Source organism: Macaca fascicularis, chromosome 20 (genome assembly GCF_037993035.2).
Source record: "Macaca fascicularis isolate 582-1 chromosome 20, T2T-MFA8v1.1".
Lineage (NCBI taxonomy): Eukaryota > Metazoa > Chordata > Mammalia > Primates > Cercopithecidae > Macaca > Macaca fascicularis.
In genome coordinates this window covers 50826190-50898278 of record NC_088394.1, presented here as the reverse complement: position 1 = coordinate 50898278, position 72089 = coordinate 50826190, and the positions used below count along the sequence as shown (strand labels likewise).

At 39.7% G+C, this 72089-nt stretch overlaps 1 long non-coding RNA gene and 1 other non-coding gene across 3 annotated transcripts; both read left to right on the top strand.

Moving 5' to 3' along the window:
* The first annotated feature begins 22318 nt into the window (after positions 1-22318).
* On the top strand, positions 22319-61436 carry LOC135968910 (uncharacterized). 2 transcript variants are annotated; one of them, XR_012428926.1, is made up of 4 exons: positions 22319-22574; positions 37645-37923; positions 39267-39389; positions 59518-61436. It is a non-coding gene; the product is annotated as an uncharacterized lncRNA (long non-coding RNA). The 2 variants fall into 2 exon arrangements; XR_010583938.1 differs by lacking the exon at positions 39267-39389.
* A 1100-nt stretch (positions 61437-62536) lies between these two features.
* On the top strand, positions 62537-62640 carry LOC123570754 (U6 spliceosomal RNA). The gene has a single exon (XR_006694998.1). It is a non-coding gene; the product is annotated as a U6 spliceosomal RNA (small nuclear RNA).
* The last annotated feature ends 9449 nt before the right edge of the window (positions 62641-72089 follow it).

Below are 72089 nucleotides of genomic sequence, written 5' to 3'. Positions count from 1 at the left end.
TAAGATTATACATAGAGTTTATGGCTTTATTAAGAAACTCTTGAACAACCTAAGAAAACACAGTTATTTCTGTACATTATTTTGTTAAAGTGTACAGGGTAGTAAGAGCTAAGAGCCTTTTCTAAATGTGCATCCAATCTTAAGAGGCTAAAATAGGAAGATTTCATATAGCCAAGGCCCCATTAGCTTGGGAACCTGGAAAACAAGATGGAAGTTTCTATCAGAGTTTCTTTAAATTTATGTAAATCATAAATTTGAGCAAGGTAGTTATAAAAGACATTAAAATTAAGATACTCAGGATTTTATATGTAATAATATTGATTCCAATATCTTCAACTCTGTGGCACTGCCAATGAGGAGACCAAAATGAATTGTATTTTATGAAAGGGCTGTATTAGACCAGTGACTTAAAAGTTCCGAGTACATATAATGACAAAGCATTGTGGAATCATCTTGTACTACTGTTTATGTAGTAGTTAAAAAAGTAAAATAAAAAGAAAATGGTGCAATTTTAGACAGTTTAAAAAATTTTTACAAATACTGCAAATCATAGGTTGGTTACCACTAGACTTCCTGACTCTGCAGTGGTTGCTGTATTCACCGTACATTCTTTTAAAACACCAGGCACTTTATAATTCTGTCTATAATTGTTTATATATTTTTCCTCCACAACATGTTTTAGAACAACTTATTGCTAAGTTACTTTAACATATGTGCCATCTTTAAACTTTGTATATGAGTGTACTAAAGTTCCAGTTGCAAGACACATCTATGCACTATTTTTTTTCAGGAGCCTATTTATTCAAAATACCTTTTAAATGCAGTGCATAAAAATAGCAGGCTACTTCCACTTGCAGGCTTTTGGAGCTGGAGAAGACTTGTTTTTCAGATGAGGAAACTGAGTCCCAGCAAGGTGAAATGACTTGCCGGTAAGTGATACGATTAAACTTATTTTTTTACTCCAAAGCAAATGCTGCCAACTTAAAGATGCTTGTCCCAACTTCTGGAAATTCACTATATCAGTGTTTGTCTTACAACCCCATTCTTAATAATAGTTTCTTCACATTAGAAATAAATGTCAGAAATAAATGTCTGCTTGTCATTTGTACATGTCATGCAAACATTTTGGCACCAGATGTGGGTACAAGTAGAAAGCAGCACGTTCATCTCAGAACTGGATTTTATCCAATAGAATGTTCTGTTTATTCATTGCTATTCATGCATACCTGCTGTGTTTTAACATTGTGATAAATCCAGGGAATCAAATATGAATACAAATATTCCCCGAATTCAACAAAGTAGGCATTGACTCTGGCCAGGAGACAAAATGTTAAATGGCATGCAGTCTTTACCCTGGCAGAACTTGAAGCTTATCACCTATTGTAGAGATGAAGCCATAAACAGATCATTTCAGTACAGCATGATAAGGGGGAGCTCCAGGGATCATGGGAGTACATGGGCCCAGTCACTAATTAAATCTGATGGAGTGTGGGCAAAGTTAAGGAAGGCTGCCTAGAGGAGAGAGCATTGGGGTTGAGCCCTGGCAGGAACAGGGTTCAAGGCAAGGGGAACAAAGACCAATGACAATGGAGAACCTTGGAATAGTTCAGTGTAGAGGATTATGAGGGATGTAAGCAAAGATGGGAGAGAGGGAAGAGAGCGGGCACAGGCAGGGGCAAGGCTGTGAAGGACTTTTATATGCCTGGCCAACAAACTTGCATTTCATCGTGCGAACAGGGGGGCCCCTTAAGGTTTTAAGCATTTACCTGACCAGGTCTGCATTTTAAATATATCACTTTGGTGGTAGCATGGGGCATGCATTAGAGGCCAGCAAGATTGGATATTGAGAGATCAGTTAGGTTTCTGCAAGTAGTTGTTGGCCTGAGCTAAGAGTGGCCAGGGAAAGGAGAAAGATCTGTGAATTGATGGGAAATGCTCAGATACTAGAAATAAATGGACTTGATGACTGATTCCATGTGAGGGCAGAGGAAAAGCATATCAATGGCATCCAGAGTGCTTAAACAATTAGGTTGTGGTGGGATGGGGATGTTTTGAGTTGGGACCCAGGAGAATTAGATCTAGAAGGAAAAAGATCCATGTTCAGTGTGGGTCCAGCAATTGGTTTTGAGGCGTGACTGAAATACCTAAGTGTTTGGAATCTATTCTTTCATATTGCTGCATCTTTTTTCCTCTTAAAGAGCAAATTTCTCAAGAAATGTGTCTCCTTTCATTATTTTTATTTATTTTTTGTTTTGTTTTTGTGTAATACCGCTGTCATGGTCCTGTGTAAAGCCAGTTGTGAGGCAAACTGTTCAATATTATTGGGCAATGTTTTGAAAAAGATGGGGTTTGGGAGTATATGAAAGAAGGAAAGAGAAAGAATGTTCCTAGCTCTAGTTGTCCCGTAAGCATTTCAATGAATTAAATGTAGTAAATTTCTATTGTGCATAGCAATTAGTAGATGGAGAGGAGTGAAACATTTCAGGGACAAAAAGCATTTAAGAATATTTTTGTTTTTAGAAATTTGATGAGTTTGGTTACAACATATGCTCAAATGATTAGTATCTTCAGGTTTTCATGTAATGTTACCTGTGTCTTATTACTTCAAACAGACATTCTACAAATACAGTCGTGCACTGCTTCACGATGGGGATAGTTCTGAGAAGTGCTTTGTTAGGTGATTTCATTGTTGCATGAACATCATAGAGTGCACTTACACACACCTGGATGGCATAGCCTACTACACAACTCGAATGTATGCTGTAACCTATCACTCCTAGTCGACACAGCTGTACAGTGTGTTACTGTACTGAATACTATAGGCAGTTGTAACACAATGATATTTGTGTCTCTAAACATGTCTAAATATAGAAAAGGTACAGTAAAAATATGGTATTATAATTTTATGGGATCACATATGCAGTTCATTATTGACCAAAATGTTGCTATGTGGCACATGACTATACTCATTCAGCACCTACTAGGTACTGGGTACTGGGACAGCGTTGGCCATAAGTGGAGACCACGGTAGCCATAGTCCTTCCTTCACAGAGTTTATAACCCCGCTGTGGATTATAAACCGTGATAATGATCTTCCTGTCTGCATCTGCTTAATGTAATTAACATACATTGTGAGGACGACTTACAACTCTTAAATCCTGCAAGAGTGAACATGTATACCTCCAGAAGCCACTGCCATATTCAGAGGTGGAAAAAGGAAAGAAGGATTCAGTACTGCCTTGAATTTTTGCCTGTTGTGTTGGAGCTGGTGGAATTGTTCCTTAGAGCAGAAACAGGACCAGATATGGATTGTAGCTCCTGTTTATTCCTGAGTGGCTAAGAAATAAGGGGTTATCACTTATTTGCTCAAAAAGATGAGCACAAAAAAAAATAGAGATTGAATAGACAGGTTTTAGAAGGAAGTTGGAAACTGGTACTTCCTTGACATTTTCATTTTGAAAACCTTGAAACCCACTGAGAAGCTGAAGTAATGCAGACTTAATTGTAAAACCAAATGGGATAATTTTTTCAGCAAAGCACAATACGTTATTTCTGTAATTTTTAATTTTTTTTCTAATTTTTTTTTTTTTTTTGAGACAGAGTCTTGCTCTTGTTGCCCAGGTTGGAGTGCAATGGCGTGATCTAGGCTCACTGCAACCTCCGCCTCCTGGGTTCAAGCAATTCTCCTGCCTCAGCCTCCCGAGTAGCTGTGATTACAGGCATGTGCCACCACGCCTGGCTAATTTTGTATTTTTAGTAGAGATGGGGTTTCACCATGTTAGTCAGGCTGGTCTTGAACTCCTGACCTCAGGTGATCCACCTTCCTTGGCCTCCCTGAATGATAGCCTTTCTCCTATCTAGCTAATCACTTGCTTTCTCTTTTCCGTTTTCCTCTGGTATCTTACCTCTTTCTATATCTTAAAATTCTCCCTCTTCACTTAATTTCTTTTCCTTACTTCCTTCCATTCTAAAACATCCCCTCTAGACCTACTCTCTTTCTGTGCTCCACTGAGAGCATTTGCGTCCTTAACTGAGCTTTTAGAAAAAACTCGATAGAAAGGTGTCTTTCTGTTGACTTTCCCACTCTCATTTCTCATGCAGCCCCATGCCATCTGGTTTTCTTTCCCTCTTTCTTTCTTTCTTTCTTTTTTTTTTTTTTTTGAGACAGAGTCTCACTCTGTCACCCAGGCTGGAATGCAGTGCCATGATCTCAGCTCACTTTAACCTCCGCCTCCTGGGTTCAAGCGATTCTCCTGTCTCAGCTTCCCAAGTAGCTGGGATTATAGGCACCCACCACCATGTCCTGCTAATTTTGATATTTTTAGTAGAGATGGGGTTTTGCCATGTTGGCCAGGCTGGTCTCAAACTCCTGACCTCAAGTGATCAGCCTGCCTTGGCCTCCCAGGGTGCTAAGATTATTGGTGTGAGCCACCACGCCCAGCCTAGTTTTCTTAGTTTTCTTAGAAGGCCTAGTTGCCAAATCTGATGGTTTTCAGTCCTCATCCTGCTTGTTCCCTCTGTGCAGGGAACAGTGTCCCTCATTGCTTGGTTCCTCCTTGGCCCCTGCCTGTGTTGCTTTTGCTGGCCACCTCATTTGTGTATCCCTCAAAGGTAGCTCCTCTCTGGAGCTCCACCTTCCACCTCAGTGCCCTCCTTGGCCCAAGCCTGGGTATGGGGAGCTCAGTTGTCTACCGGGACAGCTCCTAATTGCCCCTCGTCTGGCTCCTCTTCCCCAAGCCTGTCTCTCTCCATACCCTCCTCCTCATTATGTCTTGGGTCACGGCATCACTCTTGCCCCAGTTACCCAATCAGTTCATGTTCCTCCCTATCAGATTAGGTCAATTCTGCCCTCTAGCCCCCTCAAAGCTCACACCTGGATCTGTTCCACCATCAGAGATACTTGAACAAAGGGCTGGGGACCCAGGGTTGAGGAATCGTCTCCACATCTAGAAAGACCACAGTCCACAGTGCGACTCCAAGTGTGCTCCATGGACTGACAGCCTACATATATTTTTTAAAAAATAGGCTTAATTTTTAGAGCAGTTTTTGGTTCATAGTAAAGTTGAACAGAAGGTACAGAAGTTTCCCACATGCCTGCTACCCCCACACATGCACAGCTTCTCTCATTGACATCCCACACCAGAATGGTGCATTTGTTACAATTGCTGAACCTACATTAACATATCATTATCACCCAAAGTCTATAGTCTACATTAGGGTTCACTCTTCGTGTTGTACGTTCTATGGGTTTGGACAAAGGTATAATGACATGTTTCTACCACTATAGTATCATATAGAATCAGTTCACCTCCCTCAAATCTTCTATGTTCTGCCTGTTCATGCCTCCCTCTCCGTAACCCCTGGCAACAACTGATCTTTTCAGTATATCCAGAGTTTTGCCTTTCCAAGAATTGCATATAATTGGAATCATGTACTATGTAGCCTTTTAACACTGGCTTCTTTCACTTAGTAATATGTATTTGTTACCTCCATAGCTTTTCATGACTTCATAACTCATTTCTTTTTAGCACTGAATAGTATTCCATCATCTGGATATACCACAGTTTTTTATCCATTCACCTACTAAAGAACATGGTTGCCTCGATGTTCTGGCAATTACAAATGAAGCTATTGTAAACATCTGTGTGCAGGTTCTTGTGTCGACATAAATTTTCACCTCCTTTGGGTAAATACCAAAGAAAGTGACTGCTAGATCAAACGTTAAAATTATGCTTAGGTTTGTTACAAGCTGCCATACTTTCATAGTGACTGGACCATTTTGCATTTCCAGCAGCAATGAATGAGAGTTATTGTTTCTCCACATCCTTGTCAGCATTTGGTGTTGTCAGTGTTCTGGCTTTTGGCTATTTTAATAGGTGTGTAGTGGCCTCTCATTTTTATTTGCATTTCCCTAAAGACATATAATGGGGAGCATTATACGCCTATTTGCCATTTGTAGTTCTTCTTTTTTGAAAAATTAATTTTGATAAGAAATACTTAATGTAAGATCTAACCTCTTAACAAATGTTTAAGTGTACAATGTAGTTATTGTACACTCTGTCGTTAACTATAGAGACAATGCTGTACATCAGATCTCTAGATCCACATCTTGCATAATTGAGACTTTATGTGTGATGATTAGCAGCTTCCCATTCCCCCATCCTGATTCCCTGGCAAGCACAATTCTGCTCTCTGATTTGATGAGTTTACTATTCTGGGTACCTCATATAAGTGGAGTCATGTAGTATTTGTCTTTCTGTGGCTGGCTTATTTCACTTAGCATAATGTCCTCAAGGTTCATCCATGTTGCAGCATGTGTCAGAATGTCCTTCTTTTTTCAGAATAAATAATATCCCACTGTATGTATATGGCACCTTTTTAAAAATCCATTCATCTGCCAAAGGACATCAGGCTGTTGCCACATCTTGACTACTGTGAGTAGTGTTGCAATGAGCATTGGAGTGCTAATATCTGTTGGAGATCCTGATTTCAATGGTTTTGGATTGGATTGCTGCATCATATAGTATTTTTATTTTTAATTTTCTGAGGGTATTTATAATGTTTTCCATAGTGGCTGCATCATTTTGCATTCTCATCAATAGTACAAGGTTTCCCATTTATCCACATTCTTACCAACATGCTTTTTATTTTTTTTCTGATAATAGCCATTATCTAAACAGGTGTGAGGTAGTATCTCATGGTTTTGGCTTGCACTTCTCTGATGATTAGTGTGATGTTGAGTATTTTTCAATTTTTCATATACATGTTGGCCATTTTTGTCTTCTTTGAAGAAACGTCTATTCAAGTCCAGGCCCATTTTTAAGTTGGATTATTAGTGTTTTTGCTATTGAGTTGCAGGAGTTTATTTAATTTCTGAAATTAAATATTACCATATAGGCTGGGCATGGTGGCTCATGCCTGTAATCCCAGCAATTTGGGAGGTTGAGGTGGGAGGATCACTTGAGGTCAGGAGTTCAAGACCAGCTTGACCAAAATGGTGAAACCCCATCTCTACTAAAAATACAAAAAAATTAGCTGGGTGTGGTGCTGCACGCCTGTGGTCCCAGCTACTGAAGAGGCTGAGGCAGAAGAATTGCTTGAACCTGGGAGGCAGAAGTTGCAGTGAGCTGAGTTCATGACACTGCACTCCAGTCTAGGCAACAGAGCATGACTCTGTTTCAAAAAAAAAAAAAATGGCCATATACATGTGGGATGATTTTCCATCCATCTTCTTTGGTGAGATGTCTGTTAAGGCATTTAGCCCCCTTTTTCTTTCTTTTCTTTTCTTTTTTTTTTTTTTTTTTTTTTTGAGAGAGAGGGTCTCACTCTGTCACCAAAGCTGGAGTGCAGTGGTGTGATCACTGGTTACTGCAGCCTCTACTTTCCAGACTCAAGGAATCCTCTGCCTCAGCCTCCTGAGTAGCTGGGACCACAGGTGCATGCCACCACACCTGGATAATTTAATTTCTGAAGTTAAATAAGAAATATTTAATTTTTGAAATTAACTTCTTATCTGACATATGGTTTGCAAATATTCCCTCCCATTCCTTTGGTTGCTTTTTTACTCTTTTGATTGTTTCCTTTTCTATGGAAAAACTTCTTAGGTTGATGGACTTCCACTTGTCTATTTTTGCTTTTGCTGCCTGTGCTTTTGGTGTTGTATCCATGAAGTCATTGCCAAGACCAATGTCTTGATACTTTTCTACTACGTTTTCTTCTAGGAGTTTTACATTTTTAGGTCTTATATTTAAGTCTTTAATCAATTTCAATTAATTTTTGTTTATGGTATAAGGGTCCAGTTTCATTCTATTGCGTGTGGATATCCAGTTTTCCCAATACATTTGTTGAAGAGACTGCCTTTTCCCTATTGTGTATACGTGGCGCCCTTGTCGAAGATCAGTCGACCATATATTTGTGGGATGATTTTCTATCTATATGTCTTCTTTGGTGAGATATCTGTTAAGGCATTTAGCACCCCCCCTTTTTTTTGAGACAGGGTCTCACTCTGTCACCAAAACTAAAAGTACAGTGGTACAATCACTGCTTACTGCAGCCTCTACCTCCCGGGCTGAGGCAACCCGTTTCCTCAGCCTCCGGAGTAGCTAGGACCATAGGCACACACCACCATGCCTGGTTAAATTTTTTTAATTTGTTTGTAGAGATGGGGTTTCCCCATGTTCCCAGGCTGGTCTCGAACACCTGGCTTCAAGTAATCCTCCTGCCTCAGCCTCCCAAACTGCTGGGATTACAAGCATGAGCCACCATACACAACTTGGCCCATTTTAAAAATCAGGTTGCTTGTTTTCTTATTTTTAAGTTTAAGCATCCTTTGTGTATTTTGTATAACAGTCCTTTATCAGATATATCTTTTCCAAATATTTTCTCTCAGTGCCTGGCTTGTCTTTTTATTCTCTTAACAGTGTCTTTCACAAAGCAGAAATTTCTAATTTTAATAAAGTTTAGCTTGTCAGTTCTTTCTTTCATGGATCATGCCTTTGGTGTTGTATATAAAAAGTCAGCACCAAACCCAAGATCATCTAGATTTTTCTCCTATGTTATCTTCTAGGAATTTTATTGTTTTGTGTTTTACATTTAGTTTTGCGATCTATTTGAGTAAATTTTTGTGAAGAGTTTAAAGCCTGTGTCTAGATTCATTTTTTTTGAATGCAGATGTCCAGTTGTTCTAGCATCATTTGTTGAAAAGACTGTCTTTCCTCCATTGTATTGCCTTTGCTTCTTTGTCTATGATTAGTTGACTATATTTTTATGAGTCTATTTTTGGGCTTCTATTTTATTGCATCGATCTATTTGTTTACTCTTTCACCAATATCACACTATCTTTATTACTATACCTTTATAGCAAGTCTTGAAGTTGGTATTGTCAGAACTTCAACTTTATTCTTGTTTATCATTTCATATCATATCATATCTGTTGGCTATTCTGGGTCTTTTGCCTATCCATATAAAATTTAGAATCAGTTTGGTGATATCCACAAAATAACTTGATGGGATTTTGATTGAGATTGTGTTGAATTTCTAGAACAAGATGGGAAGAACAGACATCTTAACCACATTGAGTCCTTCTATCCATGAACATGGAATATCTCTTCATTTATGTAGTTCTCTGATTTCTTTTATCAATTGTATAGTTTTCTTCCTATAGACCTTGTACATATTTCATTAAATGTAAAATTATTTTATTTGTAGTGGTGCTAATGTAAATGGTACTGTGTTTTCATTTTCAAATTACACTTGTTTCTTGCTAGTATATGGTAAAGCAATTGACTTTTGCATATGAACATTGTATATAGTGGGCTACCTTGCTATAATTTGTACCACTTTTTTTTTTTTCTTCTGCTTACTTTGGATTTCTTTTATTTTCTTCTTTTTCTAGTTTCCTAAGGTAGAAATTTAGATTGTTGATTTTAGATTTTTTTCTTTTCTAACATATGCATTCAATGCTATAAATTTTCCTTTAAGCACTGGTTTTTCTGTAACCTGTAATAAACTGCAGTTTCAGTTTTATTTATTTTAAAATATTTTGAAATTTCTCTTGAGATTTCTTATTTGACTACTGTGTTATCTAGAAATGTATTATTTAATCTCCAGATTATTTGGGGATTTTGCAGTTAATCTTTCTGTTAATTTCTAGTTTAATTCCATTGTGTTTTGAGAGCATATATTGTATGATTTGTACTCTTTTAAATTTGTTAAGGTGTTTTTTATGGCCCAGAATATATTCTATCTTGATGAATGTTCCATGTGAGTTTGTGAAGAATGTGTATTCTGCTGCTATTGGATGAAATAGTCTATAGATGTATTATATCAAGTCGATTGATGGTTTTCTTGAGTTCGACTTTGTCCTTACTGATTTCCTGCCTGCTGGATCTATCCATTTCTGATAAAGAAGTGTTAAGGTCTCCAACCCTAATAGTGGATTCATCTACCTCTCCTTGCAGTTCTATCAGGTTTTGCCTCATATGTTTTTGACACTCTGTTGTCAGGCTCATACACAGCCTCTTTTCAATGGTACATTTAGACCCCTGATGTTTAAAATGATTATTTATAGAGCTGGATTAACATATATCATGGTTGTTCCTGTTGTATATTTGTTATTCGTGTTCTTTGTTTCTATTTTTGTTTTCTCCTTTTCTGCCTTTTAAGATTTTAATTAAGCATTTAACAATATTTCTTTCCTTTCTTAATGTATGAGTTATATTTCATTTTCTTTACTTTTTTCAGTGGTTGCTCTAGAGTTTGTCATATGCATTTACAGCCAATCCAAGTCTTCTTTCAAATAATATGATACTGCTTCATAGGTAACATGATTATCTTTTCATAATAAAATAATTCTAATTCCTCCTTCCTATCCCTAATATCACATTGTTGTCATTCATTTTACTTATACATAAACATATATATGTATATATAATCAAATGCTGTTGTTGCTAGTATTATTTTGAATAAAACAATCTATTGGATCAATGAAAAATAAGAAAAATAAAAATTTTTATTTTTTCTTAACTTATTCCTTCTCTGATGATTTTTTTTCTTGATGTAGATCCAAGTTTCTGGCCTATATATGTTTTCTTCTCTCTAAATAATCTTTTTAAACATTTCTTGCAAGGCAGATCTATTTACAACCCTTTCCCTCAATTTTTGTCTCAGAAAGTCTTTATTTCTCCTTTATTTTTGAAGGATAATTTTACAGGGCATAGAATTCTAGGTTGATGATTTTGTTTTGTTTTGTTTTTCTCTCTTAACACTTTCAGTATTTCAGACTACTCTCTTCTTGTTTGCATGGTTTCTGAGAAGTTCAGATGTAATGAACTCCTCTATAGGTAAGGTGTTTTTTCATCTGACTTCCTTCAAAATTGTTGCTTTATCTTTGATTTTCTATAGTTTTAATATGATATGCTTAGGAGTAGTTTTTTGTTTGTTTGGGTTTTTGTTTTGTTTTGTTTTGTTTTTTCCATCAATCCTGCTTGATGTTCTCTGAGCTTCTTGGATCTGTGGTTTGGTGTCTAACATTAAGTGGGGGGAAATTCCCAGTCATTATGGCTTCAAGTATTTTTTATGTACCCTTTTGCTGTTTATGCTCCTTCTAGCATTCTCATCACATCTGATTACACCTTTTGTAGTTGTCCCATAGTTCTTGGATATTCTGTTCTCTTTTTTCTTTTCAGTTACTTTTCTCTTTACTTTTTAGTCTTGGTAGTTTCTACTGAGATATTGCCAAACTCAGAGATTCTTGCCTCAGTCTACTAATTAGCCCATCAAAATTATTCTTCATTTCTCTTAACATTGTTTTTTTAATCTCTAGTTTTTTTTAATTCTTTTTTTGAATTTCCATGTCTCAGCTTATATTTCCCATCTGTCCTCACATGCCCTCTACTTTATTCCTTAGAGTCATTAGTATCTTTATCATTGTCTTGTTTCATTTGTGCTGCTATAACAGAATACCACAGATGAGATAATTTATACAGAACTGAAATTTATTTCTCACAACTCTGGAGGTTGAGAAGTCCAAGATCAAGTTGTTAGTATCCGGTGTCTGGTGCCTTCTTGCTGTGTCCTCCCATGGCAGAAGGCAGAAGAACAAGTGAGAATGAAAGTTGTATTCTCACATACTAGAAGAGTGAAAAAGAGAGACCCTACTCTTGCAAACCCTTTTGATACTGGCATTAATCCATTCATAAGGGCAGGGCCCTCATGACCTGAAAACCTTCCATTAGGCCCACCTATCAGTATCATTGCATCGAGGATTAAGTTTTCAATACAAGAGCTTTAGAGTGGACAAAAACATTTCAACTATAACAATTTTAGTTGTTTTACATGGACACGGGGAGGGGAGCAACACACACTGGGGCCTGTTGGTGCATAGGGTGAGGGGAGGGAGACCATTAGGAAAAATAGCTAATGCATGCTGGGCTTAATACCTAGGTGATGGGTTGATAGATGCAGCAAACCACCATGGCACACATTTGCCCAAGTAACAAACCTGCACATCCTGCACATGTACTGGAACTTAAAGTAAAAATAGTAATTGAAAGAAAAAGGAATGGAAAAACCACAATTACTTTTGCCCCAACCTAATACTTGAATTCAGTTTAACAAAGTCTGACTTTGATTTTGACTTGAACTGTAGCATCACTTGTTCAATTTCAGGCACTGCTCAATTTACTTTTCTGAAATTAACCATTAGCAATATGTTTGATCTTGGGAAAGACAGGGTAATAAACATCACTTAGAGACACAGTTCAGCCTAAAAAAATAGTTGTTTAAATAGTTGTTTTATTCCCAGTCTAGTAATTCCAACATCCTTGCTATGTTTCAGTCTGGTTCTGATGCTAGCTCTGTGTCTTCAAACTGTGTTTTTTGCCCTTCAGTATGCCTTGTAATTTTTTTCCTGATAGCTGGGCATGATGTACTGGGCAAAAGGACTTGTCGTAAATAGGCCTTTAGTAATCTCACAGTAGGTGTGGGGAGAGGGGAAACATTCTATAGTCCTGTGATTAGGTCTTCGTCTTTTAGTGAATCGATGCCTCTGGACTATGAACTTCACATGCGTTTCTCAGTTTCCCCTGCTTAGGAGGGACAGAATGGCTGGAGAGGGCTGGAGTAGGGTATTTGTCTTCTACTGCATGGAAGTATAGAGGGGGCTGAAATTGAATATTTCACTTCCCCCAAGACACCTGGGCTCTGATAAAACCCCATCAAGTTAGGCTATAGTCAAATAGCAGATCTTGTTAAGGACAGATGAGGGACGAGCACGGTGGCTCACACCTGTAATCCCAGCACTTTGGGAAGCTGAGGTTGGTGGATCGGGAGGTCAGAAGTTCAAGACCAGCCTGTTCAAGATGGTGAAACTCTGTTTCTACTAAAAATACAAAAATTAACTGGGTGTGGTGGCGGATGCCTGTAATCCCAGCTACTCGGGAGGCTGAGGCAGGAGAATCACTTGAAACCAGGAGGCAGAGGTTGCAGTGAGCCAAGATCACGCCAATGCACTCTAGCTTGGGCGACAGCAAAACTCCACCTCAAAAAAAAAAAAAAAAAAAGAGAAGAAAGAACAGATTGGGGCCAGGCACAGTGGCTCACACCTGTAATCCCAGCACTTTGGGAGGCCGAGGCAGGTGGATGACTTGAGGTGAGGAATGTAAGACCCACCTGGCCAACATGGCAAAACTCTGTCTCTACTAAAAATACAAAAATTATCCAGGCATGATGAGTTTGAGGCAGGAGAATCACTTGAACTCGGGAGATGGAGGTTGCAGTGAGCTGAGATCATACCACTGCACTCCAGCCTGGGTGATAGAGCGAGGCTCCATCTCGAAGAAAATAAAAATATGTATTAAAAAAGAACACAATGGAAGAGAGTGCTGTATTGTATTTCAAGTGGTTTCTTTCCCCCTCCCACCCCGCTAGAAGCATGAGGGGAAGTTTTTCTCTGATATTCACTGTAATAACCCAGTAGAGCTCTAAGAGGCAAACCTCACAAAATGGCCCCCTACCTCCTCATGACTGGGGCGTGGCGGGGTTTAACTGTCAGATTTGTACACAACGAGTCTCTGGCAATTGGTCAATTATAATTCAGGTTTTCCTGCCCGGTTTTGGTCCCCACAGAGGTCTCTGCTCTGATAAGTTCTTTTCTATATCTACCTGTCTGTCTCTCCAGTTTCAGAAGCAGCAGTTTGCTCTGTGATCTCACTCTTACAGATCCAAGTCAGGTTGCTGAGTTTTCAGTTTGCTCAGCTTTCCACCTGTTATGATGAAGGGGCAGCTTCCAAGTTTGGCTTTAAATGCCAAACTGGAAACTGGACTTCCACAGACATTTTTGATCAGCCTGTGACAAGACAAATGCAGGAAATGAGGGAAAGCATTTAGAGACCTGTATAGCATTTGACATTGCCACGGTACCAGAGTGTACCATTTTGTATTTCATAGAATTAGCTTTCTAGCAGATTGGAAATTAGAAACAAAACAACAATAATAGCTGATAGAAGGAGAAGCATGGGACTGGGAGGCAGTCCAGAAAATGATGATTTGGGGTGAGAACGTTCCTGTTTTTGCTGTTGTCTAGAAGGTGCCCATAGATCCTGGGGGAAAAGGTTGAATTCTCTGGGGTGCACAGGGAAGTGGTTTTCAGAGGAGATGTGATGGGGAGGGTCCAGCAGCCTAGGAGAGGGCACAGATTTCCCTTACCCCACCTACCTCACCCCTGCTGTTAGAGTCATCTTCCTAAAGTGAGATCTGATCACATTGTGCCCTTGCTTAAATGCTTTTTAAGGATTTTATTTTTTTGAGACAGAGTCTCACTGTGTCCCCAAGGCTGGAGTGTGGTGGCGCAAACTCAGTTCACTGCAACCTCTGCCTCCTGGATTCAAGTGATTCTCCTGCCTCAGCCTCCCAAGTAGCTGGAATTACAGGAGTGCACCACCACGCCTGGCTAATTTTTGTATTTTTGATAGAGTTGAGATTTCACCATGTTGGTCACGCTGGTTTCAAACTCCTGACCTCAAGTGTTCTGCCCGTCTTGGCCTCCCAAAATGTTGGGATTACAGGTGGGAGCCACCGTGCCCTGCTGTTTAAATCCTTTAGAAACATCCTCCTGCACTTAAACAAATTTACAAGAAAAAAAAAATCCCATCAAAAAGTGGGCAAAGGATATGAACAAACATTCTCAAAAGAAGACATTTTTGCAGCCAATAAACATATGAAAGAAAGCTCAACATCATTGACCATTAGAGAAATGCAAATCAAAACCACACTGAGATACCCTCTCATGCCAGTCAGAATGGCAATTATTAAAAAGTCAAGAAACAATAGATGCTGGCGAGGCTGTGGAGAAATAGGAACACTCTTACACTGTTGGTGGGAATGTAAATAAGCTCAACCATTGTGGAAGACAGCGTGGTGATTCCTCAAGCATCTAGAACCAGAAATACCATTGACCCAACAATCCCATTACTGGGTATATACCCAAAGGATTATGTATCATTCTACTATCAAGACACATGCACATGTATGTGTCTTAATTTAATTTAGGAGAGCTAAATAATTAAACATGAGGCCAAAGTACATAAGAAAGCGGCAGCCTTTTATTGCAAACATTCACACACTCTCGGGCGAGGTTCTCCAGTCCTCAGGTATGGGGCCAGGGAAGTCGCACTGGCACTCTAGGGTGAGGTTCTCCGGCCCACGAAAACGGGGGTCGAAGAAGTCACACCGCCTCCTGCCGGCCACGGACTTTTATGCATTGGTACTGGAAGAGGGAGGGCAGTGGGCGGGATAAGGGCATGATGGGGCGTCTCCATAGGCATGGCCCAGTAAGTTTCAATCTCTTTGGATTGACATCACCTGGCGCATGCTCGGTTGTCCTGCACATTCCCGCACCCGGGAAGATGGTGATGAAGAACCCGGAAGCAATCGGGACTGTGCCATCTTATTCAACTTCCTCCATTTTGGTCCCTTCTCCCTCACCCAAACAGTATGTTTACTGCAGCACTATTTACAACAGCAAAGACATGGAACCAACCCAAATGACCATCAATGGTAGACTAGATAAAGAAAATGTGGTACATGTACACCATGGAATACTATGCAGTCATAAAAAGGAATGAAATCGTGTCCTTTGCAGGGACATGGATGAATCTGGAAGCCATCGTCCTCAGCAAACTAACACAGGAACAGAAAACCAAACACCGCATGTTCTTATAAGTGGGAGGTGAACAATGAGAACACATTGTCACAGGGCGAGGAACATCACACATCAGGGCCTGTTGTGGGGTGAGGCGCAAGGGGAGGGAGAGTGTTAGGACAAATTGCTAATGCATGTAGGGCTTAAAACCTAGATGATGGGTTGATACGTGCAGCAAACCACCATGGCACACATATACCTATGTAACAAACCTGCATGTTCTTCATTTGTATCCTGGAACTTAAAGTAAAATCACAATAAAAATTAAAATTAAACAGAAACATCCTCCTGCCCTCCACTTCTCAACAGTGCCATTCACAAGGTCTTTCGCTGCCTGACTGGCAGACTATTCCAGCCTTGTTTCCCATCTCTTCAGCCTATGCACCCTTCTCTCCCAGAAGCTGCATTTCTTAGGGTAGACCATGGCATACATGACCCCCCCCACGCCTGTGGGTCTGCTGCCTCTTCCGTTTGGAGGGTCTTCCCTCAGTCTCATCCTGTTCTGATGAAATCCACACACCCTTTCACATCCTCCTCTTTGAGGCTTCCCTGCACTTGAGGTCAAATGCGTGGGCAGGAACCAGGTGTTCAATCAATGTTGAGCCATCTAGGTGGCAACTACTTTGTCATTGCAATGCAAAGGCAGCCATAAACAAGTGCTCCAGTAGCATTTACAAAAACAGGCTGTAGGCTGGATTTCGTTTGCCAAGCCCTGTTCTAAAGGAGAGAAAAGGTCCCCTTTTTTTTGCCCTGTCACTGAAAAGGGAATGTGGAGCTGAAAAGGGAACTTTCAAATTCAACCACTCCTCTGATGACTTGATGGTTCTGAGTCTTCATTGGGTGTTTCACAACTGGCAAGTGGGGTGTGTTTTAGGCCTTTGTGATCTCCAAATAACACAGACCTCTGCATCTGGATGTCTTAAGGCTGAGGTGGGGGTAGGGAGGGGCGAACAGGGAAGAAGCTATTTAAAGCTGGGTTGGGGGGAGGTGTTTTCTAGGACAGAAACAGATTTGCCGGGGTTCCTGTCCTTCTCAGGGAGAGAGACTTAATTTTATTGATTGATTGATTGATTGATATTTCGAGACGGAGTCTTGCTCTGTTGCCCAGGCTGGAGTGCAGTGGCATGATCTCGGCTCACTGTAAACTCCACCTCCCAGGTTCAAGGGATTCTCCTGCCTCACCCTCCCTCCCGAGCCACCATGCCTGGCTAATTTTTGTATTTTTAGTAGAGATGGGGTTTAGCCATGTTGACCAGGCTGGTCTCGAACTCCTGATCTCAAGTGATCCATCCACCTCGGCTTCCCAAAGTGCTGGGATTACAGGCATGAACCACCATGTCCAGCCTGGGAGTTAACTTTAAAGCAAGCATTGACCAACTTTTTCTATTAAGAGCTATATAGTGAATATTTTTGGCTTTGTGGCCTAGGCAATCTCTGTCACAGTTACTTTGTCACTGCATTGCAGAGGCAGCCATAGACTAGAGGGTGTAACTATGCTCCAATGACACTTGTACAAGAGCGTTACAATGACATTTACGAAACAGGCTGCAGACTGGATTTAGCTGACCGACACCTATTCTAAAGGAGAGAGACGAATTCCCCTCCTTCTGCTCCGTCTCTAAACAGCCTTTCAAAGACCTCACTAGGATTGCCTTTGGGGTTTTTAAATCCCCAGATCTGTTCTCCCCCAAAATGTCATAAACAATGAATTATCTGCCCCGTCTTGCCAATTTTTTGCAGAAGCCTGAAATGTCCTTCACTAGTGGAGTGGAAGATGTATGCCACCTTTTTTTTTTTTTTTTTTTTTTTTTAAGGCAGGCTACAGTGGCGAGTTCTCGGCTCACTGCAACCTCCACACCCAGGGTTTAAGCAATTTTCCTGCCTTAGCCTCCGGAGTAGCTGGGATTACAGGCATCAGCCACCACGCCTGGCTAATTTTTTGTATTTTTAGTAGAGACAGGGTTTCACCATGTTGGCCAGGCTGGTCTCGAACTCCTGACCTCAGATGATCTGCCCACCTCAGCCTCCCAAAGTGCTGGATTACAGGAGTGAGCCACTGCGCACATTCTAAGCATTGTGTAAGTGCTTGTAAAATTTTTTACTCAGGTCTTTATGAGATAGACACATGACGTTCTTCTAAAACCTCACCATAAAGCAATTTGGTAATGTCAGGAGTGCCCTATGTTTCAGTGGGCTGTGTGAATTTTGGACTGGGAGAGTAAAGTTCAGCTGGTCATAAACTTGGATAAGGCTGGGCACAGTGGCTCACATCTGTAATCCCAGCATTTTGGGAGGCCAAGGCAGGCAGATCACTTGAGTCTGGGAGTTTGAGACCAGTCTGGCCAACACGGAGAACCCCGCCTCTACTAAAATACAAAAATTAGCCTGGTGTGGTGTCACGCACGTGAAATCCCAGCTACCTGGGGGACTGAGGCAGGAGAATTGCTTGAATCTGGAAGGCAGAAGTTGCAGTGAGCCAAGATCGCACCATTACCCAATGGGCGCATCTTGCCCAAACTGGGCAAGAGAGCAAGACTCCATCTCCAAATAAATAAGTAAATAAAATAAACTGGGGTAAGGCTGGGGACTGAGAGGCTACCCATGTCCCTGGTATGGTTATGCTATCCACGATTCACAGCCTATGGGAAAAAACACAAAGGTTACTAACATATTTGAGTTAATAGAGTGGTGAACAATATAGTAATGCATAAATTATGCCCACAGACATTAAACATTAAAGGCAAACATGCCCACTTCTATGGTGATATACTCTGCAAAATGCCCAAAGAGCCATGTAAATTAAAATCTAAAACAATGGAATCACTAAAACTCTGACATAACCTGCACCAGGCAAGGAGGTGAAGGAAGCTTGCTAACAATATAGGGAACCTTTTGTCACCTCCCTCTGCCCCCAAGGGGCTCCATGGAGGTCACCTGCTACCTTGTTTCCCCAAAGCCACAAATCAGGACATCTTTTGTTAGCCTGGCTGAATGGGACTGCCTAGTAGTGAAGCTAGTGCCGGAGGAGCTGTGAGGCTGGGACTCTGACTTCATCCTTCTGATCTCCTGGTGCCATTTTTAATGTCTTCAGATTAGTCTTCTATTCTGAAACCTAACCAGAGCCAGATATTATTCACCCAGCATCTTTTGCTCCCAGATGCAGTCAAAATCAATGTGTGCATCATAGCTTTCAGCAGGTTGAGTTCCTCTAAAATTTCAAATTCCTCTCTTTCACTTTCCTTATATTTCACATCTCTAAATACCCCCAAGAAAAATTGATGATATACCTGTTATCGTCCATCTCTTTTTTATCTGACATCTGAATGCCTTGTAAATTATGTTTCCGTTCAACAATTTATTGAACATCTACTATAACTGTATGTTGTAAAACCGAGTAAGAGTGGTATAGAATATGATTTCATCATCACATGGATGCATAAACTGATTTATTTTCCTATAGACTCTTCTTATTGGAGTGTAGTGCATGTAAGTTAATAATTTTATACCTCTTTTCTCACCATTTATCTTTAGATATTTAGTTTTTCATTTTAAAAGTCCATTTTGAATAAATACACTGTCAGTTTTGAAGAGGACTGGTTTATCTTAGTTCATTCTAATGTTATGTACTTTTATGCTTGAATTATTTACTATGGGTTGGTTATTGACCTATTTTACTTGTTGTTTTATGGAACACATATTTTCAGTGGAGACAGTTAGGCTAAGCTATATTTATTTATACCACAGTACATTAACCATAAAACTATCTAACTACAGTGAAACGATGCTAATCTGAAACCCTCAGGGAATGGGTTATTCAAGATAGCCCAGTTTTCAGAATTAACATTAACTATTTGTGATGGAAATCTTTCTAAAATGGATTATACTTTCCCCTCTCATCTTGAAAGCATATCAAGTCTCATTTAACTTTGGTAATAACTCATCGTCATCAGTAAGAATTGGACTGTTCTCATGAAAGGACTTGGCCCTTTTGTTTTGTTTTAGTTATTTTGGTTTTTTATTTTCTGTTTAGCTCTCATTAGCGTTTCTTGGAAGCTTTCTGTTTCTTCAATTGCTGTCAGCTGTATTTCTCATAGGCTCTACCTGCGGGCCTTGCCCTGCCCTTCAAAGTGCTGCTTTTATGCTTCTGTGGACTGGGAGACCAGGTAGTGGAGCTTATTAGAAGATAGCCAGCATGAAAAAGGGCTTCCAGAGCCCGCTAATGGGCCAGATGCCATAGTTGTATATGAACTTGCAAGCAAGTCTTTTCTCAGTTCTCTGTGTATTTTAGCCAATTGGGTGTTAAAATGAGGGGCATCTGCTCTAACCCCCTCCTTTGACCTCCTGCCCCACTTCACAGAGTTCTGCAGAGGCTGATTCTAACCAGGATAGGTGAGCCATCAGGCCTCGAGTCTGGGAACTAAGGGAAATAGTTGAATACACCTTAGAAAATAAAATTGAAGCAGGCCTCATTTTAAGTTTATGGTTTATTAAATGACACCTATATTGAGATAATATCCTGTTAATTCCCCTTCTCTTCTTTATCCTATTGCTCCCCCCCCCTTTTTTTTTTAAATAAACTCTAAATATATCTTCTTTTGACTTGTAATTTACTGGGACTAAAGCTAAAGCCTTAATTTTTTATTTTTATTTTTTTTTTGAGACAGAGTATCGCTCTGTCACCCAGGCTGGGGCGCAGTGGTACAATCTCGGCTCACTGCAACCTCCATCTCCCAGATTCGAGTGATTCTCGTGCATCAGTTTCCCAAGTAGCTGGGATTACAGGCGCGTACTACCACGCCTGGCTATTTTTTGTATTTTTAGTAGAGACAGGGTTTCGCCATGTTGTCCAGGCTGATCTTGAACTCCTGACCACAAGTGATCCGCCTGCCTCAGCCTCCCAAAGTGCTGGAATTAACAGGCATGAGCCACTGCACTCAGCCTAAAGCCTTAATTCTAAAACAGCATCTCTAGTGAAAATTGCAGAGTCCGCAATTATTCTAACCTTTCTCTTTTTGTTAGGCACATTTTTATGGATTCACTGCATATGTTTTTTACTTTAGGTACTTTGCACAGTAACATGAGAAATGCTTTGTTAAATGGCAGGTAAACGTTAGCCTGGAAGCCTTGGGTATCTTACATTTACATGCTGCTTTACAACTTCTGCAGCAGCTTCATCTTTTCTCACTGGACCTTGAGAACAATGCAGAGATTACATTGTCCCCCATGTCAGAGCGAGGAGATCAGGGGTGCAGAGGTGTGGAGTGACCCATCCTAGATCACACCACTGTTCGCACTCTCAAGTTTGAGCTCAGATCCTCTGCTTCCAAGGTTGGTGGAGTTTTCTCACTGGCTTCATGTACTGGTATTGGTGGGATAATAGGTCAGACTTAGCTCTGACTGTGTAGATTGGGGCTGCCAACCCCTGTGAGTACATGGAGTGTCAGGTCACAAGGAGGGGAACTTGATGGGCATGTGATCCTGAGGGGGTCAATGTCTCATCATCTGCGGCTAGTCGTCATCCTGCTGCTGCAGCTGGAGATGGGTGGAGACTCTGGGATTTGATGACCAACTCCAACTGGTTAGCTTGGTGCAATAACTGGGGACCCTGATACTAAATATAGTGACTTTAATTATGACCGTCTCATGTTTTTAGAGAACTGGGTGTTGTTTTGTTTAGTTGTGTTTTGGCCACATATTAGAAGTCAGTTAAATTCTGGTCCATTTCTTCATATAAAAAATATCTGTGCCACTGGTATTCAAAGCGTAAGTTTTCTTTATTTTGATTTATTTATTTATTTTGAGATAGAGTCTTGCTCTATCACGCAGGCTAGAGTGTAGTGCAATCTCGGCTCACTGCAACCTCTGCCTCCCCAGTTCAAGCAATTCTCCTGCTTCAACCTCCCAAGTAGCTGGGATTGCAGGTATGCACTACTATGTCCGGCTAATTTTTGTATTTTTAGTAGAGATGAGGTTTTACTACATTGGCCAGGCTGGTCTTGAACTCCCAACCTCATGATCCACCCGCCTTGGCCTCCCAAAGTGCTGGGATTAAAGGCATGAGCCACCATGCTTGGCCAGTTTTGACTTTTTGATTTTAAAATATAGCCCTTTTTTTGGGCTGGAAAAAAAAAAGGTCTTTGGCAAAAATAATTTGTATAACTGGATGTAATACGTCTTTTAGAAATTCTATGGCTTATTGTTTTAAGAATTATTTTATAAGATATATTAAGCTGTTGTTTTTAAAGGTCTATTAAGATATTATCTTCCATATAGATTAATATTTAAATAAACCTTAAATAAATTTTTATTTTTATTTTCATTTATATGTGAGTGTGTGTATTTGCTGATTGACTGGAGATTACTTCCGGAAAAGTCAACTCAACCTCAGAATTCTAATATGTTCTCTTTACCCAGTTAAGTTTTTTTTTTTTAATCAGAAATTTAGGCTGATTTATTTATTTAACCGACTGGTGCTATCCAGTTAGTCCTATAATTAAAAATTCATTTCTCAAAGATGTTACTAAAATCTTAGAAATATTAAAGTTTTAACCCTAAAGATGGGTATGGAAGTGATTAAATTTTCCCTATTATTTTTTTCTCTCTCTCCCAGCGTGATTAATTTCACTTTCTGTGTCTTAGTCCATGAGCCCTAATGCTTCTGCTGAGATTCCTAATTCAGTGAAACCTGTTTAGGGGATCATCTCTGTTAGGCAGACAGCTGCTGAAAAGGCATTCACTTTCCGAGCATGGATTTTAGATTATGGCCAATCAAGACTCTGGGCTGGAAGAACACCTGTCAGAGACGTTTTTCTACAAGGAGATGGTCTCTTTAATCAGATTTCATTGTACTTCAGAAAAAGGTTTATTTTAAAATGTGAGTAAAATGGCATCTGCTTTTATAATTCATCCTTTTCAGCTGAAACACCAATTTAGAGCTTATTTATGACATTGTTCTATGGTGAAACAAGAAACTGCCACAAAGCATTTGAAAAGGAAGGGCTTTCCCAGGCATCCGATTTGTAATTTTCTTTTGTGAAAAAAATATAAAAATTTTTTTGAACTTTCCTACGTGAATATAATTAACAATAGTAATTCCTGTGAACAAACTTTCAAAACATTTAAGCTAAATTGTGAAAACATGTAATGAAACCTGGGAAACTTCCCTATTTTGAAATATGTTGCATTTATCTGTGAACAATGCAAAGTATTATTGATACTGATTGGTGTTTGGAGAAACTACAGTCGACTTTCAACTCGGCTCTAATTAGAGGCACCGTGACGTACATAAAATGCAGGTACTTACTCACATCTGCAGACTCTATTGAGTGTAACTATTAGAAGACAAACTTCATTTTGCAAACTGTAATTTAATGGTATAACAGTGTGCAGACCAGAATATCAGTTAATTTTCAAAACATTTTATTTTATACCAATTAGCTCAGGTCCTGGAGGGCAAAATGACAAGAGGTTACTCGTTCACTATGTATTTAATTAATTGAAAAATGCTCAAATTGCTTTTACAGTTGTTATTAAAAAGTAGAATCAGTGTTGCCAGTGCTCAACCATAATTGGAACCCCAGGGAATTAAATATTTAGCATTAGTAATGTAACAGCACTTAGGACACAAATTTCTATTTTCGTAATGAAAGCTATACACTGTGAGTGCAAGCGGCTGAAACGACAGCTGTGACAAGTGAAATGGCCTGGGATATTTCAATAAGACACCTCATTGGACAGCAAGTCTTACCACATTACTCGTTTGTAAGAGATCTGCAAGTTTAATTCCCAATAGAAACCCGTTACCCAAGTATTTAGATTTCTAATTGCATGCAGGATGAACAGTTGGGCAAATGTCTTGCCATAAGTGGCTGAAATGTATAGTGCTTGCTAAATAATCCTATATAAGTTCATGCCTTTGTCAATTTAAAAATAGTGAGACTGTCAGGGGATAAAGATCTTGTTTGTTTTAAGTTTAATTACATTTTAAGCATAAATGCTTTCAGTGCTACAATGAGAAAAGTTGGATATTGGGCTCTAATGAGCTGCAGGGGTAGACGGCTAGAGACCCTAAGGGATTCACTCCGTAAATTAACTGGATAAAAGTACTTGGTTAGGATATAGTTGATGGCTGAACTGTTCTTAAAACCCAGCTATAGAGCTGTCTCTCACTCCTGTTTTCATTCTAAACAGGCCCTGTAGAGACTTAAATAGCCTCCTGTTACAACTGTTCGACTTGTCAAAATGTATTATATTACTCCACTAATAAATAGTATTAAAGGGTATTTGACTGCATTTCTCGTTTTCAGAGGGGATCAGGTTGATAAACACAACTGGTATACATTGGCCTTATTTTAATTTGTTTATGTCACCTAAGTAATATTGAAGGTACACGGTTTGAATGTGCAAACATTACTTTCCTGGAGATGTAAAACTTACAAATATTATGTACAATGGAAGCAATTAATGAAGGCTATTAGAGAATTGTTATCCTTGAAAGATGTATGACTTTGACATTTTAGCTCTCATTCAAAGTATTAGAAACCCCATAGCTAAACTAACATTCTTTGAAGCATGACTGGACTAATTCCTTTGCCAATCATTTTATATCTTTTGGAAAAAAAGTTATAGGATACATTGATTTCATAATTTTCTTTTGCTTACCATTGTCCCTGTATCAGTTTTTGAGAATTTATTTATCATTTCTTTTCTATTTTATTTTTTGTATTTTTCAAAGCAATACATGGACTGGGCACGGTGGCCCGCGCCTGTAATCCCAGCACTTTGGGAGGCCGAGGCCAGTGGATCACTTGAGGTCAGGAGTTCAAAACCAGCTGGGCCAACATGGCAAAGCCCTGTCTCTACTAAAAATGCAAAAATTAGCTGGGCGTGGTGGCATGCACCTGTAATTCCAGCTACTTGGGAAGCTGAGACATCAGAAGCACTTGAACCTGGCGGGCAAAGGTTACAGTGAGCCAAGATTGCACCACTGCACTCCAGCCTGGGCAATAAAGTGAGACTCCATCTCAAAAAACAAAAACAAAACAATACATGCTTACATTAAAAGAAAAAATAGAGAAGAAGAATGTAGGCTGGGTGTGGGGCTCACTCTTGTAATCCTGACATTTTGGGAGGCTGAGTCAGGTGGAACACCTGAGGTCAGGAGTTTGAGACAAGCCTGGCCAAGATGGTGAAACTCTGTCTCTACTAAAAATACAAGAAATTAGCCAGGCATGGTGGCAGGTGCCTGTAATCCCAGCTATGTGGGAGGCTGAGGCAGGACAATTGTTTGAACCCGGGAGGCAGAAATTGCAGTGAGCCGAGATTGTGCCACTGCACTCCAGCCTGGGCAACAAGAGCAAAACTCCGTCTCAAAAAAAAAAAAAAAATTGTAGTTTATTTGATAAAGTCTCCCTCTCCCTTTGACTCTCTCGCCTGTCCTACTTCCCTGCCTGGTGGTCACTTTTGCTAACAATTTGAAGGAGTCCTTTTGTAACATGTTCCGTGCATATTATACATAGGAACATATGGGTGTATTATATGTATATATTACATATATCATATTAGTATTATTCCATAGAAGTCTGTGACTTGCTTTTTTTTTCACTTTTTATTTTATTTGTTTATTTTATTTTTTTTCTGAGATGGGTCTCACTCTGTTGCCCAGGCTGGAGTGCAATGGCGCCATCTCAGCTCACTGCAACCTCTGCCTCACTGGTTCAAGCGATTCTCCTGCCTCAGCCTCCCAAGTAGCTGGGATTACAGGTGCCCGCCAACACACTTGGCTAATTTTTGTATTTTTAGTGGAGATGCGATTTCACCATGTTGTTCAGGATGGTCTCAATCTCTTGACCTTGTGATCCGCCCACCTTAGCCTCCCAAAATGGTGGGATTACAGGCCTGAGCCACTGTGCCCGGCTTCTCACTTATTTTATTACAGATATCTTCCTCTATAGGTGCTCAAGATCATTCTTATTGTATTTAATAGCTATTTATTATCTCTATTTTGGAGGTAAAAAATTTACTTATTTCCTATCCATGTCCTTTAAAGCCATATATCCAGTTTTCGTTTTGGCAAATAATGCCATGGGGAATTTTGTTTTTTTTTGTTTTTTTTTTAAGACAGAGTCTCACTCTGTCACCCAGGCTGGAGTGCAGCAGTGCCACCTCGGCTTACTGCAACCTCTGCCTCTCAGGCTCAAAGAAATTTTCCCACCTCAGCCTCCAGAGTAGCTAGGACCACAGATGCATGCCATCACGCCTGACTAATTTTTTTTGCATTTCTGGTAGAGACAGGGTTTCATCATGTTGCCCAGGCTGGTCTTGAACTCTTGAGCGCAAGTGATTCACCTGCCTCTGCTTCCCAAAGTGCTGGGATTACAGGCGTGAGCCACGGCACCCGGTGGCCCATGGGGAATTTGTGAGTGTGCTAAGTGTGTGAGCTTGCAGCACATGTTTGTATATACATCTTTGTGTATATGTCGTAATACAATATTGAATTGCCATCTATTGATTACTCTATGCCATGCATTATTCAAAACACCTTTACATGTATTAACTTATTCTATCTTTGCAATAAATAATTAAGAGGTATTATTATCCCTATTTTCCATATAGGGAAACTGAGGTACAGGCTTTAGCTCGTCCAAGGCTCCACGGTGAGTAATCAGCAGACCCAGGAGGTTTGGCACACCAGAATCTGAGCTCTTAGCTAACGAAATGTGCCTACAGAAATACCTGTTTTTTCCCTTGTAATTTGCCATTCCTCATTAGTGAGTTTGAATGTGATTTCACATATGTGTTGCCATTACATTTCTTCTTCTGAGAATCATCCTGTTTATGTTTTTTGTTCATTTTCCCATATCGCTGAGTTCTCATCAGATTACAAAAGATCTTTATTAATTATGGCTACTAACTCTTTGTTAAACTTTATCAAATATTTTTTCTCAGCCTCTTATATTTTGACTTTGAATTGAATATTATCTAGTTTTGCTTTATGGATTGCAGTGTAAGAAACGCACACCCAAAATTACTAGTATATTTTCCTACATTTTTTGCCTACTACTTTTAATTTTTTTTGAAGTTTTGATCTTTAAACCCCATGGGATTTATTTGATTGTGTGGTATGACATAAAGATCAAATCTTTTATTTCCAGTAACACCCACAGTTTCCTCTTATACATTGTCCATTCTTTTTCCTCCATGGCTTGAAATATGACCTTTGTCTAATGCTATATCCTGCCTATATATGTCTCTGAATTGCCAGGGTTTTTGTTTGTTTGTTTGTTTTTGGTAATGTTTCATTTGCCTAATCCTACAACATCAACTTTTTTATCATTATAACATAAAAGTAAGTTTAAGTCTTTATAGCTTTTTAAAAAATGCTCACTATCAGGTACTCTTAATTTTAAATTATAAAAGTAATACATATTTCTAAGTTAACAAATACAAACAGTTTAGGAAGCTCTAGTTGTGGTAGGCAGAATAATGACCATCCAGAGATGTCCTTATCCCAATTTCCAGAAGCTGAATATGTTGCATTACACAGCAAAAGGTGATTAAGATGGCAGATGTACTTAAAGTCACTAATCAGCTGACTGTAAAATAGGGAGATTACCCTGGATTATCTAGGTGAACTGAGTGTAATCACAAGGGTCCTCAATTGTGGAAGAAGGAGGCAGAAGATGCAGTATAGGAGTGACACAACATGAAGACTGAGCATTGCTGGCTTCAGAGTTGAAGGAATGGAATCACCAGTCAAGGAATGTGGGCAGCATTTAGACACTTGGAAGAGGCAAGAAAAGAAGTTCTCCTCTAGAACCTCCAGAAAAGAACCACACACTGCTGACACCTAGATTTTCACCCAGTAAGACCTAATTCAGACTTTGGACCAGAGCTGTAAAATAAATTTATGTCACTTCAACTGCCAAGTTTGTGGTGCTTTGTTATAGCAGCAATGGAAAACTTATACAAAGGTGAAAAGTAAAAATCCTCCTCCCCATTCTCTACACCCTCTCCCCTCCAGTCCAAGTCCGCTCCTGGCAGTAACAACTGTGAACAGGCTTTGGGGTGTGGGGTGTTATCAGAATGGGGTCCTGATCCAGACCCCAAAAGAGGGTTCCTGGATTAAGCACAAGAAATAATTCAGGGCAAGTCCATAGAGTAAAGTGAAAGCAAGTTTATTAAGAAAGTAAAGGAATAAAACAATGGCTACACCATAGGCAGAGCAGCAGTGTGGGCTGCTCAACTAAGGATACTTATAATTATTTCTTGATAATACACTAAACAAGGGGTGGCTTATTCATGTGTTTTCTGGGAAAGCGGTGGGCAATTCCTGGAACTGATCATATAGGGTAACTTTCTGACGTTGCCATGGTGCTTGTAAACTCTTATGACACTGGTGGAAGTGTCTCTTAGCATGCTAATATATTATAATTAGCATATAATGAGCAGCGAGGATGACCAGAAGTCACTTTTGTCGCCATCTTGCTGTTGGTGGGATTTGGCCAGCTTTTTTACCGTATGCTGTTTTATCAGCAAGGTCTTTGTGACCTGTGTCTTGTGCCAACCTCCTACCTCATAGTGTAACAGAATGCCTAACCTTCTGAAAATGCAACCCAGTGGATTTCCACCTCATTTTACCCAGACTGTATTCAAGATGGAGTCACTCTGGTTCAAACACCTCTGACAGAGGGAGGGAAATGTCTTTGCAGAATTGTGACTCTGTAGGCATTTTTGTAATGTGTTTTGATATTTATTAAGGCAAGTCTCCTGTTTTTAACTTTTAAAAAATTTTAACTTCTCACACATTTACATTTTCAGATGAAGATGAGAATCAGTTTGCAAATCCCATTTTAAAATTTCTTCAGGATTGTGATTGGGAATACATTGAATTTATAGATTGATTTAGGGGAAAGCACATTATCTTGCTAATCTTGGCTCAAAATACCTCACAATAATGGCTAACAAATATTTGTTGAATGAATGAATATGTATTTTATTTTGTTTTTGGAGAAGAGAGGAAGGGAGTCTATTTGAATTATTTTTAAAATATTTAGTATTTTATTAAAATACTAAATCCATTTCATTTGGATTTTCAATTTATCACTGTAAAGTTCTACATAATATTTTTATTTTAAAATCTTTCCCAAGGCCAGGTGTGGTGGCTTCCACCTCTAATCCCAGCACTTTGGGAAGCTGAGGCGGGTGGATTGCTTGAGGTCAGGAGTTTAAGACCAGTCTGGCCAATATGGTGAAACCCTGTCTCTGCTAAAAATACAAAAATTAGCTAGGCGTGGTGGTAGGTGCCTATAGTCTCAGCAACTCAGGAGGCTGAGGCATCAGAATCACTTGAACCCAGGAGGCGGAGGTTGCTGTGAGCGGAGATCGTGCCACTGCACTCCAGCCGGGGGGACAGAGTGAGACCCTATCTCAAAAAATAAAATTAAATAAAAATAAAAATATTTTCCTTATCTGTAATTGTATCCACTTTCTTAATCCAAATGTGGTTTAACTTGGTTTCTCCACTTCTTTTCTTTGTCACACTTGCCACACTTTTATTTTATTGATGTTTTCAGTTTTTTAAGAAAGTTTTGTTTTCATTGATATTTCTTTTGTTCTCCTTTTTATTTGTAGGGGAGAAAACGTAATATCCATTCCTTCTACCCCTCATCACCAGGTTCATGGCTAAGGCCTTTATGACAAAAGACAGATTAACAAGGGAAGAGCTTACAAAATTATTTAATATAAATTTTACATTGCATGGGAAACTTCAGAAGTGAAGACCCAAAGAAATAGGGAAATCTATGTGTTTTTATGCTTAGGTTTGTTGAAGAACGGACAGTCCTTGCAGAAGCATGATTGGAGGATGGAAGGGTATTGATGCAGGACTCTCCTTAGTTCAGCTAAAAATAGGGTCCTTGTAACATGGCCATGAAATGTTAGGGTTGAGACACTTTGAAGGGTGAGAAAAATGGAATTTATTGGGCAAAAAGGAAACAAAGGGGAAACTGGGACCCTCAGCAGAGCGGAAGTCCTGCTAGCATATGCCTCCGCCTCGAAGATTGAATCCCAGCTTCCACCCAGGAAGAGGAGGAGTCAGGCTCCTCCCCACTGCAAACGTTGCAAACTTCAGGGGCCTTCACCCCCGTGCACTTTCCTCCCAGTGTGCAGGCTGGTGAGAGGCTCTCCGGGGACACTTTTATACTTGGCTGACTCAGTATGACCTAGTGGTCACAAACTTGACTGGGAGGACTTAGCAAGGCCTGTTTGTTCAGATTCTTCCTGGCATTCCTGTGTGACGTTCCTTCCCTCTGAGTATAGGGCAAGACACCTGTCACATAAGGGTCTCTCCTGAAAACGCTTATGTGACAGGTGTCTTGCCCTTTACCCAGAGGGCATCCTTATTCAAGGAGGGAGAAAGTCAGAGAGTGACATTTTCAGGTTTTATGGTCTGCTTCAGGGAAGAAGGGTGAGAAGGACCTTCCTGCTCCTGCTGTTTTCTCATTTCCAAGGTGTTAAATTTTGGAGTTGTGTGTCCTGAGCCCCATCATATACAAATTCTTCCTTTTACTTCGTTTTAGTTGATGTGTTTGACCTTTCGCTGAGTTTTCTGGCTGAATGCATAGTTGCTGTTGTTTTTCATGTTGCTTGATTTTTAATAAGTACGTTTTGGCTATAAATTATCCTCTAAGTTTAGTTTTGGCTGTGTCTACTAGTTGTTCTATGTATTGTTTTTACTGTTTTTCATAACTGAATAGTCCATAATTTTGTACTTTTTTCTAATCAAAGAGTTATCTTGAAAAGAGAATTTTTAAAAACAATCTAAGTGGCTAGAGTAATATCTTGTAGAGGGAGAGGCATAGATAGAAGAGGAGGAGAAAGCTATGATTTATTATTCATTTCTAGCTTTTTTTTTTTTTTCATTATAGCCAGAGAAAGGAGCCTGTATGATTTCCCCTTTGGATAATATACTGAGATTTCCTTTGTGGTTAAAAACATAGTTAATGTGTAAATATTTCATACATGTTTAACAAGAATGTGTATTCTCTCTTTAGGAAATGTATCAAGTCCACTTATTAAATCAAGCTTGTTAATTTTGTGTTTCAAATGCTCTTCTTTCTTTCTCCTTTCCTTCCTTCCTTCTTTCCTTCCTTCCCTCCTTCCTTCCTTCCTTCCTTCCTTCTTTCCTTCCTTCCTTCCTTCCTACCTTCCTCCTTCCCTCCCTCCCTCCCTTCTTTCTTTTCTTTTATCTCTTCTCTTCTCTTCTTTCTTTCTCTCTCTCTCTCTCTCTCTCTCTCTCTCTCTGTCTGTCTCACAGAGTCTCCCTCTGTTATCGAGGAAGCTGGAGTTCAGTTATCTGATCATAACTCACTGCAGCCTTGACTTCCTGGGCTCAAGTGATCCTCCCTCCTTGGCCTCCCGAATACCTGGGATCACAAGTGCATGCCACCATGCCCAGCTAATTTTTGTATATTTGGTGGGGGTAAGGTTTTGCCATGGCCTGGGTTGGTCTTGAACTTCTGGGCTTAAGCAATCCACCTGCCTATGCCTCCCAAAGTGCTGGGATTATAGGCGTGAGCCACCGTGCCTGGCCTCCTCTACATTCTTGTTTTCCATATGCCTCACTTGTGAGTCTCTGAGAGCTTGTAGTTTTCAAAAGTTCTCCTGAATTTTCAATAAGTTGTTTACATATTGGTGCTTTTCTTTTTCATGGAATAAAGGTCTAAATCTGCTATATCTTCTTAGTGGGTTGTACCATTAATTGATGTAAAATGCCCCCTTTGTTCCCTTTGATTACAGTAGGAATCCTTCACTCCAGGGCGGCACTTCTTCCTGTGAGACTAACAGCCAGAGCTGCCTTGTGATTCTTTTCCTCGCTGTCTTTTGAAGAGTGTAATTGTATCACATTTTTCTGGCTTTCACCCTGCTTTAGCCCTCAAGCAGTGAGCTTTCCCTAAGCACATTTCACCATGTTTGGAGAGAGATTTTCAGCTACAAACACAGCAGCTATAATCCATTGTACCCACCACTGCGAGTGGTGGGATCCAACAGACAGGCTGGCAAGAGGGTGAACCCATAGGGTACCAAGTTGAGGCACTTGCTTTCAGGGTGGTGCAGGTCTCCCTGAATTTTGCATTCTAGGCACCTTGCCCTAGTCCCCACCCTCACCTGCTCACCCCAGGCCCAACCCTGCTAACGAAGTTCATTGTCCTACAAGGTATGCCTTTCAGTGACCTTGAGAAATAGCTCATCTCACTCTGGTTCTTTCATATTTGTCATCTCTGAGTTTGCTTTCTCTACTGCATTAAGAAATCCACTTCATTTCTTTCTTTCTTTTCTTTTTTTTTTTTTTCTTGAGACAGGGTCTCACTCTGTAACCCAGGCTGGAGTTCAGTGGCTCAATTTTGGCCCTCTGCAACCTCTGCCTCCTAGGCTCAAGTGATCCTCCTGCCGCAACCTCCTGAATAGCTGAGACCATAGGCATGCACCATCACACCGGCTATATATATACACACACACACACACACACATCTATCTATCTATACATATATATACATATATATACACATATATATATATACACACGTATATATATATATATTTTTAGTAGAGACAGGGTTTCACCATGTTATCCAGGCTTGTCTCCAACTCCTGACCTCAAGTTATCCGCCTGCCTTGGACTTCCAAAGTGCTGGGATTACAGACATGAGCCACCACACCCAGCTCAGCTTCATTTCAACAATACACAACCTGTTTGAGTTGTGTTTTACTCTGATGTTTCAATTAAGCTATTAATTTTTCTTTTTGCTTTTTATTTTCATCAAGATAACAATGATGAAATAATTGACAATGAAACAGCATTAAGAGGCTTATAAAGAAAAGAGAAGGTCTTTGCCTCACCCTTCTTTACCCCTTCTCTACTCTTCAGAGGCAACCCTTTAAAAATGTCTCAGGGTTTCTTCTGTCATTTGCCTTCACATTTCTAAATACTACGATTACTGCTATTTTTTTAGTTTTCAATTATGGCTACATCAATAATGGATATATTTTATTGACTTTCATTGACGACATGAATCTATAACTTCATTACTTTACCATTCCTATTGCTCCAATATAGGGATTCCAATATAATTTTGGAATTTAGTATTAATTTCCGATATAATAAATTCCAATATAATTCTTGGTTAAATGAGTATTCAGTATGAAGATTATTATTATGCCTGTAAATACAATGTACTACTGGGAAAAATAATGCACCTGAACTTCCCTAATTATTTTTTAAAAATTTTTTGAAGATAATAATGACCTTTTTTTTATATTTGATTAGTTCCATATGCTCCATCAAACCCATCCTCGATATTCTATCAAGATTTTATAAACAGTTATATGTATCAGGGCATAATTTATCAATTCTCTTTTGGTTATTTGGTTTTTCTTTTCTAAAGAACTCTCTCCAGGAAATTTATTTTTATCCTTCTCTAATTTGGATCAATTGCATTTTACTTTGTCACCTAGCCGCCATCCTGAAATTTATTTTTGTGTTTTCCCGTGTTGGAGTCCCTGTTTTCTTGGTTTCATGTCTTTCTGTCTCTCTTGTTTCTCATGTTCGTGGAGCTCATCCTTCCATAGTTTTCTAAAGAAGTATGCACAGAAATAAAATATCTTCATCTGAAAATGTCTGCACTGTCAGTATCACACTTTTCCAAGGGTCCATCTTATACCCTGATTTTTCCTGTTCTGTAACAGCCTGTTCTTGTTTAATAGATACAGTATATTCTTTTATTTATCTGAAGTTTTATGTTTCTGAGGTTTTATTTCTCTGACGTTATTAATAATACAATTTTATACACTGTTGTTTTTTGTGGTCTGCATGTTCTCAGCTTCCTCCATATCCCATTTTTCTATTTGTTTAGGTCTTTCTCTTTCATATTGAACGATCTCCTCAAATGTCTTGTAGTCATTAGCTGTAATATTTAAGATTACATTCTTACTAGAAAGCTAATTAGATCCTCTGTGTCCATTTGTGGAGCTTGGTGGTGGATGAATTTCACTGCCATGTGATCAGGTGGCAAGCCAACCTTAGCTATTTCTATGGGAGGGCCTTCCTACTCTTGGATCTAAAATTTTGGGTCTCAAGAGATGAACTTCCCAGTCTCCTTTTGGAGAGGCATCTCTTAGCTGCTGGTGTTCTGGAAGCTGGAAGGAAGAAAGGGACAGGAAACTCACCATTCAGTATGCTTCTTTTTTAAGCCCTGTGTGTTGCTTCAGCCCTTCTCTATGCTTGACATCCCTAAATATGGAGACTCTAATTTAATCTCTCCTATCCAAACAGTCACCTGGATGCAGAAGGGAGAGTAGGAGATCTGGGATTCTGACTGCTGCAGACAGGCTTTAAACCTCTCTCTCCATGTGAGCCTCATCCCCCATCCACCCCATACCTGGCTCCTCTGATTCCTGAGCCTTTAGGGGCCATGGGCTTCATTCTCATTGCTCCTTTCTGCAGGATTTAGATTACAGTTTCACTCTTTAACACCAATGTATTAATTCACTACCCACTTTCTTTTTTTCTTTTTTTTTTGAGACGGAGTCTTGCTCTGTAGCCCGGGCTGGAGTGCAGTGGCGGGATCTCAGCTCACTGCAAGCTCCGCCTCCCGGGTTTTAGGCCATTCTCCTGCCTCAGCCTCCAGAGTAGCTGGGACTACAGGCGCCCGCCACCTCGCCCGCCTAGTTTTTTGTATTTTTAGTAGAGACGGGGTTTCACGGTGTTAGCCAGGATGGTCTCGATCTCCTGACCTCGTGATCCGCCCGTCTCGGCCTCCCAAAGTGCTGGGATTACAGGCTTGAGCCACCGCGCCCGGCCTCACTACCCACTTTCTGCCTTCTGAAATGGTTTTGATTCCCTTTAAAATTATTTTGATATCCTTTATCCAGGTACATCTTTATTCTCTTTTTCTTTGTACAGTTGCACTCTTTTTGTATTTCTGGGTAATAACTTCAGGGCGTTTTAGGAAAGAAGGGAGATTAAATGTATATAGTCTATCCTCCATAGTTAATTTCCAACTAGATGACTAATTCAAATTCATTGAATGTTTGATTGGTGGATGACTCCTTGCTTGCTTACAATGCTGTCATGGAAGGATTTGTTTATTTCATCCTCCAGTTTAAACTAGAAGCTCACCATCTTGCAGTGAAAGTTGTCCACACTTGCTTATTTCTACCAGAATAATATTTTTTTTCAAATAATAAGAAATTTTTTTAGAACTTTTTCTTTTGAGCATTTTTAAACTTATGGAAAATTTGCAAGAGTAGTACAATGAATTCTTATATATACTCTTCACCTTGATTCACCAATTGTTCACATTTTGTTATATTTGCTTTCTTTCATTCTATTATCCCTCATAGATCCTGTGACCTTCTACCCATAAATACTTTCACAGTATAATTATCAAATTTGGGAAATTTAAACGTTGATACAATACTAGTATCTAATCGACCTGTATTCAAATTTCACTAATCATCACAGTAATGTTTTTGCAGTATTTCTTCCAATCCAGGATTTAATCAAGGCTTACCCTTTTCATTTGTTGTCATGTATCTTTGGTCTTCTTTAATCTGGAACAGTTTTTTTTTTTTTCCCCCTGACATTTGTGATGGGCCCAGGCCAGTTGTTTTCTAGACTGTCCTTCCAATTGGGTTTCAATGATGTTCCCTTGGGATTAAATACAGGAAAACCCCAGAGTGATGCTGAGCTCTTCTCAGTTCATCACATCAGAAGGTACATGGTGTTGCCTTGTTTCAGTATTGGTGACATTGCCTTCAACCGCTTGGTAAAGGTGATGTCTATCAGCTTCTCCACCATCAAGTTTTCTTTTTGTAATGAATAAGAAATCTGTAGAGACATACTCTGAGTCTGTGTGAATATCCATTCACACTATTATACTAAGATAATTAGTAGATCTTATTCTAAATAGAGCAACACCATTCTTTACATGTATTGAGTCCCAAATCATATTGGTGGTAGTTAAGATGATTGTAATACCCATTACAATTTAGTCCTACTGGGAAATAGCGGTGAATCAAACAGATAGGGCCTTCACATCGAATTTGTCTACTACTAACTAAATGGTTTAACATCTTGAAGATCATCTTTCCTGTTACCTTTAGTAAAGAGTCCCTTCCTTTGGCGGTACCAACATGTAAATTTCTGCAGGTTGTGCACTGCACAAGAACATTATTTATATTGCAGACATGGTAGATTTTGTACATTTATCTTGACAGTTTTCAGCAAATGAAAACGAAGCATCTTGAGAAAAGGGAGTCTTTTTCTAATTTTCACAAAGTACCCATTGACTGTAGATATGGGAAGTGGGTTCTAATAGTTTCTTTCTATGAAACTTGAACTTCCCTAATTAGTGACAATGTTTTAGACAATAGGTTAAGAAAGTCAGTAATGTTAGAGTTCCATGACTAAGTCCAGTAGACATGAACACTTCTGATAGGGATGTCTTGACCCAGGAGGTGGTCAATTAGAAGGTTCTCGGTCAAGGATTAAGTAACTGTTAGAGAAGAAAAACAGCAGACATGTACATAGGCAAAGAAATCCACTTTCAAGGTATTGGGAAGATCATGAATTGGTCTAATGGTTACGGATGGAATGTGTTTCTAGAAAAAAAATTAGGCAGAAGCAAATGAAAAGGGATTAGCACCAGGGCCATGGAATTCTTATAGCTGAAGTATCTCACAGGATACTAATTCTGCTAATTTCTAAATGCCTCAGGAAAAGGTTCTATCTACCTCTAGGAAGAGCACTGTTCTCAGGGCGCTATATATGCACCAAGAAAGTGCTTAATAAATGCTATCTTGTGGATGTGGTTTGGATTTGTGTCCCCACCCAAATCTCATGTCAAATTGTAATCTCCAATGTTGGAGGAGGGGCCTAGTGAGAGATGCTTAAATCATGGGAGTGGATTTCCCCCTTGCTAATCTCATGATAATGAGTGAATTCTCACAAGATCTTGTTGTTTAAAAGTGTGTAGCAACCCCCCATCTCTGTCTTCCTTCTGCTCCAGCCATGTCAGACGTGTCTCCTTCCCCTTCACCTTCCACCATGATTGTAAGCTCCCCAAGGCTTCCCCAGCCATGCCTCCTGTACAGCCTGTGGAACTTTGAACCAATTAAAACTTTTTTCTTTATAAATCACCCAGTTTCAGGTATTTCTTTATAACGGTGTGAGAACTGACTGATATAACAGGATAGCCCTGATGAACAGACTCTGGCATGGAGATTCAAACATTTTCCAGCTGGTTTGGGAATAAGAATAAATAGTAGCCTGATAATATCTTTTGTTTTCTTGGTCTTAACCCATGTCAAGTAAAAGGACCCCAGTGGGAATAAATATTTATTGATTTATTTTTTGAGATGGAGTGTCTCTCTGTCACCAGGCTGGAGTGTGTAGTAGCACGATCTCAGCTCAGTGCAACCTCCGCCTCCCAGGTTCAAGCAATTCTTCTGCCTCAGCCTCCCAAGTAGCTGAGACTATAAGCATGTGCCACCATGCCCAGCTCATTTTTGTATTTTTAGTAGAGACAGGGTTTCACCGTGTTGGCCAAGATGGTCTCAATCTCTTGACCTCGTGATCCACCCACCTCAGTCTCCCAAAGGACTGAGATTACAGGCGTGAGCCACTGTTCCCGGCCTGGGACTAAATTTCTTAGTTGCCTGTGAGCAGTGTACAAATTCGAATTTGTGCACCTATTCATGGCTGGAATTCCAAGGAAAGGGTCCATGTAAGGACTGTCTGTGGACAAGGCATGTTGATTCATAATGTTAATAATGAGAGCTCACATTTATTCACTATGTGCCAGACACTATGCTGTATCTCATTTAATTCCCATAAACAATTAAATTCCCATAAGGAATAATTCCTATTATTCCTATTTTTACAGGTGAGGAAATGGAGACTCAGAAAAGATGAGTTGTTACTTGAGTTTATGAGATTTATGAATGAGAGAACTAGGACTTGGACCCATATCTGTGTGATGCCAAAACTGGTACAGTCATGTTCTACTGTTCCCCTTCTCCATCTCAACATCACAGAATCACTGGTTGGACTCATGACATCTCAGAGGAAGAAAGATCCTAGAGGCCATCGGTCTGGTTTCACTCCTGTCAGCACTGGGGAGAAAACCTAAGGCATGCATTTCCAGTAACCAATCATTTGCAGAGTGAGTACTGTCCTGTTGCAGTGGATTCCTTCTACTAAACAGTAGGAGTGGAAGCTGTAGCTTACCAAGGCTAAGAGGAGCAAAAAAGCTGGACTCACATCATTTTTGGCAAATGTACATAGCCCTTTGTCTCCAGGACAAAGGAAGCTATACCCTAGAGTAACTTAAATAAGTTCAGTGCTTAACCTGAGAAAGACACCTTGGGGACCCACTCTGACATATACTTCCTTCTGACTTATAATTAATGTAAAACACCTAATATTCCAGTGGTCAGCTTTCCAAATCCCCTGTGCCACCAGGCTTTCTGTTAAATACAACACTCTGGCTCCCTCCCCAAGGTTGCAGACTCAGAACCACATGGAATAAAAAACAGCAGGACAATGTTCCGAGATTTACTGTGTAATGCAAATTTTCAACTAAAATCACAAGATGTTTCTCTCCACCCTTCTCCGCAAGTTCATCTACTTCCATACCTCCTTAGATTTGAAAAGATTGGAGGGCAGGGAGAATACCATTGAAGTAAGCAGATTTCACATCCTGGTGATGTTTTTGTAGCTGCCACATGTGGCCCCGTGTTAAGTAGCTGAACATTTCTGCTTGCTGGCAGCCAGAGTCAGCCCTCACCTCCTATGGAGCACCTTCTGACTTCAAAAAGCCTTCTAGGGGGTTGCAGAGGAGAGGAAATGTGGGAGAGGGTTGCCACTTATGCTGCCTGAATTCATTTTCCATCCTTGTGCTTCCTGGTTATTAGAGTCATGCAGGAGATGGAAGGACAGAGGAATTTCAGGGATTTCTCCAAATGAGGTGCTAGAAACCCTGATACTGAAATAAAAGATTGCATTCTTCTAGAAGCAACATTTTTAAAGCATGACTAAACATAATTTCAATTAAGAAGGTCCATATATCAGATGCACTAAGTATGCCAAATCAGCTAAGGAAGTCCTTGCTCTATATAAAAGCTCATCTCTTTGCATCCCCCAGGAAACAAGCCACTCATTGCATTTTCCACAATGTGACATTTCTATGGGTGGCAGGCAATGCCGGCGTGAGGAGGCAATGCTTGCATGATGGCATAAGAAATGTTCCATTTGCAAACTCTCACTGTGCATAGCGGAAGTCGTGAATGAGGCTGAGATCAATATAAGCTAGCTGGACCCCCAGATCAAGGAAGTCTTAATAGTAGCCAGCCTGTTGAATTCTTTTCTATTGCCTGTTACTTTCCAAAACCAGAAAGGGCCTTCGGAGTTTACCAGACAGTTTTCTTTATTGAAAATAAACCAACATAATCCTTATTGTGTTCTACTTTTATTTATTTTATTTTATTTTTATTTTATTTTTTTTAGGCAGAGTCTTGCTCTTTTGCCCAGGCTGGAGTGCAATGGCGCAATCTCGGCTCACCGCAACTTCTATCTCCCAGATTTGAGCAATTCTCCTGCCTCAGTTCTCCCAAGTATCTGGGATTACAGGTGTGTGCCACCATGCCCAGCTAATGTTTTTTTGTATTTTTCGTAGAGATGGGGTTTTACCATGTTGGCCAGGCTGCTCTTGAACTCCTGACCTCAAGTGATCCACCCACTTTGGCCTCCCAAAGTGCTGGGATTACAGGCATGAGCCACCATGCCCAGCTACTTTTATATTTTGAATGAAGGTTTAAAATAATATAATTAATATTTTGTAATATCAATTTTATTTTTTAATTTGTAAACTTTTGGACTTTTAACATAGTACCGTAGATTTCTGCATGAGCCAACTTACTCCAATAAATTTGGTAGAGATGTTATTATAATGTATTATGTTAATGAATAATAATAAATGGATTTTTATTTTAAAATGTAGTCAGTCCATAGGAATATATTGCTGTATGTAAGGAACTGTGCTAGATACCATGGTAATATTGTTTGGCTCTGTGTCACCACCCAAATTTCATCTTAAATTGTAATCCTCACTTGTCCGGGGAGGGGCTTGCTGGGAGGTGATTGAATCATGGAGGTGGATTTCCCCCTTGCTGTTCTTGTGATAGTGAGTGAGTTCTCACGAGATCTGGTTGTTTGAAAGTGTGTAGCACTTCCCCCTTCACTCGTTCTTCTCCTTTGCCGTGGTAAGACGTGCCTGCTTCCCCTTCACCTTCTGCATTGATTGTAAGTTTCCTGAGGCCTCCTAGTCATGCTTCCTGTTAAGCCTGCAGAACTGTGAGTCAAACCTCTTTTCTTCATAAATTACCCAGTCTCAGGTGGTTCTTTAGAGCAGCGTGAGAATGGATTAATACACACGGGCATCAGATGTTTAGAACATTAACGATCCTCCTCTGTGTTCCTACAGCAGAGATCCATATTGAGACTTGAATACGACTTGTTCATGGTGATCTTGGACAGGAAAGGGCTGGAGCCCTCTCAGCAGCACCTGCCCTTTGAGTCTTTCCCGTGGTAGTGCTGAAGTTTATTTCAGTCAGTCTCTTTGTCACTGTCTCTGTCTCTCTCCCCCTTCCAACCCATGGGACGAGTCGAGCTGGAGGTTTCTCAGTGTGAAGCTATTTGGCCCATTGAGAGATTAAATCTAGATTCTTAGGCTTCCTAGTGCCTTTCTTTAGCCAACTGGACTCGGCAGTTTGAAAGTAAACGTGAATTGTTAATCATTTGAAGTAGCTTTCTCCAGTGGGATCACAGAGGGGAAGGTGGCTCGCTGACTGGTGCAATTCTCACAGCGTGAGCTTTGGTCCTCAGTTTAGAAGCAAACCAAGTCTGGGCATTATCGGGCTGATACATATCCCGTCATGTTCTAGGGTATGGCTTGGTGGGCAACATGCCCCATGACCTAGTCTACTTCACAATAACATGCATTTATCAAGAGTTAACAGTACCTATGGATTACAAAGCCACTGATGCAAAAGTGTGAACCACAAACCTATTGCTAGGTGGCAACCAAAAGGCTACCATGGTGACTAGTGAGGAAAAGCTTGTCTTCCTCTGAAAATATGTGTTCTATGGGTTAGCCAGCTGGAAGTTTAGAGCACCTTGAAAAGTAAATCAGCTGATGGCCTTTGTTAGCTCAGAGCAGAGGGTTTTCCTTATGTTTTTAACTAATAAAGCTTAACTGTCACAAGAAATACATATGTCAAGAAAAGCATTTACTTTTTAGTGAATTCAGAATTGCTAAGTTACAGTATTGAGATAGGTCCAGTATGCACAATAGTCTGAATATTTGATAGGCCTTAAAGTTAAAAGATGAGAGTCAAAGGGGCCCATTAGCCAATGTCCACATTCTGAATAGTAAACACGCAGCCCACTTACTCCTGTCCTTCTCCTTCTGTGTTCAAACAACTTCCTAATCCATCTAGGTGCTCTTTCCTGAGCCCAGGTGTGGCTTCGGAACCTCTCTCAACATAAGACTCAAAGTCAAGTGATAGGAATTAGCTCTTGAGATGAAATTTATCTATCAGCTCTGATACAGGTAGCTTCATTCAAGAAAATTTCAGCACACTACTTTCTTTTTTCTTTGTCTACACTGGTTTGTTTATATATTCTCCCTCTCTCTCTGTCATGACCTTTGTGTATTACTGTCAAAATTGTGTCAATTCCAAACCTAGACTTACTAGACACAAGTGCCCCAGTAGCTACAAGGAAGAGAAGGAACTTTCGAATGTCAGTTTCAACATCCACAATATAATGAAATGTTGTAGTAAACCGACATTTTCTTTCTTTTTTTTTTTTTTGAGACAGAGTCTCTCTCTGTCACCCAGGCTGGAGTGCAATGGTACGATCTTGGCTCACTGCAACCTCCACCTCCTGGATTCAAGAGATTCTTCTGCCTCAGCCTCCCGAGTGGCTGGTATTACAGGCACCAGCCACCACACCTGGCTAATTTTTGTATTTTTAGTAAAGACAGGATTTCACTATGTTGACCAGGCTAATCTTGAACTTCTGACCTCACCTCAAGTGATCCATCTGCCTCAGCCTCCCAAAGTGCTGGGATTACAGACATGAACCATTCCACCTGGCCACAAAGTGACTTTTAACCAGTGTTAACTGGATTTTGTTAGTTTGAAAAATGAACCATCTTTAGTCTTTTAAAGTTTCATGAAAAGTCTATGGATTAAAAAAGCGTTTTTCAGATTATGTTTTAAAAAGTAGGACACATTTCCTTTTAGCCAAAACAAAGGCTGTGTGTATTTGCATTCACAACTGAGCTAAAAACCATTTAATGAGCACTGACTATTTGCCAGGTGCTATGGAAATTATTGTTAATGTGTTTTTATTCATTTTCTAGGGCCACCATAACAAAATACCACAAACTGGGGTGGTGTAAACAACAGAAATTTATTGTCTTACATTTCTGGAGGCTGGAAGCCCAACACTGAGGTGTCAATAGGTTTGGTTTCCCTTGACACCTGTCTTCTTGTCTTGCAGATAGCTACCATCTGCCTGTGTCTTCAGGTGGCCTTTCCTCTGCGTGCATGCATCCTTGACATCTCTTAGAATGTTTAAATTTCCCCTTCTTATAAGGACACTAGTCAGATTGGATTATGGCCCATCCTAAAGGCTTTATTTTATTTACGTTGGTGCAAAAGTAATTGCTTTTAATGGCAAAACCCACAATTACTTTTGCACCAACCTAAATAAAATAAAGCCTTTAGGGCGGGCCATAATCCACCCTAAAGGCTTTATTTTATTTATATAACAAATAAAATATATATAATAAAATAACTTAATCTCTTCTGTAAAGGCCCTATCTTCAGTCACATTTTTAGGTGCTGGGGGTTAGGACTTCAACATGTGGATTTAGTGGGAGGTGGGGAAGCAGCAGATACAATACAGCCCATAACAGTGTTGAGGCCTCACAACAATTTTTATGATGATCAAGTGATATGGTTTGGATCTGTGTTCCCACCCAAATCTCATGTTCAATTGTAATCCCTGGTGTTGGAGGTGGAGCCTGGTAGGTGGTGATTGGATCATCATCGGGGCGGATCCTTCATGAATGGTTTAGCACCATCCCCCTTGGCATTGTCTTGGTGATCATGAGTGAATTCTCAGTAGATCTGGTCATTTAAAAATGTGTGGCACCTCCCCCGTCACTTTTCCTCCTGCTCCTGCAATGTGAAGTGCTGGCTCCTCCTTCCCCTCTTCCATGACTGTAAGTTCCTTGAGGCCTCCCGGAAGTAGACCTGCCATGCTTCTTATACAGCCTGTGAAACTGTGAGACAATTAAGACTCTTTTCTTTATAAATTACCCAGTCTCAGGTATTTCTCTCTAGCAGTGCGAGAACAGACTAATACTATCATTACCACTATTTTAGAGATAAAGAAACAGAGGTTCATAGAAGCCGAGTTATTTGCCTGATGACTTTTATGCAGCAAACCCAGCATATCATTCACATGCCCTGTATTTCTTATTCAGCTGTGACTAGATAAAATTTAGTTTGCGAAGTGAGTTTTAAAAGGCCCATTGACATTCCTAGATTCCTTTCAAAGAAGGTGTATGTAGCAAGGTTGCTAATGTAGCCTCTGCTCCTTACCAGGTGTGTGACCTCAGGCAGGTTAATTTACCTCTCCCGCCGTTGGTTTTCTCATCTATAAAATGGAAATATTAATAGTACCTGCTTTATAGGGCTGTTGAGGAGGGAAGGTCCTTATAACGATGTCTGCACGTAGGTATTCAACATATGGTAGCAGCTATTATATATGATAATCTTTATTCTGAGAAGAATGCATTTTCAAAATAGGACAAAGTGATTATCATTCCTTCTTTGCATTTGAAAGGGTTATTAGACGTTGGTTATTTGGAACTATCTATTAATCCATTTTCAATATTATCATTTTCAGTATCTTATGTCGTTTTACATTGGCAACATGTCAGAGGCCAGTGTAATATGTCAAAAGTGATTTAATTCATTGGCTGCGTGTCATGAATGTGACACAGCACTGGGAATCAGACCAATAGTACCTGATTTTAACACATACTGGGCATATCAGTATGTTTCCTTGGAGTTAGGTGACATACCAGCTATTATAGCTGCTGAATAATTTTCTGAACAGTTCTGAATGACATTAGAGATGATAAGTATCCCCTACAAAACAGTTTTCAAATGGAATGTTGCAGAATCAGGTCCACCAGAGCCCATGTTGAATGGCAGAAGACGGTTTACTTTCTAAACAGACCCTTTTGTACTCCTGGTCATCTGTTTTTATGAACAAATTGAGGTCAACTGAAATGAGTTAAGATACATTAGAAATGTTTTATCTGCGCCAGGCGTGGTGGCTAACGCCTGTCATCCCAGCACTTTGGGAGGCCGAGGCGGATGGATCACCTGAGGTCAGGAGTTCATGACTAGCCTGGCCAACATGGTGAAACCCCATCTCTACTAAAAAATACAAAAATTAGCCAGGTGTAGTGGCGCATGCCTGTAGTCCCAGCTATTCTGGGGGCTGAGGCAGGAGAATCACTTGAATTCGGGAGGCGGAGGTTGCAGTGAGCCGAGATCACACCATTGCACTCCAGCCTGCGTGACAAGAGTGAAACTCCCATCTCAAAAACAAAATGAAAAATGTCCTTTGGTTACATAGGTGACTGTATATTTGGTTGTTGTTTTGTAAATGTTGGTTTTTTGTAGAAAATAATCAAAATAAAGGGTGTAACAGATAAACTAAATCATTTCGATAAAGATACAAGGAAAATTTTACATTTTCTTATAAATGGTTCCTGGTAGTAGGTCACAATTGACAATATAGAACTCTTAAAAAGGTGTATTTTTGTCGTTAATGAAACTCTTCTGGGAAGATATAAAATGAGCATAAAACAGTTTTGTATTTCAATGCCTCTTCATTGCTGTCACTGAAAAAATGTATAATGGGGAGATGGTAGATAATAAGTTTCTAGAGCATCAGATTCTAAAAGATAGTTGCATGGCTGCCTCTAGAGTTCAACTGGATGAATGTGATGGGATGGTGAGGTGAATGAGCACTGTATTTACCAGCGTAGTGCATAAAATGACGGAGAATGCAGCCAGGAAACCAGGAAATGTGAATGGAATATGATTATATTATTTACTCCCAGGGTTGCCATGTAATATACCTAATTCTTTTTTTTTCTTTCTTTGAGACAGAATCTCACTCTGTTGCCCAGGCTGCAGTCTAGTGGCACGATCTCAGCCCACTGCCACTTCCATCTTCCAGGTTCAAGAGATTATCCTGCCTCAGCCTCCTGAGTAGCTGGGATTACAGGCACATGCCACCATGCCCGGCTAATTTTTGTATTTTTTAGTAGAGAAGGAGTTTCACCACGTTGGCCAGGCTGATCTCAAACTCCTGACCTCAAATGATCTGCCCACCTCAGCCTCCCAAAGTGCTGGGATTACAGGCATGAGCCACTGCACCCAGCCTGGAATATGCTTAATTCTTTGTCTTCCTTCTCCTTACCCCAAGAATTAAAGATTAATTGCATCACATTAAAAATATATCATCTGACTCTCACATTATACATGGATTAAACATAATTAACTAAACTAAGGGCAACTTTATCATATGGTGGTTATACAAATGATAGAAAAACAAATTTGAGGGATACGCTGTTTAAAAAGGACGATAGACACTTCCATTACCATTATCATCAACAAAGTCAAGTTGAGTTTATTGTTCATGTGGAATGCTGTTGGAAGTTGCTGGTTTTTCTTGGCTGCTGGTGTAAGGGAAGTGTTATAATATACCTCTGAACAAGTATCTCATTGGGATATGACTTCTTGAGAGTGAGGCCAGGCCCTTCTGAGTTGGTTCCCACTTCCCAGTGACACCCTGAGGCTGTCTTGAGTGTCATATCCCAGGGCCAAGAATTTCTTCTATGATAAATAGATAAATAGACATGCTGGTAGACACACTAGCTCACACCACTGTGGTGCTTCACTCACAGAAGGCCTGGTGTCCCTACAATTTTACAGGCCTCTCTAATAGCCTGACAAATGGGGAGTTACTAGCTTGAGTGAAAATAACTAAACACCATTTCTTGACTGTCTGCTATATGCATTGCACTCTTTATGTGCATTCTTGTTTCATACTTGCAGCAAAACTGTAAGGTAGGTGTTATTCTCACTTTACAGATGAGGACATTGAATGTGGCACAGACAGTTCTACGTGTTGTGCAAGTCCTATTGTGCTCTTCTTTGGTGCATAAGAAGACTGCGCTCCCCAACACCCTTGTGGTTAGCTTGGGACCATGTGACTAGCTCTAGCCAGTGGTAAATGAAATGGCCACACATCATTTCCAGATGGAGCATGAAAGTGTGGTTATGAGTATTCCACATTCTCTCTTTTCTATCGCATGTTGAGCTGGTATTGTCACTAAAGAGAGGCAGGCTGCATTGCTGAGTCATCACATTGGGGACAGCCACCCTTGTGAATCACCCACTTCACAGAAGACTTCATGTGAGTAAAATAAACCTGCATTTTATATAACTACTAATATTTTGAGGCTTATCTGTTACTGAAGCATAGCCCACCCTTTCCTGACTAACACATTGAGCCCCAGAGGGAACAAGTGAACTCGTCATGATTCCATACATGCTGGTCTAGAACTCCCACTCAGATCTATGACTACAAAGCCCCTTTTATCCTTTCTGCTGTTATTTCTTTGGTTAGGACATAGAGGAGTGCTAAAGTTCACAATGCAACATTCAATATTCCTTGAGTATGGGATATTACACTGCAATTTTCTTTGCCTTCTTATTCCTTACCAGTCTGCAAGCCACTAGATGGCTGAGTGGAATAAAGAAAAGAGAACCCTGGATTAGAGAAATCACATGTAATGTCCACGTGGGCCCTAGAGCTTCTGCATGACTCCAAAAGAAGGGTGTCATACTGGTGATATGGTAGGACCAGAGAGAGGGCCAAGAAGGGTACCACTCTAGTTACACATAACTACTTTGGGTAAAAAAGTAGGCCGGGGTTGGAGGCCAGGTACATGGTGGCTCACGTCTGTAATCTCAGCACTTTGGAAGGCCAACATGGGTGGATAACTTGAGGTCAGGAGTTCAAGACCAGCCTGGCCAACATAACATGGTGAAATGCTGTCTCTACTAAAAATACAAAATGGGTTATACCAAGTTTGTATGTGGTTATTCACAAAGATTTGATGATTGACATTGAGAATTCATTCATTGGTCATTTTTAATGTTTCCAATGTTGAAAAAATAAGGATCTAGAAAATAAATGCCTTGCCCTGAAGGAGCTAGCCATCTTGATGGCAAACCAAACAAGTGAACAATTATACTCACCACAAAAGATACTACACTTTATAGACACAAGCATGGCAGGCTATGGGATTGTGGAAGCAGGCCTCCAGACTCAGCTGGGTACAATATGGGCGAGTCAGGAAGGACTTTCACAGGAGTAGCCCCTGGGCACACTGTGGAAACCCAAGTAGTCCCAGCAATAGAGCTGCATATGAAATCGTAAAATTGGTGTCATTCTAACTTCAAGATTCTCTAGGGCAGGTAATCCTTACTAGCTTGAGCCCTTGACCTCACACAATCCATGGATGTCTCAGGGGTTCTGCGAAACTCCCAATATTGAACCTGAAATTTTGTGTGCGGAAAGTTTTTCTGGTTATCCTTTAAACAGATTCTCAGAGGTTTCTTTGACCTCCAAAAATGTTATCATCACAGCTCCAGAAGACACAGCAGTTCTTTGGGAAGCCTAGCTACTGTGTGGTTGAGAAATCTGCTTGTCTGCAGAGATGTAATTGTGAAAATGAACTCATGGAGAATAATTTCACTCCGAGGACTTTTCCCCAATAATTTTGTGCCTGGAACTTAATAAGGCAAAATGGTTTATAAACTCAATGCCAAGACACTGCTTGCCTACATTATATACACATACACTCAGAACTTTTCTAGAAAATTCAAACGATAGAGACAAATGTATAATTAACATTAGATGGCTTTCTTCCACTGATCACCTTTCCCACTAACTGCTCTGTCTCCCCAAAGGCAACCACTATTAGTTGGTCCTTGTATTTCCAGGGGGAAAAATATGAATCATTACCTATATATATATACATGTATTTTTATGTAATCTGAAGGGATCAAGTTGTACATACCACTCTGAGCCTTGCTTGTTTTCTCTGTATCTATGAATAATTGGTACATCTCAGAGATAATTTTGTAGTAAGCTCATGCCAGTCTATTTGATTCTCTGTGTGGCTCAGGGAGTCTTTCCTTGTTGGGTGGTACTGCCGTGGGGCGGGGGGCGGTGCTCAGCTCCTGGCATGATGCTCCTTGAGGTTGCTTATCCGTCTTGTTTAAGGTGCTTTTGCAAGTGTTTTCCTAGACTAAATTCCTAGCATGGAATTGCTGGGTTAAAGCGTATGTGCATTCACAATGTTGGTCAATATTACCAAGTTGCCCCTTAACACAGTTGAACTAATATATATTCTTACCCACAGTGGATGAGAGTGCCTATTTCTGCACACAATTTGTATTATCAAATATTCTAATTTCTGCCAACATAATAGGTAAGAATTATTCTCTCATCGTTGCTTCAATTTGTATGTCTTTGATTATAAATGAAGTTGAGCACCACTTCATGTATTTACTCACTTTTGTGGATGAATTGCCTATTTATGTCCACTGCTCATTTTTCCACTGGATGTGTCTTTTTCCAACTGAATTATATAAACTCTTTGTCAATTAAGGGAATGAGTCCTGGCTGGGCGTGTGGCTTATGCCTGTAATCCCAGCACTTTGGCAGACCTAGGCAGGCAGATTGCTTGAGGTTAGGAGTTTGAGACCAGCCTGGCCAACATGGTGAAACCCCATCTCTACCAAAAATACAAAAACTTAGCTGGGTGTGGTGTTGTGTGCCTGTAATCTCAGCTACTTGGGAGGCTGAGGCAGAGAATTGCTTGAACCCAAGAGGTGGAGATTGCAGTGAGTCGAGATCACACTACTGCACTCCAGCCTGGGCAACAGAGTGAGACTCTGTCTCAAAAAAATAAATGAAAAAGGAATGAGTCCTTATATTAATAGTAAATATGTGTTGCATGTATTTTCCCTGATTTAACCTGTGTCTTTTGTCTTTGTTTATAGTATTTTGGGCCATGTTAAGTTCTTTAATTGGTATGTATTTAAATTTATCAACACTGAGCAAATTTGTTGAGAGTTAGACCTGATCTCAAGATCCCATTGAGTTTTAAAGATAACTGTATAAATATTAACCACCACAAAACTTAAAGGAATGAGTGTCCAATGGTGGATTTTTGCTGTCCTTGATGGGTAGGTGGAGGCCACCTCTGTTGTTTGGGCCTTTCCAATGATTCTCTCGTGTCTCCTGTGAGATACTCTACTCTGTATTGTAGCAGTTAAATAGTTGATACTACAATCAAGTTATAATTTTTTAAATGTTTTTATTATTCTTATAAAATGTTTTTATTATTCTTATAAAAGTCCTATGGTTCACAAAATCCAGGCTCTAGCACCATGCCTGTTACCTAAAAATGTGCCAGACGGGCCCATGAATATTTGAAGTAAAAGGAAAACGATTGTGGAAGGGACAAAGTCTCTAGAAGGCTTGGAGAGCTCAAGGACACTCAAGATTTCTTCCCAGGAAGGAGGAGAAGTAAAATAAATTTGAAAGAATACTTATGAAATTACTTTGAGAAGCTTGAAATAACTTATGATAGAGCTTTAAACTTTTTGTAAAACGTAGATCATCATATTTGTAAGCCTTTACAGCTATAAAACTTAAACTATTAAAGACATCAGTCATCAAAATTACAGAGCTTCTCAAAACCTTGAGGTGCATATGAATTACGTGGGCATCTTTGTTAAAATGCAAATTTTGATTTGGTTGGGGGCTAGGGTAGGGCGGAAATTCTGCATTTCTAACATGCTGCTTGACCCCTCGGTAGCCAGGTCCTAAACTACACAGCCACCCCACTCCCCTCTTCCTTCTTTCTTCTCTCTTTTCTTCCTTCTCTGACTCTGGGCACAGGATCGCATACTATTTATGTGTGAATATACACATGCTTTAGATATGTCTATATTTCTGCTTTCTAAAACATTAATTAAGAAATATGCGATTGCTACAGAAACCACAATATACTTCATGAAAAATCATTGGGTACAAAGGCAAAACATTGACAAATTGATATTTTCTTGCTTCGTCACGCCTGATTTAAGGAAATGAACTCAAAATAGGCTATGTGAATTGGAAATTGACTTCCACCACATTTAAATTGTTCTCCTTTAAACTATTAGCAGTTGAGTGTGTAAACCAATATTTATTTTTTAATCAAAGGTTTGCAGCAAATGATTCGTAAATGAAAGAAATGAAGGAAGAACGCTTCAAAATGTTCCTAGTAATAGAAGTGGAAATCGGATATTTTATTTCTTTAAATGGCAGACACAGCCCTACACTAAATTCCAGCCTGCTCTGGGAAGAGGAAATTGTGTGTGAAACTGGCCATTGTATAAAAGTCTGAGGCCAGCAGCTCTCTGCCAGAGATCATAATAAATATTTTTCTATGGAAAGAAGTTTTGAAGATCCAGCTACATTAAGGCAGAGTCTATTAACAGAATAATTGTATAGAGAGGACCGCTTAAGAAAAGCTTCCAAAATTCCATTATCTTAACTGTCACTCGCCACTCCGAGTTGTCTTGGTGCAGTGTGTTTTCATGAATTACCCGAGCTGTTTGTTTTTCTTTTATCAGTCATCACGCTGTCAGCTGGGCCGTTCATAACAACTTTTGGCAGCTCATCAGGGGAGTTCAGAGCTTAAATAGACCCTATCAACTCTCACACCTCATTGTGTGAAACTGTTTACCAGCATTGCCTTTTTCTGTAAATACTACAAGGAGAGCCCTGAAAGGAGAAATGTGTGAAAACAAAATGGCCTAACCTTGTAGCAGTCGGCTGAGATGGCAGATCTGGGTTGACGGAGAATCTGCAAGTCCTTGCATTTCATTTATTCAGCCGAATAATACCTAGTCGCGGGTCTTGAAGTTGTGTGGATGCTAGTTAATTAGACGATACTTAATTTGACTTCACATTTGTGTCAGTTGGTGAAGACGAGACTTTGTAATTAGGGAGTACAGATCGGGTTTCTGTCACAATTTTCCTCCCTCACTCTAATTTAATGCACACTTTTCCAGTGTTTTTCCCATTGTCTTTTATGCATGACTGGTGACTAGGTGGCCTCTATTACACAACCAACAGCAAATGGACCCGGTGTCCTGGACTTTCTGCCAGATTCGTCCATCATAAATAATTTTCTATTTGAAATGAATGTCAACAATCTTCTTTTGAACCTTATAGCACCAACCTGCAAATGGTATGGGTTTCTTTTTTAGCTTGCATATATAACTTTTGCCAAAGTTATATATGCAACAGATTTTTAAGTGTCAAATAATGCTTGTTTTGTGAAGGAAACTAGCTGTCTCCCGTTTCTCCTCCCTAAAGGCAACCACTTTCAGCTCTTGTGGTGGATTATTTAGAAAATAATTTCACAGTGAGAAATATATTGATTCACTTTGCCTGTTTTTGAATGCTGTGTAAATGAAATCCTATTGCTGCAACCTGCTTCTTTCACTTCGGTTAAAGTGATTTTTGTTTACTCTTTTTTTAAAAAAATCAAGGTATAATTTACATACAATGAAATGCATCAATTTTAAATGTGCAGTTTAATGAGTATGAATACATGAATACAGCCATATAACTGCAAACCAATCAAGATACAGAACTTTCCCATCACCCCAAAAAGTTCTATCTTAACACCTTTTCAGCCTCCAGGAGGCAATCACTTTTCTCTCTCTCTCTCTTTTTTTTTTTTTCTCGATAGAGTTTTAGCTCTTTTCACCCAGACTGGAATGCAGTGGTGCAATCTCGGCTCACTGTAACCTCCGCTTCCTGGGTTCAAGTGATTCTCCTGCCTCAGCCTCCTAAGTAGCTGGGATTACAGGCACCCACCACCACACCCGGCTAAGTTTTGTATTTTTAGTAGAGACAGGGTTTCACCATGTTGGCCAGGATGGTCTCAAACTCCTGACCTCAAGTGATCCGTCTGCCTCAACCTCCCAATCCCGAAGTACTAGGATTACAGGTGTGAGCCACCATTTGGGGCCAACTTTTCTCATTTCTATCATCACAGGTTAGATTTACCTACCCTAGAACTTTCTATAAATGGAATCATACAATAAGTACTCTTTTCTGTCTGTCTTCTTTTGCTCAAAATGATGCCTTTGAGATACCTGAGGAAACGTGTTCCTTTAAACTGCCAAGCATAATTCCATTGCATGAGTATACTACTGTTTGTGTATAAATTTACTCGTTGATGGTCACTTCGATTGTTTACAGTTTTTGGCAATTGGGTTTTCTTTTTGTTATTGATTTGTAGGCATTCTTGCATATTGCAGGTATCAAATCTGTTGTCAGAAACAGATTTTGCGCAGCACTTTGAGATGCCAAAGTAGGTGGATCACCTGAGGTCAGGAGTTCAAGACCAGACTGGCCAACATGCTGAAACCCTGTCTCTACTAAAAATACAAAAATTAGCTGGGCATGGTGGCATGCACCTATAATCCCAGCTAGTTGGGAGACTGAGGCAGGAGAATTGCTTGAACCCAGGAGGTGGATGTTGTAGATCGCACCATTGCACTCCAGCCTGGGTGACGAGAGCAAAACTCTGTCTCCCAGAAAAAAAAAAAGAAAAAAATAGAAAAAGAAAAGAAAAGAAAGAAATAGATTTTGCAGGCTAGGTGCTATGGCTCATGCCTGTAATCTCAGCACTTTGGGAGACTGAGGTGGGAGGACTTCTTGAGTCCTGAGTTGGACACCAGCCTGGGCAACATAGTAAGACCCTGCCTCTACAAAAAATAAAATAAAATAAAATTGATTTTGCATATATTTCTCCCAGTCTATGTCTCGTCTTTTTATTTTCTTAATGATATTGTTTAATGAGCAGAAGTGTTACATTTTGATTATGTCCAATTTGTGATTTTTGTCTTCTCTGACTAGTATTTTTTATGTTCTGAATAAATTTTAGCTGAGCGTAAGAGCATGCAGATATTTCACTTATCTCCTTTTAGAAAACATTGAAGCTTAATAGTTTCAGATTTTACATTAAGACCTCTTGTCTTAAGCTAATTTTTGTGTATGGTATGAGGTAGCGGTCAAAGTTCTTCTGTTTTGTTTTTGTTTTTAATATGGATATCCAATTATTCTAGAATCATTTGTTGCAAAGACTTTTCTTTCGACATTGGATGTGTGTGCCTGTGCGAGCATGCACAAACACCTTTGTTGAAAATCAATTGACTATACACACATGGACCTATTTCAGGATCCTCAGTTCTGTTTCATTGACTTGTCTATCTGATGTAAATAACAGCGTCTAAATAATTGTTGCTTTATAGTAAGTCTTGAAAGCAGGAAGGATATATCTTCTATATTTTCTCTTTTTAAGGCTCTGTTGACTAATCTTAATCTTTTGCATTTTCATAATACATTTTAACATCAGCTCATTAATTTCCACTAAAAAGCCTCCTGGAATTTGGATTGGGATTGCACTGAAGCTATAGATCAATTTGGGGAGAATCGAGTTTACAATATTAATTCTCCCAATCCATAAGCATGTTACATGGTTTAATTTTTTATTTAAAATTTTTGGCAATATGAAATCATTTTCAGAATGTCTTACTTATTTTTGTTAAATTTTCAATAGTTTATGTTTTGCTTCCATTATAAATGGAATTGCTGTTTAATTTCATTTTCCAATGTTTTGTTTGTCAAAATTGAAATATAATGAATTGTTTATTTAATTAATTTATTTACGTTGAGAAGGAGTCTCTCTTTATTGCCCAGGCAGGAGTGCAGTGGTGCAATCTTGGCTCACTGCAATGCACCTGCCACCCTCTTCCCTTCCCCCCTCACTCCCCTCCCCCGTTCAAGCAATTCTCATGTCTCAGCCTCCTGAGTAGCTGAGATTACAGGCTCCTGCCACCACGCCTGACTAATTTTTTTTGTATTTTTAGTAGAGACGGGATTTTGCCATGTTGGTCAAGCTGGTTTCAAACTCCTGACCTCAAGTGATCTGCCCGCCTCGACCTTCCAAAGTGTTGGGATTACAGGCGTGAGCCACCATGCCCGGACCAAAATTAAAGTATAATTCAGTTTTATATATTTACCTTGATTCCAGTGACTTTGCTAAATTTATTTTTGGTTCTAATAGACCAAATAATGATTCCTTAGGATGTTTTATATATGAAATCGTGTTATGTGCATAAGAGATAGTTTTGCTTCTTTCTTTTTAATTTGTATGCCTTTATTTTTTTCTTACATTGTTGTATTAATTAGAACTTTCAGGATAATGTCGCATAGAAGTAGGGAGAGTGGACGTCTTGTTTCTGAACTCTGAAAGAAAGCATTAAATATTTCTCTATTTAGTATAACATTTGCTGTTGGGTTTTTGTATATGCCCTTTATTACATTGATGAAAGTTCTTTCTTTTCCTAGTTTTTTGAGAGGTTTTTAAAAATCATGAATGTGGCTGGGTGCAGTGGCTCACACCTGTAATCCCAGCACTTTGGGAAATTGAGCCAGGTGGATCACCTGAGGTCAGGAGTTTGAGACCAGCCTGGCCAACATGGTGAAACCTCGTCTCTACCAAAAATACAAAAATTAGCCGGGCGTGGTGGTGCACTCCTGTAATGCCAGCTACTTTGGAGGCTGAGGAAGGAGCATCGCTTGAACCCGGGAGGTGGAGGTTGCAGTGAACCAAGATTGGGCCACTGCACTCCAGCCTGGGCCACAAGAGCCAGACTCTGTCTCAAAAAAAAAAAAAAAAAAAAATCATGAAAATGTATAAAATGTTTTCAAAACTATTTTTGCATCAATTGAGATGCAATTCTTTTTTCTGTTGAGTCTGTTACTGTGATGAATTATGACCATCGATTTTCTAATGGGAAACCAAAGTTGCAATCCTGGCGTAAGTTCTACTTGTTAATAACAGTTATCCTATTCACACAATGCTGAATTTGATTTTCTAATATTTTATTGAGGACTTTGCATCTTTACTCATGCAGGATATTGGTCTGTAATTTTCTTTTCTTGTAATGTCCTTGCCAAGTTTTGGCATCAGTGTTTATGCTGGCCTCATAAAACAACTTGGAAAGTGTTTTCTTCTGTTTTCTTGAAGAGTTTGTGTAAGACTGGTGTCGGTTTTTTCTTTAAGGCTTTGATAGAATTTATGAGTAAAGCCATCTGGGCTTGGGGTTTTCTTTGTTGAAAGATTTTTCATTATAAATTCAATTTTGAAAAAAGATACGGGGCTGTGTGAATTTTTCTTTTTCTTCTTGCTAATTTTGGTAAGATATGCTTTTCAAGGAATTTGTCCATTCGCTCTAAGCTGTTGAATTTATAGGCATAAAATCATTCATTGCTTTGTCTTCTTGGAGAATTGAATCCTTTATCATTATGTAATAACCCTCTTTATCGCTGGTAATATTTCTTGTCTGAAGCCTACTTTGACATTAATGAAGCTACTCAGCTTTCTTTTGATTAGTGTCTGTATGGTACATCTTTTTCCATCCTTTTACTTTTAACCTATCTATGTTTTTATATTTAAAATGGTATTTTTGTAGACAGTATATAGTTGAGTCTTGCTTTTTATATTGTCTAGCAATTTCTATCTCTTTATCAGTGTGGTTTGCATTTAATATGATTATTGGTATGATTGAGTTAAAGTCAATAATCTAAACAGCTGTTTTTGATTTGTTCCATTTGAGCTTTCTTTTGGCCCCCTTTTTGATTAATTAAGCATTTTTACTATCTAATGTTATCTTCACTATTGAATTAACATGTGTAACTCTTTTTTAAAATTTTAGTAGTTGCCTTAGACTTTACCATACACATCTTGTTTGATCAAAGTCTACTTTCAAATAATTATCTTCTGTTTCATGTCTACTATAAAGGTAATATATTCCCACTGCCAGCTCCTCACCCTTGTTCTATTGTTGCCCTATGTTTACTCTTACAAATGCTATAAATGCACAATACTTCTACTTTTGCTTTAGTTATTCTTTAGAGCAATTAAAAGTAATAAAACATGATTTTATGTTTACGTTTAGTCATTCCATTTCCAATGCTCTTAATTTCTTTCTCTGGATTCAAGTTTCTATCTTCTGTTACATTCCTTATGCCTGAAGAACTTTCTATAACATTTCTTATGGCATAGGTACACTGGCAATTAATTCTCTCAGGTTTTGTTGTTGTTTGTTTTGAGTCTGAGAAGTCTTTATTTCTCCCTTCTTTTTGAAAGATATTTTTGCTGGGTACAGAATTCTGAATTTACTGTTTTTTTTTATGTCAATCAGCAACAAAGACATTATTCCACTATCTTCTGGCTTGCATAGTTTCTGATGAGAAATATTCTGTCCTTCTTACCTTTGGTTTTTAACTTCTCTATGTACAGTGTGTCTGCTTTCATTGGCTGCCTTCAGAATGTTCTCATTGTCTCTGATTTTCAGCAGTTTGAATATGATATGCCTATGATGTGGGAGCTCTTTTGGGAGGGAGAATTTATTCTCCTTGGTGTTCTTTGGACATCTTGGAACTGTGATTCAGTATCTGTAATTCATTTTGGAAAATCCTTACATATTATTTCTTAATGTCTTTGCTTTCTGGAATGCCAATTACATGTAGGTTAGATCTTTTGTTATTGTCTCATATCTCTTGGATGCTCTGTTGTGTTTTTCCATCCACATTCCATTCTTCCACTTTTCTGGCAATCAATGCCACAACTGTCAAGCTCGGTTTCCATAAGAGAATCACAAATAATGACAAACATGTATTACACACTCATCATGTGCTGGTGGTGTAAATGTTGTTCTATAATTACTTAATTCTCACAACAATTCTACTAGAGAGACACATTTATTATCCCCATTTTTATGATAAGGATAAACTGAGACACAGAAAGATTAAGTAATTTGTCCAAAGATGCAGAAATAGAAAATGACAGAATTTGGCTTCTTAAACCATTATATTTTAACTACTTCAACAAATGGGAAGATAATTTTTAGGTAATATCTTTGTTTTTGGTCTCTATAATCCTTCAGTTATTACTGTTACCTCTCCAAGAATTTTAATCTATTAATCAGCAAGTACATATTTAGCACCCATTATGTGCCCAGAATTGTTTTGTTTGCTATGGAGGTATAAACAAATATGGCAGGGCTATTTCCTTCAAGGAGTTCACATTCTCCAAAGGAAAGGCCCCACAAATCTAAAAATAAACATTATGGTACAGAGGAGTATCATTATTATTATCATAATGAGTTTTGAGACAAGATCTTGCTCTGTCACCCAGGCTGGAGTGCAGTGGTGCCATCATGGCTCATGCAGCCTTGCTCTCCCAGGCTGAAGTGATCCTTCTGCCTTAGCCTCCCACATAGTTGGGTCTACAGGCACAGATACAATTATTTCTTAATTTTTTTGTACAGACAGGGTCTCACTATGTTGCCCAGGCTGGTCTCAAATTTCTTGACTTAAGTGATCCTCCTGCCTCGGCCTCCCAAACTGTTGGGATTACAGGTCTGAGCTACCACACCCAGCCAGTATCACTATTCAGAAAAAGGAAAGCTCAACTTTATCTGGATGCTTAGAAACCATGGAAAACATATTAAAAATAATGATGCTTATTCAACAGTTTGCTTAACTCTGGATTGCCCATGCTGTATTTTCACTTCTCCCTTACCTCTTTTTTATGCTCTAATTTTTAGCTATTATACTGTTTATAAATACTTTTTCCACAGAACAAAATAAGAAAATTTTTAAGCTCAAAATGTGTGTATAAAAGTTTAAAGTGGAAAGAATCTCAAAATCTTGGTTATGGTGATGTGTGTGTGTGTGTGTGTGTGTGTGTGTATGCATATACACATATATCTCCCAATTATTTTCTTTCACCATGAAAATGTATTGAGAATTAACAGATATTAACATTAGGTGTTCCCTAGCACATCTAGAATAACCATGATTATCAAAGATTTTATAAATGAAGTTTTATCTTTTAGATTGGCTAGCATGGCGTCTGACTCTTAATAGGCACCTAACAAACGTTTATCATTTCACTGACTGAATGAATGAAATTAAAGAATCTCTAAGGCATGTATTTTTGGTAAACAATAAAGAAAATCTTCATAAGTTTGTATTTTAATTTAAAAAGCAGATTTTCCTAATGCCGTGCACATCGACATATCCTAGGGAGAAGGTTGTATTTGATCCATTATCCTTACTTGGAAGCTCTACAGGATTAAAGGTCTGGATTCCTTCATAGTTGATGTCCATCTCTTCCCCAGTGCAGTACATGGTAGAGAGTAGATTCAATAAATATTTGCTGGATGGAAAAATGAACCATCTGACAGATTGAGGCAAAAATAATTCTTAATGCTATATAGCAACTTGTCTCAAGGGCAGATTCCAGACAAAACTAATAGTAGCAATAGAGACATTTTTCAGGAAAAGCTTGATAGTGTAGTGGTCAGACCATGTTTTGTGGAGCTAGCCAGACCTAGGACCTAGTCCCATCCGTGCCACTTACTAGCTAGCTTTGCAACCTCAGAAAAGTTTTTTAATCTCTCTAAGTCTCAATTTCCCAGTCATTAAATCTGGAGCAGTAATATTATTTCATATGCTTGTTGTGAGGATTAAAGAAAATATTCAACATCAAGAGTTTATCTTGTGACTAACTACAGAAGTACTTAACAAATGGTAAATATTATTGTTATGCAGAGATTTCAGGAGTTGAGGCAGAGGCCTTTGAGATCAATAGAGAATCTTAACAAAAGTGAGGAAACCTAAAACAGATGTGCCTATCTGCTTCCTATATTTCTCTTTTCTTGCTTTAGGAATTTTGAATGACATTTGTTTGGCACATGGGTATGTGGAAACGGTGAGATGAGAAGAAGGTTAGAAATCCTTTCCACTTTTAGAGAAATGCCCTCTACCAAGGATGTATGCTCCAGAGCAACATAGGCCCACCCTATCTGCTGAGGATGAAAACAGCCAGAGACAATGGGATATGACACAGTAATGAGTTCTCATTTGTCAGGTGTCAGCTCGCTGATATGGTCTAAGGATAAGGTGTTCAACAATTCTTAGAAATTGGTAATAACAATACCACTTACACAGCAGTGCCTCTTACAGTTTTCATAATACTTCCACATGGACTATCTGTTTTAATTTTCACCACAATGTTGTTAGAAGCCTGAAGTGAATATTATCATTCCCATTTTATAGATGAATAAACACATTCTGAGAAGTGAAATGACCATGCCCAAGGTCACTTAGCTACTCAGTAATTGACCTGGGGCTCAAACCTGGGTTGTCACTCTGGATTCATTATTTTTTTTCCAAAGCAGCCTGTTTGTTCTATGGAATCTGTCTATTTTCATTAGTGAGTGTGCACGTGTACATGCTAGACCCTCAAAAATTTGTGATTTATAAGGTAATTTTGTACTCAACTGCAGTAGCTAAAAGAAGAGTCCTGTTTTGTTTGTTTGTTTTGTTTTGTTTTGTTTTGTTGTTGTTTTAAATTTTATGTCTCTTTTTGGCCCAACAGGGAGCAAAGTTTGTCATCGTGATACACTAGATCTTCGATGATATCAATAAGGAAACATCCACAGCCTTTGGTTAAAAGACTCTGAGACTTCAAGGACTGCTGACTGTCCAGAAGAGGCTGTGGTGGTTCAAGTGAGGCTTAAGGCTGTAGTTACACCAATCTGTCACTCCAGAAGAGTCCAAGGCTGCTGATCAGAGTGAACCTCAGAACAGATAGCAGTGGCACCTAGAGGGTATAACCTCAACAGCAGACGAGATGTTGATGGATGATTCCTGATTATGGATTCCTCTTCATCTCTCTTAATTTATATTCCAAGCTGTTAACCTAGAATAAATCCTACCATATCTAATTAATGCACTAATCAAACTTTGTTTTGAATGGAAGGGGGGAAAATATGTTGATTACCCCTGCTAGAGGGATAGGAAATATGCCTAAAGCAGAATATCTTTCTCCATCATGAATAACATTAATCTCTGTAGTTCTCATAAGTGAATAATTATTATATAGTTTGCTTCCTAGTTGTATGGCTTGGTATTTATCCTTTATGAGTTTCCAGGTGACAATTTGTTTCAGGAAGAATTCTCTCCAGAAACAATTTTTTAAGATTATCGTTGAATTCCTTAATAAAGAGTTGAAAGCCAAACTCACACTAGGTTAAATGCAACAAAAACCAATGGACAACAGACTGATCTCCAACTTCCTCAATTCTTTTTTTTTTTTTTTTTTTTTTTGAGACAGGGTTTCACTCTGTCGACAAGGCTGGAGTGCAGTGGCTCAATCTTGGCTCACTGCAGCCTGAACCTCCCAGGCCCAAGCAATCCCGAGTAGCAGGGACTCAGGCATGCACCACCACACCTGGCTAATTTTTTGCATTTTTTGTAGAGAGAGGGTTTCGCCGTGTTGCCCAGGCTGGTCTTGAACTCCTGAGCTGAAGGTATTTGCCTGCCTCGGCCTCCCAAAGTACTGGGGTTACAGGTGTGAGCCACCGCACTTAATTGCCACCAGGATTGATTGGTAAGGCTATGGAAGAGTTGTTGTCCATTCCAAGTCTTCCCATTGAAGCAACAACCATGCCACAGCCTTATTCTATCCCATGGCTATCTTGTGCATCTCCAAGTGTGCCAGTATGAGGCCCTCAAACACATCCATACCCTCCGATGAGATAATGTTGGTCATGATAACCATGGGGATGTCACAGCCGCTGTTCCACACTCTAAATAATTCTCATTTTGTTCCAACAACAACAATTTGAAATGGGAAGAACCACCCCATTTTAGACATTTCAAAATGAGGGCTTGGATAGATTGTGTACCTTGTCCAAGGTCACACAACCAAATGGCAAGGTAGGGACTCAACCTAGTTCCATCTGCCTCCAGTCCAAAACCCAGGGCTGTCAACTGCCACCCTCATTATCTCTACTGAGATACTGGCTTCCCTGCGGTGGCTGTTGAGGCTGGAAAACACAGGCCTGAGAGAACTTTTAAATATGAAATGATAGCTCTTTGCCTACCGAGATCCTTATTTTTAAAAACCCAGAGGAAGATCATATTTATATATTTATTCAACATTCATGTATGATATTTAGATTTACAAAATGCTTTATAGTGTAACAGAATGGGCAGAAATTTTTACTCGGGCTTATAATTGTCTTTTCTTTCATATTCATTTATTCCTTTGATTTATATAATGTCTTCTCTGCTTGGTCTTCTGAGATTATGTACAATGGTAACAAATCCAAAATAATATTAATAAAAGATTATTTTTTATCACTCACAGGGAAAACTGACTAGGGCCATGCGCGTCTCTGTTCTTTAGAAACGTTATGTGAGAGAACATAATACCATCCCCTGAATACTGTCTGTAATGCCGGCTATGCTTATTCATAGTGCTTTAAAAATAAATTTAACTCCTGTTCCTCATTTTGGATGTGTGTGTGTTGTTTACTTCCTTCTCTTCAGGCCGCTGGGGTGCTTCACATTTGGGATAATGAACTGCTGTGAGCATCACCTGAAGTCGCCAAACTGCTTTCTCCACTGATCATTGAGCATGAGTTCTCTGCAGAACGCGGGGTCCCTTTGCCGGCGAAGCTTTTCCCCAGTTGGTCACCACGTTGGTTCCTGTTTTTCATCTAGGCCTGAAATCAACAGGCACTGTCTCTGCAAAGCCTGCCCCGACCCCAGATCCAAAAGAACACTGCATTGCAATGTATCCTAGCATTTTCTTGTTTTTTTTCTTAGCATGCAATATTCTGTGTTAAGAATGCTAGAGTCCAGGCCGGGTGCAGTGGCTCATGTCTGTAATACCAGCACTTTGGGAGGCCAAGGCGGGCGAATCACCTGAGGTCAGGGGTTTGAGACCAGCCTGGCCAACATGGTGAAACCCTGTCTCTACTAAAAATACAAAAATTAGCCAGGCTTGGTGGCGCGTGCATGTAGACCCAGCTACTTCGGAGGCAGAGGCAGGAGAATCACTTGAACCTGGGAGACGGAGGTTGCAGTGAGCCGAGATCATGCCACTGCACTCCAGCCTAGGTGAAAGAGTAAGATTCTGTCTCCAAAAAAAAAAAAAAAAAAGAATAAAAAAAAGAATGATAGAGTCCTTGGGTTTGGTGTGAATGAATAAATACAGATAGACAAGCTAATATTTTGTCATTTTTAAGTTGCTATGTTCTTCTTTAAAATGAATATTTTAGGCTGGGTGTGGTGGCTCATGCCTGTAATCCTAGCTCTTTGGGAGGCCGAGTCGGGTGGATCACTTGAGGTCAGGAGTTTGAGACCAGCCTGGCCAACATGGCGAAACCCCATCTCTACTAAAAATACAAAAATTAGCCTAGGTTGGTGGTGTATGCCTGTAATCCTAGCTACTCAGGAGTCTGAGGCACAAGAATCCCTTGAACCTCAGAGGCAGAGGTTGCAGTGAGTCGAGATCACACCACTGCACTCCAGCCTGGATGACAGAGCAAGACTCTGTCTCAAAAATAAATTTAAAAAAATAAAATGAATATTTTAAAGAATCTCTTGTGCTCACTTCGGCAGCACATATACTAAAATTGGAACGATACAGAGATTAGCATGGCCCCTGCACAAGGATGACATGCAAATTCGTGAAGCATTCCATATTTTTAGTACCTGCTCTCAAACTGAAAAAAAAAAAAAAAAGAATCTCTTTAAGGTCAATTACTCTGAGGTTTTACGATGCACTCCCTGTCTTGGCAAGGCATCAGCTCTTGACTGCAGGGCACATGTAAAACATGGCTAGAGGGCTGGGCGCAGTGGCACAGGCCTGCAAGCCTAGCATTTTGAGAGGCTGTGGGAGGGAGGATAGCTTGAGCCCAGGAGTTCAAGACCAGCCTAGGGAATACAAGGAGACCCTACAAATAATAAACAAAAAATAGCCCAGTGTGGTGTCACATGCCTGTAGTTTCAAGATTCTGGAGGCTCAGGTGGGAGGATTGCTTTAGCCTGGGAGGTCGAGGCTGCAGTGAGTTGTGATGGTACCACTGTGCCCCAGCCTGGGCAACACAGCAAGTAATACACAACACAGTATTAAAAAAAAAATACAACAAAAGTCATGGCTAGAGACAAGGGCTTCTGTTGGTCAATTTATGTATTTTAAATGACTGTGTGTGTAATCCACAGATTAAAACAGTTATTTTCATCATTAATTTTTTTTCTTTAGAAATGGTAATTAAGGTGCCTAATTAAACTGTGGTTTAGAAAGATCAGTGTAAAGGCCTGTACCAGGAGGAAGGCTTGGGGTCCAGCCAACTGGATATGTGTTTTCAACACAGGCGGCATATTGTTAATAATAATAACATAGGGTGGAGCAATGTAATTGCAGTTTTTGCCATTAAAAGTAATGGCAAAACCACAGTTACCTTTGTGGCAACCTAATACATTCCACTTACTAGGGCCAATCGAGTCAGAATCTTGTTGGGGGTGGGGTGCAGCCCAGGCAACAGCATTTTAAAAAATGTGCCAGGTGATCAGGTGTGCACCCAGGATGAGAGCCGCTGGATCCGAAGGCTCCTAGTGTCCACTCCTGAGAAAAGTGAGTGACCAGGGTGGCAGTTGTAGCCCCTGCTTTCCATGGCCTTCTAAGTTAGAGGACCTGACTCTCATCCAGCTCTGAACTTAGGGAAAGTTCAGGATCCCCCTTCCCACTGTCGGTGGTTTCTGGAACAAGACTTCCTATCTCAATATGGTGTCTGATGAGCCTGGCAGTGCCAGCAGGGCACCCTCTTCTCAGGCCCCACAGGGTTGCTGGTCTCCTGTCTAGATTTTCTGTTTGTTTTTTGGATGCCCTCCTGGACCCTCGGACCAAATCTCAGCCTGCTTGTCCAGTGTCTGGTCACTCTGGCTTAACTCCTGTAACCTCTTCTTCACAGAATCAAGACATTGTTCCTCGTGTCCAGAACCACCAGCTGGGATCCCGCTTCCATCAGATTAAACCACACAGGATCACAGTGGAGTCTCCTTCCGGAATCTTCCCAGCCTCTAAACTCTTACTGCTCTCAAACCCCCTGACAGGTCAATCTCCTTGAACATAGGCCCTTCCATGAAGCTTTTAGCCACTTTTCTTATTCATAGAGAAATAAATTCCACCTCTTTAGCAAGAGGTCATGCAAAATCACATGTCAAGGGTCCTGAATAGAAGGGAGGAGTGAAAAATAAGGGCCAAGAATGCAATCAGTCAACCACTGGCAAATAAGGGAGATATTGATTAAGTATTTCTGGGAAAGAAGCAAAAATTGTAGGAATATAAGCTACACAGGGCATCTAATTTGATGTGAGGTGACAGTAAAGGTGCATCTGGTGACAAAATAACAATCATGTTGCCATGAAGCATCTGCAAGTTTGACAACTTAGATGTGACTTGAGAAGAGCATAGGAATTATTTAGAAAGGTTAATAATCAAAACTTCAGAAAGCCACTCACAAGCCTGAACCAGGGGAAAGAATGGGCCTGGATTAGATCCTGGCTGAGATTGGCGGGCCACATGCAAAGCTGCATCCTCCCAGGAAGGGAAGCCGGGGAGTCAGGGTTATGGCACCTGTAGTTGGTGTTACTGGACGCCTCCCTGGACTTGGGTGTACTGGGTACATTCTAGTCATCATTTTGCTACTCCACAGGAGCCTCAACTCTCTGAATTGCCTCTTCTTTAGGGACCTGGGTGGATTGACAACCCTGATCCTTTGAAATGTAAGCAGAAGTGTCATATAGCACTTCTTCATGGAAGCAATGAAAAGCCACTGCTCTATTTTGATGCTCTTTTCTTCCCACAGTCAATTGTAAACCTCATGTTGGGATGGTGGCATCAAAAGAGGGCAGAACCTTGGGTCCCTGAGTGTCTAAAGTGAGCACAGCTACCTGCTAACTCGCAATGGACATGTAGCATGAAAGAGACGTAAACCTTTGTCCATGAATGTGTTCCTGTTACCTCTAGAATTTTAATTGACAGCCTGGTAAAGTAGAGAGAAGCATTGTGATGAGGATGATGATGAGGATGTCACTGAGAGCTGGGAAAGGTTTCTGCCACTACCTTCCTAGACTCATCTAAGTGGGCGGACTCCAGGGGATGGAGAATGGAAGGCAACAGATGTTTGTTGACTTCCTGCTCTGTATCAGGCACTGTGCTAGATACTGTACACACCATCAATATTTAGGACAGTATCGTCAGAGCAATTTGATTTTTATATTACAGTTGAGGACAAAGAACTCACAAGAGGTTAAATTACTTGCCTGAAACTCACAAATTTAGTACATGTCAGATCCACGACAAGAACTCAAGCCCATCTAACTTCAAAGCCTATGCTATTTTTCTGTAACATAAACATACAAGTAATGAGCTTTTAATCTTTTATAACTTGTTAGCATTTTCCTCCTAACCGTAATCCCTTTAGGATAAATTTGAGTTAGATCAATCTACTCTTCATAGCTATTGTTCTTAGAATTATTTTGCTCTTTCATTTCACCCAGATTTGTTTTTGCTGACCTTTGACACATGAGGTGCTACAAATCTGTGTGTTTGTTTCAACTTCAACCAAACACCCTCATGTTTGTTTTAAGTCAGAATATCATCACAGGATATCTGGAAATGCCTCCACTAAGGGTACAAGTTTTTTAAAATGTGAGATTTTTTCCTGTATGGTAAGGATGTTGCAGAGAACTAGAATGAGATGTGAGGCAACTGATGGTTTGTTTTGTTTTGTTTTTTTTGCAAACAAAGGAGAATGAAAGCTGTCTCTTGTAGAGAGGATATTTTCAGCCGTCATCACTACGGACTCTTTGAAATGTACTACTTCAGAAAAGCCCCAGCGACTCCCCCTGGGCCTCACCCACCTGAGATGACATCACGACGCAAATCCAGGGCTCACTCTCTTCATACAGATGGAATGGTTCACTTGGCTTTTAGAGTGCAGACAAGCCGTTCGGTGGAGGGCATGCCTCAGCCTGCACTCTCTGACTCATGACATGACTTCTCCGTGGAGAGCCAGAATTTTTCTCAAGTGTAACAATATTAATTATCAAGTCACTTTAAAACACGTGTGATGTATGTGTGCATTTATTTCACAGGAATGGTATAAAGATTAAATACTTAATGAATCCATTTTTCATATCAAGGATATAGTTGCCCTATGCCTAAATGTATCTCTCCCTTCTGTTTCTCATGAGAAATATAGCTATCTTTATTATGTAATCAGTAATATATCATTCCTTCTAAGCAGGATCTAATTTTAGCAACATGATGAATGGCCCAGGAATGTATTCGACTGCCCTCTGCAGAAAGGAATATATATCAGACCTGCTCAGGTGTGTGTCATTTCTTTATATTGGGAGCTTTCAGCAGCCCAAGTGGCAGCGGGGTTTTTCTGACTGAAAGCCCCAAGTGCTGTCTCTTTTTGGGCTTGAGCAGACACTGCTAGGAAATGGCCATGTGTGACCAATACCTAGATTTGCCAGCTCAGCCAAAGAGGTATATGGTTCTCCTATGCCCGGGTTTATTGCACCAGCTAGAAAATGACCAATTGTCCAATTGCTTTTTATCTTCATTTATGTGCAAGATCTATTTGTGTAGGATCACACTCAAGTCCCCACTGCCTTCTTCCGTTTCTAAAAATTTGGTCTTTAAACAAAGATATTTCTTTAAAATGTGGGGGTCAGCTTGGGCGTGGTGGCTCACGCCTGTAATCCCATCACTTTGGGAGGCTGAGGTGGGCAGATCACCTGAAGTCAGGAGTTCCAGCCTGGCCAACATGGTGAAACCCTGTCTCTACTAAAAATACAAAAATTAACTGTGTGTGGTGGTATACACCTGTAATCCCAGCTACTTGGGAGGCTGAGTTAGGGCAATCACTTGAACCCAGGAGGCAGAGGTTGCAGTGAGCAGTGATTGTGCCACTGCACTGTAGTCTAGGTGACAGAGTAAGTGAGACTCCATCTCAAAAAAATAAATTAATTAATTAAATAGATAAATAAAATAAAATGTAGGAATCAGTCCAGTATGATTAGCACCATAAGGAATCAGGAATTTTGTCTCTCTTGAGCTTCCAAGGGAACAAAAATGTTCATTTTCTTTCATGCTATCTGTGAATTTTATAGCTGCTTCTGCACACTCATGGCACCCTATATCTCAATGACATCTTAATTTTAAAGCTATTTTGGGTTTGTTTTTTATTGATCTGTGGGAAAGTCAAGGCAGTACCTTATCTCCATTTTGCAGATATGAAAATTGAGACCCAGAGCGATTAAATGACTTATTCAACTTCTAGGATATGGCCTGGTAAGGGCTAAAATCTAAATCTCCATACCATCATCATCCTACTGTCTATGCTTAATTCTTAATGACATCTATGTAAGATGGAAAACAAAAGTTAGAGATGTTTGGTTTCTGCAGCTAGTGTATATGTACAACTCTGAAATTCGTTGTACAACTACTATATTTGTTGATTCTAAGATGTACTCTTTTCATATTAGTATGTCTGAAACAGAGATACTTTTTTTTTTTTTTTGAGATGGAGTTTCACTCTTGTCACCCAGGCTGGAGTGCAATGGCATGCTCTCAACTCACTGCAACCTCTGCCTCCTGGGTTCAAGTCATTCTCCTGACTCAGCCTCCCAAGTAGCTGAAATTACAGGTGCCCACAACCACACCCAGCTACTTTTTGTATTTTTAGTAGAGACGGGGTTTCACCATGTTGGCCTGGCTGGTCTTGAACTTCTGACCTCAAGTGATCTGCCCGCCTCAGACTTCCAAAGTCCTGGGATTACATGCATAAGCTACTCTACCTGGCCTGAAACTGAGATACATCTTATAATCCATGGAGTATCATAATCTAACTGGAAGTGCTTTTTCTTTCTTAGTGATTGCAGTACATTGATTCTAAAGATGGCCTGGATCTTCACTCATATCCCAATGGCCTTTAGCGTGTCTCTTTGCAGCTCCTCCCATGAAACGATCAAGTCTATTTCCCTACACCTTAAAAGTGGGTTGGACTTATCTTTATTTATTCCTGGAGAGGACACTCTTGGTGTCCCACCCATCCTCCGTCCTCCTTGCCACTTTAGCCTACATGAATTCCAAATGCACCTGTGTTTCTTTGCCTGAGAACTCGCTCTGATTGCCAAAGCCTGATTTGTCCGCTCTGATGGTTTAAAAATAGGTTCACACTTTTTTTATATACTTCCCTCCCCTCTTCTTGAACGTGGGCCAAACTTTATGACTTGACTCACTTCTATCAAATAGAATGTGGTGGAAATGCCAGTGTGACTTTCAAGACTAGGCCATAAAAGTCCCTGTGGTCTCATGGTCTCTCTTGGATCACTCATTTTGGGGTCAGCATATGCCTTGTTGTGGGGACACTCAAGCAGTCAAATGGAGAAGTCGATATGATGAGGAACTGAGGCCTCCAACTAACAGCCAGCACAGACCAGCCAGTCGTGCAAGTGAACCATCCTAGAAGCAGATCCTCCAGCCTCAATCTAACCTTCAGATTACTAAATCCCTGCCCATTTCTTAAACGCAACCACATAAGGAACTTCAAGCCAGAACTCACCAGCTAAGCTATTCCAAATTTCTTGACCCTCGCAATCAGTATGAAATAATAAATATTTATTGTCATATTAAGCCACTAAATTTTGGGATAGTATGTTACACATTGGTATATAACTAAAACCATCTACATGACAGGCTGGAATGTTGGTGGGTTACCTACTGGAAGCACCTTCCACCAGTGACATACAATAGTTAGTATCAATATAATAGCTTCCTCACCTCTTGAGTAGGATAACCGAACATGTAGGGTTTCCCCAGGGTAATTATGTTCCAGTTTCTAGAACGGTAACTGGATTGATAACACCCTTTATTGGCCATTTTCCCTTCCCCGTCTAATTTTTTTTTTTACTTCTCTACTGATGTTTCTTCCATTTTCAATTTTTTTTTTTTTTTTTTTTGAGATGGAGTCTCACTCTGTCACCCAGGCAGGAGTGCAGTGGCATGATCTCAGCTCACTGCAAGCTCTGCCTCCTGGGTTCACACCATTCTCCTGCCTCAGCCTCCCGAGTAGCTGGGTCTACAGGCACCTGCCACCATGCCTGGCTAATTTTTTTTGTATTTTTAGTAGAGACGAGGTTTCACTGTGTTAGCCAGGGTGGTCTCGATCTCCTGACCTGGTGATCCACCCACCTTGGCCTCCCAAAGTGCTAGGATTACAGGTGTGAGACATCACGCCCTGCCCCATCTTCAATATTAACAACTTACTCTCAAGTCCTCGTCTCAAAATCTCCTTTCGGGAAGTAGACAGCAAGAGGATGGGGAGAGGAAATGCAAACTAAGTAAGTTATATGTGATCAGTTGCCAAGTCCTGTGTAGTTTTTCATTTAAAATATTTTTCCATAGCTGAAGTTCAACAGTGCTAATCTGAGCTGATTAAAACAAACAAACAAACCCTCCCACTTCACACATATATAAATTTTGATAAAAATACCCTCTCCACCATTGTTAATGCAGTCTCAAACTGAAAACCAAGAAAGGGAAAGCCTCAAGTGCCAGATGCAAAGAGGATGCCCAAAGTTAGAGTGATCAGAGGGAGGTAAAATACAAATACTTACATGTGAACCAGGATAGGAGTGAGACCTTAACAGCTGAAACTTTAGAGGCCCTGTGAACAGGATCCTGTAGGCCTGAGCCCCAGAGAGTCAGGAGGAGGGGCCAGGCTACCTGCATAAAGCCAGGATTTCTGAAGAGCTGACTAATGTCCTCTGAATTGGGAACTAAAGAAACCACCCACTAGCCTAGGGGAATAGCAGGAAAGCTTATAGTTTTTCAAGGCCATGAGAGTAACAGGCATCACTCAAAAGAAATGAATTTGTGTCATGAGTACGATCTGAATTCTCCTTACTTATGTACAGGGACCCAAAACTAAGAAATTAACTTAAAATCTTGTCAGAATTGGTATATTCAAAGGCACCTCACAAAAATGTTGTAGAGCGCATGAAACTGTCATGGGGTCCTCTTTCACTTACATCTTCATAAGGATGAGTTTACAGAAAGGAAATAAGGAAAGAAGTCACATAAGTAAGCAAACCACAGTGAAGCAGAGCCAACAGATGAAACAAATGGGAGAATTTGCATCTCAAGGGCTGGGAGTAATAGAATAACAATCTAAAAAGGACTTTAAAATAAATAGACCTAAAGCATTTCAAAACATAAAAAAGGAACACCAATCATAAACTAAGAATAAAATCAATTTAAAAACAACAGGCAGATTGGAGGAAAACATTTCTAAAAATGAAAAAATGAGTAATTGGAATAAAAACCTCAATAGAACAGTTGGACTGTAAAATAGATGTGGTTGATGAGCAAATAAGTAAACGGAAAGACAGATCTGAGGAAATTATCCAAAATACAACAAAAGAGAGAAAGAAAGAGATGGAAAATTCAAAAGTTAATCAAATGAGATAGTCTTCCATATGTTAAGAGTTGCAAAACAGAAAAAAATGAAAGGTTAAAAAGCAAAGAGATAATAATCAATAATTTTCACTATCCAAGACATGCGTTCTCGCATATCTATATTCAACTATATTCCAGGGTGAAAATAAAATAAAGTCAATTTCAGACATCAAAAGGCTACTTTTTCAAATAGTACTTTATTTATTTATTTTTGAAACAGAGTCTCACTCTACTGCCCAGGCTGGAATATAGTGGCGTAATCTTGGTTCACTGCAAACTCCACCTCCCGGGTTCAAGTGATTTTCCTGCCTCAGCCTCCCAAGTAGCTGGGATTACAGGCATGCAATACCACCCCTGGGTAATTTTTGTATTTTTAGTAGAGATGGAGTTTCGTCATGTTGGCCAGGCTAGTCTCAATCTCCTGACCTCAAGTGATCCACTCACTTTGGCCTCCGAAAGGCATGAGACACTGTGCCTGGTCTTCAAGTAGTACTTGGCATATACATATATATCTATATTAAGATATACTTTGGCAAGAAGAAAGATTACCATGAAAAGAAGAGAGATGCAAGAAACCTTTAAAAGTGGGTAAATGTGTTGGTAAATCTAAATAAGCTCTCAATAGTATAATTAAAATGACTTTTTGTGAGTGTTTAAAACTAAGATAGAAGTAAATTTCTAAACAACAAAACCATGGAAGATTGAAGGGCAGATGAGAGTTAAAATATATATTATTTAGAAGGAAGTAAGCAATATTAATTCTAGACTTTAATTTATATGTGGGAATATTAATTTATGGGTAGTTATGGATTTATGGGTAAAAGGATGGAAATAGAATTTATAACTTGCATACCTGTGGGGGAAAATATTAAAATGTGAACTGGAATATTACACCAAATCATGATGGTAGTTTCCTCTTAGGAGAGAGGAGAGGTGACTGTGACCAGGAAGGGATGAGTAGGCAAAGTAAACTTCAACTTTATTTGAAATATTTTATATTTTTTAAAACATTATAGGAAAAGAGAAATATCATATGCCTTGCATCCTCTTTCTCTTTGCCTAGGGGACATGGCCAGGCCTTCTACCAGTATTCAAGGCTCTTTGTAACCTGGCTCTATGTTTCCCAGCCAGCTTAGTTCCCTCCCTTCCTCCCAACACACAGTTTTCACCCTCAGCAAGCCAGTCTCCTATTTTTCATACATCCTCTGCTTATTTTAGGATGCACACCTTTGTTGTCCAAGTTATCTTCATTTATCAAGGCCCTTCTTTCTATTTCCTGACATTGACAACAGCAAATAGAGCTATGTGTAGCACACAATGCATCATACTATTCTGTTTAACTATCTTACAAACTATCTTATATTTTACATTTCATCTTAAAGTATTTACTTTTATTCAGTATCATTTCTTTGAAAGATTATAGACTTTCAGAAATCAAGAACTGTGGTGTTGATTATACCCTGCCCTAGAATCCCTCCTGGAGTGTTTCACAGATAAGTACATAGTCAGTGCTCCAAGTATATTTGTTAAATTGAAAGCCATCCTACTAGGGAAAGGCAATGGAGAAAAGAATATGAACAAAGGAAATTTTGACCATTCTTCCATGGATAAATTTCACAAAC